The sequence below is a fragment of the Apodemus sylvaticus genome, chromosome 17 (assembly GCF_947179515.1).
Source record: "Apodemus sylvaticus chromosome 17, mApoSyl1.1, whole genome shotgun sequence".
NCBI classification, from domain to species: Eukaryota; Metazoa; Chordata; class Mammalia; order Rodentia; family Muridae; genus Apodemus; species Apodemus sylvaticus.
Window position 1 is genome coordinate 50712106 of NC_067488.1, and position 64917 is coordinate 50777022.

Consider the following 64917-nt stretch of genomic DNA (forward strand, 5'->3'; position numbering starts at 1 on the left):
ACGATCTCCACTTCAGCTGCGGCTTGTTGACCATTCACATTCCCTCACAGGAGGGCTGGGCGGGGCCGCTGGATGCTCTCCAGAGTGTTCGCTCTTCCTAGCTAGCTGTATGGACTTCTGCTCTCACTGCATGTGACCTTGGGGTCTTGAGAGTATGCAGTCTGGGAAGGATTAAAAGGGGACTCCCCATCGGTGCTGTGATGGGAAAGCCAACACACGTGCTGGGGGTGTGTGGGGCTGCTTAGGGCTATTACACTATGGCTCTATGAGCAGCCTAATAATAAGCGATCTCCAGGGTGACCTTTGGCAAAATGGACTTTTGGTTTGTCATTGGGGCCTTCCTTGTAAAGAGGGGTCTAGACATTGCTTGGTCTTCTCTCAGGGTGAAAATTCTTGCACCATCTCCTAATGGTCCTAATGATCCTGGAGGAACATCTTAGAATAAGAAGCTATTCTATGACCAGTTGCCAGCTAAACTGGGTAGCTTCAACCTCACGGCGACCGTCCCACCTCCTGCCCCATAGAGCAGTGTTCCCTTTGGGCCCTTTCTCTATCTTTACAGACCAATGGTGAAAACCACCACCCTTGCTCATCCACAAGTCTTTCACCCCCCCCCCCCCGCCCCCCAAAGACAGGGCATCTCTGTGTAGCCCTGGCTGTCCTGGAACTCTCTGTAGACCAGGCTGGCCTCGAACTCAGAAATCCGCCTGCCTCTGCCTTCCAAGTGCTGGGATTACAGACACGCGCCACCACGCCCCGCTATCCACAAGCCTTTCAACTAAGCAAAGGCAGCATCTCAGAGGGAGGCAAATGGGGAAGTCTGGGGTTGCTTCCTGCCAGGATTCAAGCAACTCACCACAGCAGCAGGCAAAAATGAGTTTATTGCATTAGAAAAACACCAATGAAAACCAGCAAACACCTCCGTATTAGACATAATTAGTTTGACTTCAAGGAAGTCATGAAGAAATCTCAAAAAAACACTTCAGTCTCGGAGAGGACGATGGTCTCATGCCTCCACTTCCCTTGCTCCTTGACCAACTGACCAATGAACAGGGTGTCCACCATGTCACATGAACCACACGACTCCTGTTCCTCTCAGCTTGCTTGTACATACACCGTGGGGTCACCTGGTCATGAACAGTACGCTCCAGAGACACTGAGACAGAGAAACGTAAAGGTGGCATGTGGGGTTCCTGGCCTGGGATTCTGGTGACAGTGAGATTTGCATAGGGGAAGGAGAGCTTGCCTTCCTACCGAGATCAGAAAGACTGTCCAGTCTTCCTATCTCTCTGCTAGCCATGGCCACAGACACTGGCATGGATGGCTGCTAGACATGACAGGAGATAAGTTAAGCAATTAAGTGACTAAAAACCTCAGGCAAACTTCTCAGAATATCATGGATAATGTATCACTGCTATGAGGAGAAAATCAGAGAATGGTTGTGTAAGAGCACCCTCAGGGCAGAGGGGAGAGCACCCTCAGGGCAGAGGGGAGAGCTCTGGGCAGAGATGCTGCCAGCTGGGGTCAGGCCAATGAAAAAGTGATGGCTTCCAACAATTCCTTCCCAGACACCAAGCTTTAAACACTCAACTGGCTAAGCTCTATTCAGCCAAACAGACCAACACTAAACAATCTGTTGGTTTCCACTCCACTTTGTGATAGCCACACACATCTGTACACTGTTGAGTCTTGAGACCCATTTGATTGTGACCTTCAAGTTCCAAAACGTCACTTGACATCCTAGGTGGACATAGCTCTGGTCAGACAACAGGTCTGCTCTGAGGCAGAGATCTCTATGATGCCTACTGCTATGGCTAGTGGCAGACAGCAGGGTCCGTCAAGTGTGAGCCAATAGGAGTTTTTCAGGGAGGAAAGGTCTGTCCCAGAAGGAACAACGGAGCTCAAGTTTCAGAAGTGTCGGGAAGCCATGGTGGGGACGCTGGATGTGGAGCTGAGTCTTGGGTGCCTGCTCTGAGCTCTCTTCTCCATATCCAGTTCCCCACATTAGCTAGTAGAAGGCTGACACCAAGGAAGGGAACCTTAAGGTCCCTCTGGAATCTAGAGTCTAAATCATAGACTTCTAGGCTATTCCTGCCTATGAAATCCCAGCAGCATATCATTAGGAAAACGCCCACTCACCCCAACCACACCCCACAAAGTCAGAATGAGAGTGGAGATAATGTCTGTTCAAGACACATTAAGGAAATGTGAAAGTCCCTACTGGAGACAACTCTAAATTTTCTTCCCACCATGAATCTACATCATCATGGTTTTCTTTCTACATCAGAGACATGATTTGGGAGAACAGTCATGTCCCCCTAGAACCTAGCTGACAAATCCATACTGGTTTGAGTGGGTGGCTCTATTGACTATGAATAACTGACGTAATTATGCTCAGACAGAAGGCCTGTGTCTCTGCAGCTGCAGCCTAACCTTTATTAAAGGTGACAGGTCAAGCTATGCAGAGGAAGAGCAGCTTAGGGGTGGGCATCGAGGATTGGCACTCAGATAGGAGGAGGAGGAGGAGGAGGAGGAGGAGGAGGAGGAGGAGGAGGAGGAGGAATGGTTTTCTCCTGTTTTCTCTGGCCTCACCCCTGCTGCCAGTCTCCTTTGATCCTGCCGCTTTGGCTGCTCCGGTGTGACGGGTGGCCTTGTCTCGGGAGGAGGGGTAAACTTGTGGTTAAAGAGTTCACTTAGGTTGAGTTAGGAGCCCACAGCTGGTCCCCATGTACTCCAAGTCCTTTGGTTTAGTTACTGCTAGAGGGTGACTGTTCCGGGGAATGGACAGGATAAAACTCACCTGGGTCCCACGGGCGTGGCAACCTGGGTGGAATGTGGGTGTTCTCTGGAAAGAGGGTCCAAGATGGGGTTCTCCCAGACTGTGCCTCTGGCTTTCTCTTTAAACAAGCACCCTCTCTCTCTCTCTCTCTCTCCAGTGTAGAGGACGCTTAGGCAACAGCGTCAAAAGTGAACTCACAGACAAGACAGCCTTAATAAATTAGTGTAATACTATTAGAAGGGATGGCATTCGTTCTTTCTCAGGAGCATTGTCCTACATGCAGCCTGACGAGCTCCTTCCCTGGAAAATTTAAAAAGCCGTCCCTGTTAGCTCTGATGTAAAATTATAAAATAGAAATCTGGTAGGGTTTGTTTTGTTTAAAAAGGAAAAGCCCTGGAGAGGTGGGCGGTCCCGTGCAGTCCTGTTAGCTTTGGCCATTGGGTCTGCCCACAGAGTTCCCTCCTGGAGGCTGGATCTGAATGGAGTCCAGGAAGGGCCGAAGTGCTTGTCCAAAGGGCCTGTGGAGAAACAGATAGGAGCTGGGAGGGTTTTGAAGTGCAGCTTACCCACAGATAGCACAGGAGCCACAGATGGTGGCCACAGCGGTACCATCTATACTGCCTTTCTTTTTTTCTTTTGAGAGTTTCTTTTCAGGCTGACTCAAACTCACAGAAATCTGCCTACCTATCTTCTAAGTGTTGGAATTAAAGGCTTGTACCATATATACATATATTTTATACATATACAAAATATATTTTATATATATAATATATTTTGTATATGTATAAAATATACATTAGTATATATAACAAATATAAGGTCCTTGAGTATTTCCTACAATGTGTTTTGATCCTATTAACCCTCCCACTCCAACTCTTCACCCACCTCCCTACCTACCCACCTCTGTGTATCTACCTCTTTCCCCTATCTATCAAGGCCATTCTATACTGTCCACACATTGTTGGATGTGTGTGGCTTTCCACTGGAGCATGACAGACATATTAGGAGGTACACTCCTGGAGAAGACTGACCTTCCCTCTCCCAGGAGCTAACAATTACCAACAGCTCCTTAGGTAGGGGTGGGATTTCAGGCCCAACTCTCCTGTCCACACTAGGCTTGGGTCTGCACAAGTCCCGTGCATGCAGTCACAACTCCTGTGAGTTCTTATGCTCCACTGCCTTGCTGTATCCAGAAGACACTGCTTCCTTGTAAGCTCTCCACTGCCTCTGGCTCTTAAACATTTCTTTCTTTCTTTCTTCCTTCCTTCCTTCCTTCCTTCCTTCCTTCCTTCCTTCCTTCTCTTCCTTCTCTTTCTTTCTTCCTTCCTTCTTTTTCTTTCTTTCTTTCTTTCTTTCTTTCTTTCTTTCTTTCTTTCTTTCTTTCTTTCTTTCTTTCTTTCTTTCTTTCTTTCTTTCTTTCCTTTCTTAAGATTTATTTATCATATGTAAGTACACTGTAGCTGTCTTCAGACACTCCAGAAGAGGGCGTCAGATGTCATTAGGGATGTTGTGAGCCACCATGTGGTTTCTAGGATTTGACCTCCTCTAAGGACCTCCTCAAGAGCAGTCAGTGTTCTTAACCACTGAGCCATCTCTCCAGCTCCTCTTAAACTCTTTCTACCCCCTCTTCTGCAATGGCTCCTGTTCCATTTAGGGCTGAGGATTCTCCATTTTCTTACTTGGCCTGTTGTGGGTCTCTTGCTAATCGGCATCTATTACCACAGCTTAGATGGTTTTCGTGAGAGGGTTATGGATTGGTAAGTGTTTCCCCACCAAGGGCCATGTCTCAAACATTGGTTCTTAGCGTGTGAGGCGTTTAAGAGGTAGGGCCTGTTGGATCCCTGGCGAGATGCCCTTGAAGGAGACAATGGAACCTTGGTCCTTTTTCCTCTTCTTTTGCTTCCTGGCCACCACAAGGAAGCAGTTCTATTCTCCCATGCGCTCCCACCACGATGAGTTTCTTTATCACAGGCTCAAAGCTAAGTGTTAGGTGACCATGGACTGAAAACTCCAGTGGCATGCCAATGTAAAGTCTTCCTCTTTATAAACGGAGTATCTCAGGTTTCTGCTCCAGGAGCAGAAAGCTCACTAATAATCTTCCAAATAGCCTGTCTTATGAGCTGACTTCCAGGGTCCCTGTCTGTGTGGTTTACCACCTTATCACTGACCCTGAGAGGCCTGCTGAGCTGTTGTTGAACGGCTGTCCGCCCAGAAGGGACTAGAGCTTTCTGTACTGAACTGATGTACTTGTCTCCTTTGTTGAAGGAATAGGTTTGAGTCACGTCTCATGGAGTCTAGGCTGGCTCTGAGTTCCTGATCCTGTCTGCACTTCCCAAGTGCTGGGATTTCAGACATGTACCACAACACCCAGCTTCTGTCTAGTCTGTCTAGTAATTCTTTAGAAGATACAAGCTGAAGAGAGATGAGGAGGCTGAGGAGAGATGAGGAGGCTGAGGAGAGAGGCGGAGGCTGAGGAGAGAGGAGGAGGCTGAGGAGAGAGGCGGAGGCTGAGGAGAGAGGAGGAGGCTGAGGAGAGAGGAGGAGGAGGCTGAGGAGAGAGGAGGAGGCTGAGGAGAGAGGAGGAGGAGGCTGAGGAGAGAGGAGGAGGAGGCTGAGGAGAGAGGAGGAGGAGGCTGAGGAGAGAGGCGGAGGCTGAGGAGAGAGGAGGAGGCTGGGGCAAAAAGCGGAAGGCATCAGGATGACAAGCTGGGAGCGAGCATAGTTCAAAATTAAGATTCTTCCAGAAGCCGGGCGTGGTGGCACATACCTGTAATCCCAGCACTTGGGAGGCAGAGGCAGGTGGATTTCTGAGTTCGAGGCCAGCCTGGTCTACAGAGTGAGTTCCAGGACAGCCAGGACTACACAGAGAAACCCTGACTCAAAAAAACAAAACAAAACAAAAAAAAAAAAAAAAAAAAGATTCTTCCAGAAAACAAAGTCTTCTAGTCAGAGTAACTGGTCATGCGAAGTTGCCAGGTGTTGATGTCAATTTCTAGAGGGTACTTGGTTTGTTCCTATAATAATAATTAGCTGGAAAATCATTGTAAAAATGGAGTTTGGCTAGTTCAAGGTTACTGTACCCTTAGGTCCTAACCCCAGCGCTTAGGAGGCTGTGCGTGCATACTGATCTCTGTGCATTTGAGGCTACTATAGTGTATGTAGTGAGTTCTAGGTTAGTCCAACTACATACTGAGAACCTGTCTCAAAAAGTAAGTGTCCACAAAAGATAACATACACTATGGGCACAGGCTGTATCCTCGGCACACCCCCAGCCCTCTTTTCCTTACTGAGTATGTAGCCCAGCCTAGCTTCAAACTCACTACGTAGCTCGGACTAGTCTCAGATCACTGTGATACTGTTTACCTCAGCCTCACAAGTGCTAAGATTCTAAGTGCACACCACAGTGCCTAGCTGATCCTGCCATATTTAAATCATCCCTAAGGTCAAGGAAATAAAGCACCTGTAAACGGCTCCAAGTGTTAAATCAACGTCCACTCAGACAGGCCTGGGGACCACCCACTGACAGCAACCGCCTTGGGCCACTCCACCTGCTCAGGCTCAAGACCTAGATCTGGAGGCAGGGTTTCCAACATCTATCAGGCAGAAGACAGTTCAAGGCCTAGGAGACCAGGCTCTTCAGCAGTCCTGTGTTTATGTAGTTTTTTGTTTTGTTTTGAACTGAGGAGTTTATCTGCCAGGTTCCCTGTTGGTCAGGACCCCACCCAATTCAAGAGAAACCAGAGGTGACATGTTTTAGAGTGAGTAGGGGCAGCCTGATAAAATCAGAAGAGGGAGTATGTGCCCTTTTATGAGATGCCATCTGGGTGATGGCCCACAGGCCCTTCCCAAGGTTGAACCCCATCAGGGGCAGAGGAAACCTATGCCAAGGGCTTTCCTCCAACTGTGAATTCAAGGACAAGCAGAATCTGGTCTTTTGAGGGCATCAGAGCTCAGGGTGTGGATGACAGAGACAGGCACGGGTTGGAACTGGGTTGTCCTGTTACTCTGGATTCTGCCACCTACCGAAGCCTGAATAGATAAGCACTTTTGGGAAATAGCTTTGTGTATTAGATACTGAGGTTTTATATAATATCAAAGCTAGTGTCAAGTGGGTTTCTAAATTCTGTGGTGGCACCTAAACCTAGCTCCAAGGAGGCTGGAGGTCAGACTAGTGTACACTGGTAGTCAGGAACAATGGTGGCCTTCTGTGGTGGAACCTGCCACCAGACAGGTCCTACTGGTTGTGAGGATTCGGCTGCTCTAGGGAAGGGGCACTACGTTTGAGGGTTTCCTGTCTTTTATTTCTGAGACAGGGTCCCACACGGCTCAGGCTCTTTTCAGGAATCCATTATGGAGCTGAGGCCGCTCTGATCCTCCTGACTGCCTCGGCTGGGGAGTTTTCAGAGTGTGCAGGGGTAGAAGCAGAGTGGTGACACTCACGTGGAGAGAACTTCTGAGGGCAGGTCGGTGATGTAAGAAGGGATCTTGCGCCCAGTCAGGAACTGCGCCACTTCATTGCTAAAGGTGTTACAGTTGTGTTCAAAGAGGTTGTAGGCTTCTCCTCTGTACGTGGAGAGAGGTGTGGAGAGCAGATGAGAAGACCAGCAGCATCTATGTGGAGTGACTCTGACTGTGGAGTGGGAAGGTGGGCAGAACCTTATGTGAGGACTATGACCAGTCCTCTCAAACCTTCCAGAAGGACTGCTGTCTGCAGATCTGGACCTCCCAGCAGTGACTTACAAGGCAAAGATGAACCAGGAACACATGGTTTCTACCCAGTTCCAGAATCTGTACACTCACACCAGGACTAGGATCAGAGGGGAACTCAATAAAATTGTCTAGTTTATTAAAAATATTTACTTATTTTATGCATATGAGCATGCGTATGAGTGTGTGTACCATGTTTGTGCCTCCAGACTGTGAAGGCCAGAAGATGGTAACTCCTGTTATTGGAGTTATAGGCTGTTGGGCGCCTCCATGTGGGTCCAGGGAACTGATCCCCGGCCTTATCCTCTAAGAATCTCTCAACAAATGTTCTTATTCTCTAAGCCATCCCTCAAGCCCCTCCTTGATCTTTTTTTTTAAACATCCATCTTGTGTGCATGTATGTGGGCACATGAATACAGTCAGGGGACAATGTGTGAGAGCACACTGCCTCTTTCTATAGTGTGGGCTCTGGGTCTCACACTCAGGCTGTCGCACTCTATGGCAAAATCTTACCAGGCTTTGACCCGTTTCTTTTTCCTTTTGAGACCGAGTCTCTATAGCTCAGCAGGCCTTTCATTCCAAATGTAGCCAGGGATGACTTCAAACCTCTAATGTTCCTGCCTCCACTTCTGGAGTGCAGGGATTAAAAGCATGTGCCAACATACCAGTTTAGGTTTCTGTGGTATGGGGGGGATTGAACCCAAAGCTTTGTGCATGATGGGTAAATCACTCTACCAAATAAACTACATCCTCAGCCTGACTTAAGCTTCTCAAGATCAATGACTTCAAGCTGGTATTCCATCTCATTCCTACCACAAACCCCGTTTTCCATTAGGAAACACCTTTGCCAGAGGCAGTGGAAGACATCATTCACAGACTAATTAGAAGGAAGACGGAGCCTCTCTCTCTGAGGCTTCAGCAGAAAGCTTGCTGGGATGCAATATTGGCTGCTGAAGAGACTCGGGCTCTTTCTATAGCATAGTAACTTTCTCTTCATAATGAGAATACAGACCGGTCAGGCTGGAGCCGAGGTCTGGGATGGCCAACGTGGCCTGCCTTCCAGGGTTGGATTGCCTAGTGGAGCACACAAGCAGCCACCACCCTGTCCTTACTCACCGGAACAGAGACTCCCCCAGGGAGGACAGGTATTCCAGAAAGATTTCTTCTGTGACTTCTGTGTTCCCCACATCAACCACAGAGTCTGGGGGCCCAAGCAATGTCCCTCCCTGAAAGAGTCAACCCAAGAAAGTCACTAAGTCACCATCTCTATCGGAGTTTTTGTTTTTTTTTCTTTTTCCTGGTTTTTCTGGGGATCAATCCCAGGGCCTTAAGCACGCTAGGCAAGTGCTCTATTGCTAAGACCCCAACATCTTGTTAACATGTTAACATTTTACAAAGGGATCTTGAACTGTAGGCTATGTTCCCCATCTGTTAAATTATTTTTAGACATTTTTACTATGCAGCCCTGGCTGACCTTGGACTCACAGATCCACCTGCCAATATATCCCAAGTGCTAGGATTAGAGATCTGTACCACTGTGACAGGCTTGAAAAAATTATTTTGTTGTGACATCCTTCATAAAACTATAAAAACTGTCCTATCAGTTTCATCTTTAACTGCTGGAACACTCGCCACAGGAAGAGGGCTATTTCCTGTTTGTATCAAGGATATGAAGTGAAAAATTGGGCTTCCGGTTGCTTGTGGGGCCTGGAGGCTAATTCTTGTGCAGGTCTCCTGTACTGTCTATTCACTCTCTTGTAAAAAAGACAGAAACCTAACTGAGTGTGGTGGCACAGGCCTTTAATCCCAGCACTCGGGAGGCAGAGGCTGAGGCAGGCTAATCTCTCTGAGTTTGAGGCCAGCCTTGTCTACATTGTGAGGACAGCTAGGGCTACACAGAGAAACCCTGCCTTGAAAATTACAAACAACCAAAAGACAGAAGCCTAGAACCTTTGGTCTCCTTTTGTCCCCAGCAGAAGGTCACATGGCAGCTGGCTGCGATAGGAGAGTAAGGCAGTGGGGACAGGAGCCAAAGGGCAAGTAATAGGACATCAAGGAGGGCAGACCTGGGAAAGCCATTGGCTGACAGCCTGGGTACTTCCCTTGAGGCTGATATTGTTCTAGGCACCGGGGAAGGCATGGTGAGCAGGAACAGTAATTATGATAACTATGATAGTCTCAGGAAAATTACCTAATGCTTCAAAGAACAAGAGGTCACTACTGCAACTCCTATTGTTCACCCACATGACAAATACATAGAGAACCTATATGCTACATCTAAGCTACACAATGGGAGTAAAATGTATACAAAACATGAGATTTCTGTCCTCATGAAATTTAGATTAAGGAAGGCAGATGAACATTGTATACTCAGAATGTCCTTTGTTGGTCCCTGTGGCAGGGGAAGGCCAGGCTGAGATCTGCCTGAGGGAACTGACACCTACTCAGACCTGAAGGACAGAGAGGCACTTCTAGGTGAGGGATTAGAGAGCTACCCTGAGGCTGGAGTCTTGGTTTAAAAGGCCAAGCAGGAAGAGGGCAGAGGGCAGATATGACCTGAAGAGGGTGGGTGGCTAGAGAGGGACCCAGAGTCAAGATCAGAGGGCTCAGGAGACCCTTGCTGAACCTTCTGGCTAAACTGGGAATACTTTGAAAATTGAAATTCCTTAAAAACAAAACAAAACAACAACAAAAAACTCCAGCATCTAAAACTCATAATGTAGGGAACAGTGGTACATACTTTTAGTCCCAGCACTCAGGAAGACAGAGGCTTGTGATCTTTTTGAGTTCAAGGCTAGCCTGGTCTACCCAGAGTTTCAGGATAGCCAGGGCTACACAGTCCCAGCACTATGGTGATAAAGAGGGGAGGATTAGAAGTGCACAGCCGCCCATGGCTATATGCTGAGCTGGATGGAAGTGTGGTGGTGCATCTTTTTTTTTTTTTTTTCCGAGACAGGGTTTCTCTATATATCCCTGGCTGTCCTGGAACTCACTCTGTACACCAGGCTAGCCTCGAACTCAGAAATCCACCTGCCTCTGCCTCCCAGAGTACAGGAGACTCTCAGAAAGTCCATCATAAAAAAAAAACACCTCTATCTCCAACATGGAAGACAGAGGGAAATCAGGTTAGCTTCACAGGTCCAGCCGAGACAGAAAGTGCTCAGGACTGCAGTGAAAGCTCTTGGGAAATGGGAAGAGATGAAGAGAGATAGACTAACTTAAGAACTAACCAGGCTCTTGGGGTGCAAACACATCTGTGACCCTGGAACCTGGGAGGTAAAGACAATGGGTGTCAGGAGGCTCCAGATTCTCTTCAGCAGCACAATGGCCTCCAGGCCGGCCTCAACCCGGAGACCTTGTACTTTCAAAGAGTGGACACAAAAGAAGACTAGGCTTAAGGAGGATTTGTAGGGTGGCCAGTGAAAAGATTAAGAATGACTTCCTAGTAGGGTCTTTGCTTGAGTACATCTCATGGCAATCCTGAGAAGGCTCAGAGAGAAATGCTCTGAAAGGACACGGGGGTTAGCATCACAAAGGTCACGTGGGAAAAGGAACCCACAGGAGGAGGGCAAGGAGTGGGTTAGCTGGTAAGGGTGGTGTTAGTGAGTGAGGCCCTCTTCCCGTCTCCTGCTCTCCCTCCCCGATGCAGAGGAGGAAGGGAATATGGCAGTGGCTCTCACGCCAGGCCCGGGCTCACCTCCAGTTACTGAAAGCATTTTAAGGCTAGTATTCTTTCTTTGGCTTAGCATTCTTAAACGTACATACATATGTATGTACACATGCACACATGCAAAGTCACTTTGTGGTCTGAAGGGATCAAATTCAGGTCATCAGACTTGGGGGTAGCAAGGAACTTGCACCTGCTGAACTCTCTCATCTCACCAGCTCTGGTTTTTTGTTTGTTTGTTTTTTTAAAATTATAAACATACATATACAAATATATATATTTGTTCGTTTCTTTGTTTTGCTTTTTTGAGGCAAGGTTCTTTGTGTAGCCCTGGCTGTCCTGGAACTATTTCTGTAGACCAGGCTGAGCTCGAACTCAGAGAGATCTGCCTGCCCTCTGTGAAATTAAAGTGCTGAGATTAAAGGTGTGTACAACCCCCCTTGCTATATATACATTTTTAGTTTAAAATGAATTTTTATGTGTTTTGCTTGCACGTGTATGTCTCTGCACTATCTGCATGCAGTGCCGTGGACCCCTGGAACTAGAGTTACAGATGGTTGTGAGCTGCCTGCTGCGTGGAGGCTGTGAGTCAAGCCCAGGTCCTCCCGGCAGAGCTGCCAGTGATCTTGACTGCTGAATCGTCCCCCTAAGTGGTGTTTCAGGTTTCATTACACTATCTACTGCGAGTACAAGCACACACCTGAGCACCGGTCAGGAAGAGTTAAGGGATGGTTCTCTCCTGCTGTGTATGTTCTAGAGAGTGCCCCGGCCTGCCTAGCCGCCTCTGAGCCATCACACTATTCCTCTTTAAAGGGTCTCAGGTAACTCAGGGTAGCTTTGAACTCAATTAATAGGTAGCCAAGAAAGATGAACTCCCAATCTGCCTGCCTCTACCCACAAGCACTAGGATTACAAAACTATAGCTTAAGTCTTTTTCTTTTCTTTCACTTTTTTAAAATTTTTTTTTGAGAAAGTGTCTTTCACTATGTGGCCCTGGCTGTTTTGGAACATCCTGAATAGATCAGGCCAGCCTTCAACGCACAGACTCATCTGTTGCTTCTCAAGTGCTGGGATTCAAGCATGTGTAGTGCACCACCACACCTGGTTTCAATGCTAATATGAGGAACTGCCACAGGCCAGAGGTGCACTCTAGAAGCCAAACTTCTCAGGGTATAGGAACTTCCCACCCCCAATCTGCAGGTCAGGGGAAGTCACTCACCGGGGTACAGCTGGAAATACCGCCGCTGCCGAAGAAGAACTCATCCTTGTGTACAACTATAGAGGTGTGCCTGCCACAGAGAGGACAGTGAGCCAGGGACTTATAGCCTTTCCAAGAAAAAGCAAGAACCAGTCTGCAGTGAGAACAACGTCTGCCCCAAGATGTCACCATGGTAGCCAATTTTATATTAGAGCTAGACGTTCTCAGGGTCCCTCTGAATCTGGGATGACTGATCTAGGACTGTCCCCACCCTCATATCCAAATTCACAGACACACAAGTCCCTTGTCTAAATATGTGGAACTTACACACACCTTTTAAGTATCATTTAAAAATGACATGCAATATCTAACATGCTGTAATGGCATTGAGTCACTGCTCCACTGTTTAGGGAAGAATGATAAAGGGAGGTATGCTTAGGACAAGCACTTTTCAGAACATTTTCCTTCCTTCTTTTCTTTTCTCTTTTCTTTCTTTCACAGACAGAGTCTGAGAAAGCCTTGGCAGGCCCAGAGCTCTGTGTAGAAAAGTCTGGCTCAGTGGTTAAGAGCACTGCCTGCTCTTTCATAGGTGCTGAGTCCTAGTCCCAGCACCCACATGGTGGCTCACAACTCCCTGTAACCTGAGTGTCAGGGGCTCTGACATCCTCTTCTGGCCTCCTGAGCACCAAGCACATACAGAGTACAAAGATATTCATCCATCCATATACATTAAAAGCTGGGCCAGCTGATAGTGGCATATACCTTTAATCCCAGCATTCAGAACTCAGTACTTGGGGCTAGAGAGATGGCTCAGTGGTTAAGAACACTGACTGCTTTTCCAGAGGTCCTGAGTTCAATTTCCGGCAACCACATGGTGGCTCACAACTATCTGTAATGGGATCTGATGCCCTCTTTTGGTGTGTGTCTGAAGACAGGGTACTCATTCATAAATACAAAAGGAATAAATCTAAAAAAAACAAAACCCAAAAAAACTCAGTGCTTGGGAGGCAGAGGCAAGCAGATCTCTAAGTTTGAGGCCAGCCTGGTCTACAGAGTGAGGTCCAGGACAGCCAGGGCTATATAGAGAAATCCTGCTTGAAAACTAAACACCCTTACAAAAAAAAAATATAAAAAAAAAAAAAAGGCTATGGGAAATTGTGAACAAGGAGAAGCCTGGGGCTGCAGAGACACTGAACTGGGTAATGAGCTGCTTTGCCCACAGAGCAGCAGTTGATGAGGAATCCCACCATACTTACCAGATGCCTTCCAGTTGTTTCCCTGTGGAGAAAACAGAGATTTAGCCATTTGAGACAAGACGGGGTGCCTTCTCAGGCTGAGTAAATTTAGAACTCACTCAAACCAGGAGACAACTGTGAAAAATCTCCTGGAAGACTCTCTAGAAACTTGGCTCTTCTCTATGGCAGTCAGTCCTCGGGTTGTGACACTCACTGTGTTCAGGATGTTCAGAAACCATTTTGCTTTATCAGAGAGCAACCTAAACACACTGTCCTGTTTGTCTGTTCTTATTTCCCATCAGGGTTAGGTCAACTATATCTTTTCAAGCTCTCTGTGTCATCTACAGCAAACCCAGAGTCAATCTGGAAGATGTCACCCACTTCTTGAGTAAGATGCAATTCTTCAGAAAGACCGGAGCCAAACTAAATGCTTTGTGTTTTACCAAAGCAATGCATGTATATTTGGTGCCAGGGAATGAATCCAGGTATATAAACATTGCTAACCGTGTGCTCTCCCACTGACCTGCACTCAGGGCCAATCTATTTCTTGATCTACCAGCAATGTTAGGTGTCAAAATGCAAACCCAGGCTATACTACCTTCAGAAACTCAAAGTCAAGTGGAAAGAGACACACACATAAATAATTAACTAAAACACTGTGCTGATAAGCACTGAAACAGTGGTAAAAACAGGGTGCTATGTTAATAAAGATAAAGAACTACCTTCACGAGCCTGAATTCAACCAATGAAGGAGCGAGTAGGGGCAAAGCTGGGCGTATCTGCCAGAGAGAACAGTCTGCGCAAAACCGTGAAGACTGAGGCTCTGCAGGGCAGAGGGCAGGTGTGGTGATGGAACAATGAAGCAGGCCTGTGGAGAGGCAGGGTGGCCTGGTCTGGGTAGGAGAGTACTCTAGCCAGACCCACTTTTTAAAAATAAAATTAAAAGTTAATTTTATTTTTTATGTACATTGGTGCTCTACCTGTGCATACATCGGTGTGATGGTGTCCAATCCCCTGAGACTGGAATTACAGACAGTTCTGAGCTGCCATGTGGGTTCTGGGAATTGAACTTGGGTCCTTTGGAAGAATAACCAGTTGTCTTAACCACTGAACCTCTCTAGCCCTTACAAATTGTACAAATATGTACAATTCCACAGTGTACATATGGAGGTCAGAGGACAGTTTGCAGGAACTGATTCTCTGCTTTCGCCACGAAAGTTCGCCAGAACTTTCTGAGCATCAAATCCAGGTACCAAGCTTGCCACCAGGCGTCTCTACCCACTGAGCTGTTTTCTGGCCCAAACGACTAGCATTCCATTTTTATTTGATTGTAGTGCTGGAGATCAGTTCTAGGGCCCGTGCACACCAGGCAAGACTCTAGCACTGAGCCACATCATGACGTCATCAGCACTGTTTAGTTTTGTTTGAAACAACTTACTGTATAGCTCAGGCTGGCCTTAAACACAAAGTAATCCTCTAGCTTAGCTTCTCCATGTATCTCTTACCTAACCTAGATTCCCACACGTGTGTGTGTGTGTGTTTACATGTGTGGAGGCCAGAGGTTGACATTAGGTATCTTTCTGAATCATTCCCCATCTGATTTTTGACACTGCCTCTCTTAATGAGCCCGGCATCCCTGATTCAGGTAGGCTGGCTGGTCAGAAAGCCCCAGGATCCTCCTAGCTCCACTTCTCCAATGCCAGGGTTATAAGTGTGTGCCACACTTGGCACTTGCTGCTCTTCCAGAGGACTCAACTTTGTTTCCCAGCACTGACACAGAGGTGAGCTGAGGTGGGGTGGGCTCAGAATCACCTGTAACTCTAGGGGATCAAATGTTCTTTTCTGGCCTCCAAGTGCCTGTACATACCCACAACACAGATGTACTGCTTACATATAAGTAAAACTGCATCTTTAAAAAGATGCTGTTGTAAGGGCCAGCAATATGACTCAGTAGGGAAGTCAGGACACCATGCCTGATGGACGGCCTGCACTCAATCCCTGGGTCCCACATGGTACAAGAACCAACTCCTGAAAGTTGTCTTCTGACCCTCCACATGCATGTATAGTACTTACACGCACACTAAACTTAAACAAGAAAAAAGATGTGTGGTAATTAATATGGGTATAGTGTAGTGGCCCCGTGCTTATAATCCAGCATTTGGGAGGCAGAGGCAGGAGGATCAAAAATTCAAAGCCATTCTCATCTACACAGTGACTTTGAGGTCAGCCAAAGCTATAAATTTGCTGTGAGAGATGTAGAGAGGATGAATTGGAGAGCAGAGTTAAAGAGCAGATTAGAGATCAAGGTTAAACCTACAGGAGACAATACGCACACAGCACACAGAAGGACAGGCAAGGAGACAATACACACACAGCACACAGAGGACAGGCAAGGAGACAATACACACACAGCACACAGAAGGACAGGCAAGGAGACAATACACACACAGCAGGACAGGCAAGGAGACAATACACACATAGCACACATAAGGACAGGCAAGGAGACAATACACAGCACACAGGACAGGCAAGGAGACACTACACAGCACACAGGACAGGCAAGGAGACAATACACAGCACACAGGACAGGCAAGGAGACAATTCGCACAGCACGCAGAAGGATGAGCAAGGCAATGAAGGGGGTAGAACACAGGTGACTTCGCCCCCTCACCAGAGCTGTCAGCTCAAAGGTTTACTGACTGCTACTGTCACCCTCATCTGTTCTAGGACTCACTCAAGGATGGAGCTCAGTGTTGCAGGGAACACACTTCTCCTGTGTTACATACCCCTCTCTGTCTCTCTTTTAAAGATATGGTCTTTTTTTTTTTTTTTTTTTTTTTTTTTTTTTTTGGTTTTTTGGATTTGGTCTTTTTCGATACACGGTTTCTCTGTATAGCCCTGGCTGTCCTGGAACTCACTCTGTAGACCAGGCTGGCCTCGAGCTCAGAAATCCGCCTGCCTCTGCCTCCTATGTGCTGGGATTAAAGGCATGCACCACCATGTCCTGCATCTACATATTTTTATTTGTGCTGGGGGATGAACAGAGACCTGTACATGCTAAGTGGGTACTCTATGACTGAACGATACTCAAAGGCCTAGATCTTTTTTTCTCTTCTGAGTTAGGCTGGCCTCTAACTCACTATGCAGCAAAGGATGACTTTGAAGTCTGGTCTTCTGGCTTTTCACCTCCCCTGCTGGGATTAAGACATCTCTCACCATGCATGGTTTAGGGATGCTAGGGAGCAAGCTCAGGGGTGTGCACCCTAGACAAGCGCTCTGCCAACAGAGCTTCATCCTCGGACCCAGTCTCACACAGCTTAAATGTTAAATAGTTCACATTTATTACCATTTTATGAAGATGACGAAGACCTGAATTTTGTCTAGTATAAAAAGACAAGGCAAGATGTGAAGATGGGTTCGATGGAGATGCCCAGGTAGAGACATGAGGTTTGCTGTGTCGGCACCTACCCCTGAGAAGAAAAGGAGGAAGACTATGGCCTTGGCAAGATGAAAAGCATTGGAGAGCAGGCTGAACTACATCTTAATTTTGGGTGCAAGATTAGGATGGGAAGAGGTGGGGTGGTAATAGGAGCTACGAAAGTAGGGCACAAAGCCATTTGGGGACATGAATTAGACTCAATGGATATTAGCACAGCACAGAGCGGATTATTTCCCACTGAGATTTCCTCCTAAGCTGGAGGGAGAGTGGGTACTCACGTGGCAGTGTGTCTCTAAGCCTACTGGCACACCCAATGCATTCACTCTGAGGTCTATGGTTATGGATACAGAAAACAAACAGAAGGTGTGGATGTGAACTCTATTACGGATGATAGGAAATGCAGGGCAAGGCGTGCAACTATCAGCCCTTCACTGCACCGAGTTAAGAGGCACATAAAAGACTTGGGGTGAGCACCATCCTGCTCCTTAACCACAGAGCTGGATAAACATAGATACACAGGCTCAATCAGCTCCGGTATGCTATGCTACCGCCTATTAATAAGAGTTAAGTGGATGGCAGTGGTGGGACTCCAGAGACACTCACCTCTTTGCAGGTGGCATTTAGTCTCCCTTTGGCAGGGAGGGGAAACACATTAGCTCTTTGGTATAGATCAAGTGCAGCCCTGGTTCATTCCACACAACCCTCCCCTAGCAACAAAGTAGTTTAACTGGCACTTCAGCAACAGTAAGAGAGGCTTAAGTGTTACCTGGAAACATCTGTTTATTCTCTGGGAAAAAGTAAAGGAAGCATTTGTATAATGCACGCAGCCCTCTGCAGTCATTATTAAGATGCCTACCAGCAGAAGGGAGAGAGGAGTTGCAGGAAATCACGATGAGGAAGCTGGGGTGGAGCTCAGCAGAGAGTATTATATGCCTTATACCATGCACAGGACACGGAGTGCTAACCCAAGCACCACAAAGTAAGAAAAAGGTTAAAGGCACGCCTAAAAATATTTAATCATATAGTATATATAATATAGTATATTTAATCATATAGTCAGTACAGGATTTTTTTTCCTAGTGTAAAAATAACTATAATCAGATTTGGTAATACTTGTAATCCTAGTACTTGGAGGGCTGAGGCAGGAGAATTGGTGTGGACCAGCCTGAGGTACAGAGTGAGATTATGAAGTGGGTTGTTGGAGGAACACAAGAATATGAAGATAAGGGCATATGCCTATAATCCCTGCACTAAGAGACAGAGGCTGAAAACCAGCCCAAGCCTCAAATGACAACAACAAAACCTCAGGGGCTGGAGAGATGACGGCTCAGTGGTTAAGAGTGCTGGCTGCTCTTCCAGAGCACTTAGGTTCTATTCCCAGCACCCACATGGTGGCTCACAACCACCAGTCTCTCCAGTTCTAATGCCCCTTTCTAGCCTCTGCAGCATGCACAGTGTACAAAACCTCCCACAGACACACCTGCATACACATTGCGGGGGGTGGGGGGGTGGGGAGGGGTGGGGGGGACCTTCAACAACCTTTAAGAGTTTTCCCTTAATTCGGAAAGGGACCCTTTTAAATGACTGTCCATACATATTAGCTGGACTTCTAGCAATGCTTGGGGTAAGCACCATGTCCCAGCACTCATCCTGTTAAGTGTTCACAGACTATGACATGTCAGATCCTAGGGCTACAGCAGAGTAGAACTTCCAGTGTTGCAGGGGTGCACAAGGTTTTGTGGGTACAGATGAGAAAATGTGCAATTATAAATAGGATAATAAACATTTCCAGGAGCATACAGGATGGTATCAGTACAGAAGAGGGGCACGTGAGCAAGGCCTGGAGTGGGATTTAGGAAAGGTTTGTAGGAGAACTGACACCAGAACTGAGATATGAAGGATGGGCAGAAGTTAGGCAGGCCAAGAACTGGACAGAAAGTTCCTGGGGTGGTAATGGGGCCCACAGGCTGTGGAGAGAGACCTGAAGGCAGCTTTCCCGCTCTGAGGCTCTGCGAGAGGAAAGTCTTAATGGTGCTGGTGCTGGCTAGTTTTATGTCAACTTCGACACAAGCTAGACTCATGGGAGCCTCAACTGAGAAAATGCCTCCATAAGATCTGATTGTAGGAAAACCTGTAGGGCACTTTCTTAATTAGTGATTGATGGGAAAGGGCACAGGCCATTGTGGGTGTGGCCACCCCGGGCTGGTGGTCCTGGGTTCCATAAGAAAGCAGGCTGAGCAAGCCACGAGGGGTAAGCCAGTTAGCAGCACCCCTCTAGGTTCTTACATCAGCTTCCCCTCCAGGTTCCTGCGTAGTCTGAGTTCCTGCCTTGGCTCTCCTCAGTGGACTGTGATTCAGGACATGTAAGCCAAATAAATCCTTTTTCTCCCAAGTTGCCTTGATCATGGCAATAGTAACTCTAACTAGAACAGGGCTTCTTCTTAAATAACCAAAGTGGATTGTGCTGTAGAATCTAATGTAGGAAACCTGGTGTGAAGACTGCTGTGTTAGGCCTGAAGGGCAAGGTGAGGCAGCTGACATTAAGTAGGAGCACTCAGCCCTGCAAGCCACATTCATTGACATCTTGCAGAAAGAGGCAGGATTACCATTCCCTCATTTCTTCAGTGGATATCAGACAGTTGAGCACACAATGAACAATAAAAACGAAAACAAAGAACAATAGATTGCATAAAACATTAAAAAAATGCCTCTTTCAGATTTGAATAAATTCTATTTAATTTCCAAGTCTGAGTCATTCCTATGATCAATACTGGGAAGGAGGGCATAGTTTGGTGAGGGCCCGGTTCCAGCCCCGCATCATCCCTGGGTGCTCACACCCCTTCAGGACAGCTCTCGACTGTCTCTGGGGGTACTCTGAGGACTGAGGTTTTTGGCCTCCAGAAGTTCCAGCCTCCTGCTGAAAAGACTCAAATAGTAGTTGCTGTATTTATCTTAGTATGCAACCGCTGTCTCTTTTATATGATTATCTGACTTTATGCATACATACACATTACTTTTCAAGAAATTAACCCCTAAGAGTAGAGTTCCTGTTGCTATTGTTGTAAGAACTAAGTATAAAGACCCAAATATTCACTAGATTGTAGTCTGTTAAGATGTACACAGATTTGGTGATTTTTTGCCTCACAAACCCAGGGGCTCAAGCAAGCTAGGTAAGCACTCTCCCACACAATTTACCAAAAATTTAACCTGAGAACAACTGGATATACTTCTAGGGGAAAATAATCATTCGGCATGCATATAAAACCTCAAGTCAGAAATGAAACATGAAACACTTGTTATCCTAGTTCAAAACTCAATTTCAGGGCTGGGGAGATGGCTCAGTGGTAAAGGCGCTTGCCCTGCAAGCCTGAGGACCAGAGGCAGTAGGACAGGGAGTCAGAATCACTGTTTGCTGCATCGTGAGCCCTACCTTTCCCCTCACTCCTCCCAAGCCTCCACATTTATCTCTACATGCCTTTTCACAAAAAGAGGTCACAAAATCTAAAGAGTAGCTAAAATTGTTAAGAGGAAGAGCTGAAGGCCAATTTGAATAGCTAATTATATTAGCCAAATGGTGACATGGGGAAAAAAGGTGCAATTAAGCTGTCCACGCAATTAGAATGCTAAGGGTAATTGTGGCTGGTGAGGAACGGCAGAACACAGTTTCATGGGAGGCACATGTCCTCAAAATAGGACAGGATGGAGCTGGAGGGGTGGCTCAATGGTTAGGCGTTTAAAGGATCCAAGTCTGTGGTTAACAACTGCCTGTATGTAACTCTAGCCCTCTTCTGGCCTCCATGGGCACCAGCAGACATTGCATACACTCAAACTCAGATTCTCATGCTTGTATAACTAGAGTTCTTATCTATTAAACCATCTCCCCAGACCTGAAATGTGTTTGTTGTTGTTTTTTTTCTTTTTTTCTTTTTTTTTTAGATTTTTCGAGACAGGGTTTCTCTGTGTAGTCCTGGCTGTCCTGGAACTCACTCTGTAGACCAGGCTGGTCTCGAACTCAGAAATTTGCCTGCCTCTGCCTCCCAGAGTGCTGGGATGTAAGGCATGCATCACCACCACCCGGTTGTGTTTGTTGATTTTTAAATTCTTTATTTATTGCTATAGTATACTCTCACATGTAGCATACAGGCACCCAAAAGTAAAACTAAATCATCATCAGGACAGGAGAATTTGGGTGAAATCTGTGTTATTTAAGTCAATCATGAACTTATTATGAATCATGAATTAAGTTATTATTTTAAAAAGTAACTATTGTTATTTACTTATGTATACAAGTGTGCACCTGTGGAGGTCAGAGGGGTGTCATATCCCCTGGAGCTGGAGTTGCAGGCACTTGAGTTTGCTGATGTGGGTGCTGGGAGCAGGTCCTCTGCAAGAACACAGCTCCGTGGTTAAGATTTTGTTGTTGTTTTTTGTTTCCGAGACAGGGTTTCTTTATGTAGCCCTGGCTGTCCTGGCACTCACTCTGTAGACCAGGCTGGTCTCGAACTCAGAAATCTGCTTGCTTCAGCCTCCCAAGTGCTGGGATTAAAGGTGTGCACCACCGTGGCCCAGCTCCATGGTTAAGATCTTATACAGGGGAGTTTACATGACTAAAGAGACAGGCATTGGCTTTGGGAAAAGGAGGGTGAATGGGGATGATCACGGTTAGAAGAGTAGCCAAGACCACGGAGCCCAGGGTTTTTTCAATAAATCTTGAGACATCTGTCTAAGGCACCTTTAGATTTTTGAACAGGAATTCACTTTAGTCACAAGGGAACACATTACCTTGGACAGTTGGTATTAGCAAAGAGATGGTGAAATAAGTTCCCTAACCCAGTTCTGCAACTTATCTGCTGTGTGACTTGGGGCAGATCATGAGACCTATTTCACATGGCTATGGTAAGGATTCTAGTGGATGAAACTCAGGAAAGGGGGGTTGGGGTGGTTGGCTTGTGACAAGTACTCAATTATCATGTTATATACTTCTAGAAATCCTTAAAAAATTAAGTAAACACATTTTTTTATCATATTTACTCTGTGTGTGTGTGCCTTAGCGCTCCCATTGTACATGGGGTGGTGAGAAGACAACTTTTAGGATTCAGTTTTCTCCTTGGGTTCTTGGGACCAAAGTCAGATTTAGTTGTCAGGTGTGGTGACAAGTGTCACTCGATGAGCTGTCTTGCTGGCCCATAAAGATTAATTTTTTAAAAAGTTCAAACATAGGTGGCATGATTGGCACACCTTTTAATGTCAGTACTGGACAGGCAGAGGCAGGCGGATCTCTGAGAGCTCAATGCCAGCCTGGTCTACAGAGCAAGTTCAGGACAGCCAGGGCCACGCAGAGAAACCATCTTGAAAAACAAATGAACAAACAAACAAACAGTTCAAATATATTTAGGAATGAGAAATCAATATATGGAAACTAACTGAATTAGGTTATATATACAACTCTTTCTTTTTTTTTCCAAGACAGGGTTTCTCTGTGTAGCCCTGGCTGTCCTGGAACTCACTCTGTAGACCAGGCTGGCCTCGAACTCAGAAATCCACCTGCCTCTGCCTCCCAACTGCTGGGTTTAAAGGCGTGCGCCACCACCGCCCGGTGGCTATATACAACTTTAAGGTCTGTGTTATCTGAAAGGGAAGAACGGAAAGGCGATACCTATTTTCCACTGCTTTTGGTTTTGTTTAATACTTTAATCTGTGTGTGTGTGTGTGTACTCATATGTATTTTTAACTTTAGAAAGTAATGACGATGACTTTCCCTAACTCTTTGTTTTACAAAGTGAATAAATACAGGAGAATTAAATTTGTAGGTGACGCTGTGGCGTGACGCTGTGATCAATATGCCAATTCGTGAAGTTTCGTGTTTGGCTGGGGTCTTCCAGAGCCATCTCATCTATTTAAAAGGACAGAGGGGCTAGCGATGTAGCTCAGTGCTTGTAGCTCAGTGGCTGACTGCTTGCCTAGTGTGCTTGAAGTGCCTGGGTTCAAGGCCTGTAGCCTAGGGTGTCTAATACGTCACCTGTCTTATTTACTTCCTTCTTACGGCCACACTCTGCACGGCATTTCTTAGCCAGGCTTCCCAGTTCCCAGCTCTAGATCTTGGCTGGTCAGTCCCTTACCTCCAACACTAACTGCCCCTCACTCTCACGGAGAGCTGCTTCCTCCTCATCCTGTATTCCAGCCTAAAGGTCACAGCTTCTGAAACTCAAAATGAGCCTCTCATATTATTTTCTACATTGCATTCAACATAGATCACAATTTGTTCTTACTTTTCTCACACACACACACACACACACACACACACACACACACACACACACTTCCTACCTCAGCTGGCTCCACGTCTACAAACGTCTTTGCTCGGTCTACCCAGCTTTGTTTAAACATTAACACATTAAACATCAGCACTTGCTAAGCACTCCATTATTTGTTTAATGAAACAACAATATCTAGTGTCTTTTCCAGCTAAGAACATAATTATTTGGTTTTAGGACAAAAAAAAATCAGTCTGGAGGGCCCTTTATGGGTCAAGGAAACAAACGATGCCTTTCTGTGATAAAACTGAAGAAATGGATGCATTCCAAGGACCTTAGCGGGAACCTGACTGATATAATCTACCAATGGCTCAAGCGTTCCCCAAACAAACAATTTGAAGAATACTTGCAAGTTTTGCTTTCAGATTTGCCTGCAGGTGTGCTGGAGTCTGAACTCTTTGTGGATGTCAGGCCAGGCCTCTACCACTGAGTCATGACTGGACCCTAAGCCTCGACTTAGGTCCAAACCTCTCTCTAATGATAATGGGCTGGATACATAAAGAATGATCTGAAACACTCATTAAAAATACAGATTTCAAAGACGCTGATTTAGTATTTGTGAAGCTTGGCTCCATGAGTCACACATACAAGACTTACAAAATGTGCAGGTATTTCAACAGTAGAGGGCAAAGTTTCCTTCCACTGTCTGCTTCCATTAGCTACTGGCTACCAGTTTCTTTGGTAGAGGAACTGTTTTGACCTTATCTCTCTCTCTCTCTTTCTCTCTCTCTCTCTCTCTCTTGCCTCCTTTACTTTCTTTCTTGTTTTTACTGTCCCCCCCCCAGGTGTGTGTGTAGCCTAACTTGTTGGTCTTGAACCCACAGCCCTCTTGCCTCAGCCTCTTTAGTATTAGGATTATAGGTGTGTTCCACCACAGTTGGTTTTAATATAGTTTTTTCAGTCACCCCCCCCAACCCCACCTAACGATGTATGTTGGAAATGAATGCATCTGTTTTTGTTTCCATGCTACAGATCAAACCCTGGGCTTGCAGCATGCCAAGCAGGCACTCCACCAGAGAGTGAGCAACACCCTCAGTCAGGTATTCGTGTTTGTAACGAACATTCTAGATGATTCGAATGTGAAGCCAAATTTAGAAACCACTCGCTGCCCCAGGGTTAAAGGATTAGTAAGTTCAACTTAGTGACACATCACAAATGGATGTCCTCAAAACTTGCCTTGCTTCCTTGATCCCTGCCCCTTGTCTTCCCTAAGAAATAGGCCTTCCTCCAATGTCTCCAGGAAACACTAGAGCAAAACTATGTCAGTTTCAATCCCTGAAATCCATTCCTGTCCACCATTACCTGAACTGACAAGCCTGACAAATCATCTATGACAGATATTTTGGTATTTGCCTTGAAATGAAGTTAGACCCACACTGAAGGGCTGCTTTTCTCTCTCAGAATTAAATCCTTTGAACTGAGAACAACCGATATACTTCCCTTTACTAATCCTCACTGATACAGCATCCTGTCCTCCCCTAGAATTGATTTCTTACCATCTGGTCAAAAGCAATTAACTGTTGAGCGAAAATTGCATTGTCGGACAGAATGTAATTAGTTCCAAGTTCTGGCTCAGGGTGACCTGACTCGACCTAACCTGGAGCGGGCAAGGGCTCAAGCCTTCTGCCGCTCTAGCGCTCCCTTCCCATCCACTCCAAGGACTGCAGGGAGAATTTCCTTTTGGCGCCGAGGGCAGTCGCTCCAAGTGACACCAGAGAATCCCGTCTGCAGTGTCGCTTCCACCACCAGGGACACGAGCTGGAGGTACGCTCACTTTTTCTACTTTGAGCCAAAAAAGCAGGGATCCCTGGCTTCTTGGGGAACCCGCCAAGATCAGTCGGCTAACCTCGGTCCCCAGCTGAAGAGCTTGCCCCAGCCAGAGCGTGTCTCCTTGGCTTAGATCATGAAGCTGGAAAGAGGTTCAGGGAACCCGCCTCACTTTCCTTGCTCTAAGGATCTTTTTTCCCACCCTTGGGCCCCTCTACCCCCCTCGGCAGATCGCTTCCACCGGCCACCTTCCTTCTTCCCACTGACCCCAGTCCCCTCACCCAGCATGATGGGGCTGAGCCGGCGGGCCAGGCCCTTGGACAGGTCGTACACGTAGAGCTTCACCGGATAGAGATTCGGCGGCTCCATCAGGACCCGTGGCGGCGGCCACGATGGCCCTCGGGCACCCGGCAGCGGCTTGGACCTTCCGGTACCCGACCGGGGTGAGGAGAGAAGGGAGCGGGGGACCGAGCCGGGGCCCGGCCTGAGGGCGGGGGAGAGGCGGCCCTGCGCTGCTCGCGCCCCCACACCCGCGACCGGCAACGACTACTGTGAGGTGACAGAGAGAGAGATCCCAGAGACTCCGCACGGAACAGGGGGCAGGGGCGGGGACGCACTTTCACGCATGTGCGTTCGGTGCTGACGGGCTGCGGGGGCGGAGCTTCAAGCGAGGGGCGGGGCTTTCCCTGGCCACTTGCGTTCCAGTTTAGGCAACGAGGGTGGAAGCCGGGGGATGCGAGTGGGCGTGCCCGCCGGACGGGTCGAAGGGCGTGTTGTGCGTGATGACGCAAACATCGCTGATTGGGCGAGAGGCCTGGAGCCCGCGTGGACGTGGTGCTTGTCTTCTGTCCCAGTGGCTCGCTCCCCTGCGGCTAAGGTAGGTCTGCAGCTTTGTAGGTGTTGGGTGAGGCCAGCCTTGTTGGCCTTGCCTGCACGCTCAGGGTCGCGCAGCCCTTTGCCTCACCTCGGTCGACAGAGACACACCCTGGATCCTGCTCCTTTTGCCTTAGGAGGCGGAATAGGACTGGTGGTTGAGCCAACCTCTAGCTGAAGGTTGGGGGAGACATGGGGGGCGGGGGAGAAATGAGGAAAGTTTCAGCCAGAGCACTAAGTACCCTTCCTGTCCAGTCGGAGCTGGAGATAGGACCTTCTGTGCTATATTACACTTATATTACCGCTATATTACACCTCGTCCTCACCCCCAGCCATTTTGATCCTGCAGCATCCTTAGGGGATATTGCTGCAGCAGTGATCCCCATGCTAATTTCTTCTGTCCCTCCAACGATCCAGAGCTTCTGAGGAAGCAGGGACCATCATTCACAGTCTCTATTAGTGACTCGAGCATTTAAACAGATCTAAAGAGAACCCAGAAATCCGTTCTTTTTTCTTTCTTTTCTTTTCTTTTTCTTTTTTAGGTGTGTGTGGCATGGGTCCTGGCATATTGTAGGCAAGCGCTTTATCACAGAGCTACCTTTTTCGGTATTTTTTTTCTATTTATATTTGTTCATAACTTCTCTCACCAAGTGAGCAAACCAACATGTCAGAGTGGGAATCCTACTACAAAACTGAGGGCGAGGAAGAGGAAGAGGAGGAGCAGAGTCCCGACACAGGCGGTAAGTGACCTGTGTGGGAGAAAGACTTTTGCTGTCCACTTTTATTTTTTTTCCGGCCAGGAGTTCTTTACTCCCTTTTCTCCCCATATAATCTAAAATATTTTTTCACCTTTTGAGTTTTACAGAGTTATTATTCAGGTCTTATTTCAGTCTGTGAACATTCCTAACCCTATTTTTTTTTTTACTAGTCACTGATAGATTATTTATTAATCTTCAATAAATGATTCTGTCCATGGTAATATTTGTCACTTTATTTATTTACATAGTTTTGCTTGTTTAAAAAGTTACTTTTTAGTGTGTGTGTGTGTACACTCTGTGCATGTCTGGTGCAAAAGGAAGCCAGAAGAGGGAGAAAGGAAGTCAGAAGAGGAAGTTGGATCTGCTATGACTAAAGTCACAGGTGGTTGTGCGGCTCCATATGGGTTCTGGGAGGCGAAGCTGGGTCCTCAGCTAGAGAGCAGCCGGTGTTCTTAACCGCTGGTTTAACCACTGAGCAACCTCTCCAGCTCCTGTTTGTTTCTGACAAAACAGGCTAACTTCAAAGTCACTTTGTAACTGATGTTGACTCTTAGCTCCTAATGACTCCTGGGAATCAAAACATAAAAGTGGGTGCACTGGTGCCTAATACCCTTCCTCCTGCCTTTTGCCTGGGATCAGCCCAGCTCCGGGCTTGCCCTAGGAAACCTCCCTCATGGTGTAAGAGACTCCCAGGGCTGGAGAGATGGCTAGGTGGTTGAGAGCACTGGCTGTTCTTCCAGAGGACCTGGGTTCTAATTCCAGCATCCCCATGGTGGTTCACAACCATCTACAGCTCCATTCCTAGGGGACCTGATGCCCTTTCTGATCTGTGAGAGTACTAAGCACACACATGGCTCGCATACATATACAAGCAAGCAGAATTTTCACACATAAAATAAAATGAATGCATTTAATGATTTTTATTTGAGATGGTGGTTCTTTGTAGCCCTGGCTGTTCTGGAACTCACTCTGGAGACTAGGCTAGCCTCAAAGTAAAGAGATCTGCCAGCCAATGCCTCCTGAGTGCTAGGATTAAAGATATTTACCACCACACCCAGCTAAAAAAATTTTTAAAGGAAATAAAAATAAGTCAAAACTAGTGATTTGAGAGTTTTACATAGGAGTCAGGGGCTGACAGGAGTGTTGGCTTTAAGTGGGTTCTTTTATTATTTTTTTAACATTTATTTATTTATTATATGTAATATAATTAAGACTTATTTATTTATTATATGTAAGTACACCATAGCTGTCTTTAGACACCCCAGAAGAGGGGGTCAGATCTCATTAGGGATGGTTGTGAGCCACCATGTAATTGCTGGGATTTGAACTCAGGACCTTTGGAAGAGCAGTGCATGTTCTTAACCGCTGAGCCATCTCTCCAGCCCCAAGTAGGTTCATCTTATCATAACTTGTCACATTCTGCTTGTACTTTATGGGCTCGTCTCTGTTTTGCATGATTGGTAAACGTAATAAATATGCTGCAGAAGGCAAACATGGTCTCCCATTTATTTTTCCATTTATTTTCTCCATAGGAGAATATACATATTCAGGAAGAGACAGTTTGATTTTTCTGGTTGATGCCTCCAGGGCTATGTTCGAATCTCAGGGTGAAGATGAACTCACGCCTTTTGATATGAGCATCCAGGTAAGACTGCCTCATTAGTCAACTCAAAAAGGTGTGGTAGCGTATGTCTCTTATCCCAGCACTCAGGAGGCAGAGGCAGAGAGATCTCTGAGTAGAGGCCAACCTGGTCTACAGGGCGAGTTCTAGGACAGACAAGGTCTACATAGTGAGACCCTGTCTCAAAACACAAAACAAAAAAAGTAGGAAGAAGCCTGTGGAGCAGAACGTGTGTGGGTAATCAGGTCAGGATGCAGGAATAGCCTGTGTCTTCTGACTGACAGGCTTAAGCCTGCAGTACAACACTGGTTCCAGGGCCGTCTGACTGTTTCTTATCCACAGGCCTTATGTGGCCTCCAGAAGTTCCCTTTGGTGACAACCATGCTTACTTTGTAGTTGTCCCCTTCCACTTCTGGGAGTGATGGCAATATACCTGTAATCTGCACCTTGGAAGCTAAAGTAGGAAGAGTGTAACACCATAGTGAGAGTCTGCCAAGAAGGAAAGTAGTGGCACTTTTAAATTGTTTTCTTTGTTTTTTGAGATTAGGTTTTGTAGCTTGTCTTTTGTTATTTTGTGGTTTCCCGTTTCTTCTACCCTTCCCCACCCTTTTTCTTCCTTCCTGTCAACCTCTAACACTACATAAAAGGGAAGAAAGAATAGAGAGGAAAAGAGATCCCTGAATAGAGTCTGGGGTAGGAAGGAGGGTGAGTTATCGTTAGACTACTTCCTGCTGATGGGGGCAAGTTTGACCTTCATCATCAGGATACCCAATTTCTTCTTGTTGTTTCTGTGTACAAACCATTTCTTCTGTAACAAACCATGACCAATAGCAACCAACAACCTGCCCTGCCTCTTGGAGCCCTAGCATGTATGTACACTCTCCTAGAAGTCTCCAGAATGCCAAGTGTCACACCATTCTAGAAACTATCTGCAGCTGAAAAAAAATCCCACCACTGCTGACCCGAGGCAAATCACAGCTGGTGTGGACCGTGCAGAGCAGCTCCTCACCCCATACCCAGGATTAAAATGAAAACACATTTTTACAATATTTCTGTGTTTTTCAAAGAAACTAAAACTCCAGAATTGTTACCACAGGGTTTCTCTGTGTGGCTGTTCTGTAGACAAGGCTGACCTCAAACCTACAGATTTGCCTGCCTTTGCCTACTGAGACTGCTGAGATTAAAGGTGTATACCACCACCACCGGGCTATTTTAAAATTTTAATCATTGTGTGTTTGTGAATGTGTGTGTGGGGGTGGGTGGGTCAGAGGGGTATTAGATCATCTGGAGGTGGAGTTACACACAGTTGTGAGTTGCCTGATGTGGGTGCTGGGAATTGAACATGGGTTTTCTACAAGAACAGTATGTGCTCAGATGGTTACTGAGCCATCTCTCCAACCCTATCATTACTTTTTTTTAAAAGATATATTTATTTATTTTATGTGAGTACACCGTATCTGTCTTCAAACACACCAGAAGAAGGCATCAGATTCCATTACAGATGGTTGTGAGCCACCATGTGGTTGCTGGGAACTGAACTCAGGACCTCTAGAAGAATAGTCAGTGCTCTTAACTGCTCAGCTGTCTCTCTAACCCCTGATCATCCCTTTTTTAAGTTGAGTGTCTCATACAGCCTGGGCTGGCTTCAGAATTTACTTTATACCCAAGGATGACCATAAATGTCTGATCTTCCTGTCTCCCATCTCCCATGTACTGGTATTATAAATCATACTGATATAATATCATGTATTGGTTTATAAATGGGTACTATCGCACCCAGCAAATGACACTTTTATTTAATTTTAAAATATATTTAACAGAAATTTTACACATTTTTAAAGTTATTTTGTGTATATGGATGTTCTGTCTACGTACCACTTTTACAGTTGATTCCAGTAGATGTCAAAAAAGGTATCAAATGTCCAGACCTAGAGTTATATACAGTTGTAAGGCTCCATGTGGGTGCTAGGAATCGAACCTGAGTCCTCTGGAAGAGAAAAGTTAGTGCTCTTAACTGATGAGCCATCTCTCCCAGTCCTATAAATACCACTTTTAAAAACATGGACTCTTTACAAAATTTCTGTTGATGATGCTTAAACCCCCCTACACACACACATACACACACACATACATACAAGCACACACACAGACACTCACACACTCACACACACACACACACACAAACACACACACTGTTACCTATACTTGCATCAGAAAAGAGTAGCTGTGTTGGAGGACTGCCTCTGTTTTATTCTGGGTGCTCCCATCTTCTGTGTCGCCTTGGCAAGTAGAAGTGGAATCTCCTTAGAGTTGCATTATAACAGTCAAGGGCTGCTGTTTTAGCATGGATAAGGTGCTTTTGAGGCTGGCTCGGTGGCTGAGACCAAGAGTGAGTCCCCAGGACCATGATACACACTACACACACACACACACACACACACACACACACACACCAGTACACAAGTCTTTTTGCAAGTGAATCGTGAGAATAGAATATTACTATTAATAAACAATTACAACACCATTTTAGAATGGGCGAAAGAGGACTAGGGATTTAGATCAGTTGGTAGAGTGCTTGCCTCGCATGTGGATGACCCTGGGTTGCTGACATACAGTCGTATTTCTTCAAAGATAACAAACAGAAGCTGCTGTTAAGAATGCTGAAAGAGGGGATGGAGAGATGGCTCAGCAGTTAAGAGCACTGACTGTTCTTCCAAAGGTCCTGAGTTCAAATCCCAGCAACTACATGGTAGCTCATAACCATCTGTAACTAGATCTGACACCCTCTTATGGAGTGTCTGAAGACAGCTACAGTGTACTTACATGTAATAAATAAATAAATCTTAAAAAAATAAGAATGCTGAAAGAGGCAGTGGTGGTGTATATCTTTAATCTCAGTGCTGGAGAGGCAGAAGCAGGCAAATCTCTGAATTCAAGGCCAGCTTGGTTTCCAGAGAGGTTCCAGGACAGCAGTAGCTATGTAGAGAGACCCTGTCTCAAAAAACAAATCAATCTGGGTGGTGGTGGTACACACCTGTAATCCCAGCACTTGGGAGGCAGAGGCAGGCGGATATCTGAGTTCGAGGCCAGCCTGGTCTACAGAGTGAGTTCCAGGACAGCCAGGGCTATACAGAGAAACCCTATCTTGAAAAAAACCAAATTCAAAAAAAACCAAAAACCAAACCAACCAACCAACCAAACAAAAACCAAATCAAATCAAACTAAAACCAGTGTGAAGACGTGCAGCTGGTATGGCAGGTGACGTAGCACTTCCTCAAAGTTAACTTTGAAAGTTAGACTTGTCATGTGATCCAGGAAGTCTACTTTTATGTGTGTGACATGCAGAACAAACAGTAGATACCAGACCTGGGGTTGCAGCTCAGCTGGGTAAAGTCATGAGCTCATTCCCCACAGTGATGGTAACAGGCTTAGAGCCTCCCGCCCCCTCCTTCCAAGTGCTGGGATGACAGTCATGTGCCGCCATGCCAGACTTAATGAAGCATCGAGACTGAACAGGGCCCGGTGCCACGCCAGACACTTACAGACGATTAGTGTTAAGCTAACACTGGTGGAATTTTTTTTTTTTACAGTGTATCCAGAGTGTGTACACCAGTAAGATCATAAGCAGCGATCGGGATCTCTTGGCAGTGGTGTTCTATGGTACCAAGAAAGACAAAAATTCAGTGAATTTCAAAAATATTTATGTCTTACAGGATTTGGATAACCCAGGTCAGTAACATTCAAAGAACATGATTTCCTTTATGTGAGCATATCACTAAGGTGAACAAAAGACGACCCTGGAGGGGAAGCAGCTTTGATCCTGGCTAGGGCCGGGTTGCCTGCACAGAAGGTCCCTCCACTCTCCAGTCATCCAGGACTGAGCGGCAGGGCCCCAGGCCTGTGTTAGCCTGTGGAGAGGTCTGCTGACTCCTGTTTCTCTGCTCTGCTCTCTGCCTCTCACTAGGTGCTAAACGAGTGCTTGAGCTTGACCAGTTTAAGGGACAACAGGGGAAGAAACATTTCCAAGACACAGTCGGCCATGGGTCTGACTACTCCCTGAGTGAGGTGCTCTGGGTTTGTGCCAACCTCTTCAGCGATGTCCAGCTCAGGATGAGTCATAAGAGGATCATGCTGTTCACCAATGAAGATGACCCCCATGGCGATGACAGTGCTAAAGCCAGCCGGGCCAGGACCAAAGCCAGCGACCTCCGTGACACTGGTGGGCGTTTTCCTTATTCTTTTATCATTACTTTTAACATATTTTATTCATTTTATTTTGCATGCATGTGCGTGCCTGTATGTATGTATGCCCCGTGTGCAACCAGGAGCCTGTGGAGTCGGAAGAGGCATCACGTGCCCTAGTGCAGGAGTTACAGGTGGTTGCAAGTGGTCATCTGATTGCTGGAAACTGAACCCAGGTCCTCTGGAAGAGCAGTCAGTGCTCTTAATTGCTGAGCTATCTCTCCAGCCTTATTTTCTTAGTTGTTTTTTTTTGTTTAATTTTATTTATTTTATGCATTTGGGGGTTTTAAATGTATGTCTGTGCATTTATCCAGCTCCAAAAGAATGTGTATTTTAGTTTTCAAAAAATTGATTAATTAAAAATTCTAGGGCTGGAGAGATGGCTCAGTGGTTAAAAGCACTGTCTGCTCTTCCAGAGGTCCTGAGTTCAATTCCCAGCAACTACATGGTGGCTCACAACCATCTGTAATGACATCTGATGTCTTCTTTTGGTGTGTTTGAAGACAGCAACAGTGTACTCACATACATAGAACAAATAAATCTTTAAAAAAAAATTGTATAGCCTGGTGGTGGTGGCGCACATCTATAATCCCAGCACACTGGGAGGCAGAGGCAGGCGGATTTCTGAGTTCGAGGCCAGCCTGGTCTACAGAGTGAGTTCTAGGACAGCCAGGGCTACACAGAGAAACACTCTCTCGAAAAAACCAAATCCAAAAAACCAAAAAAAAAAAAAAATTGTGTATATGGATGTTTTATTCTCATATCCGCATAGATGTGTGTGCACCATTTTTGTGCATGGTGCCTGTGCAGACCTGAAGAGGTAGGCCATCCATGCCCTGGAATTGGCGTTAGACAACTGCGAGCTGCCATGTGGGAGCTGAGAATCAAATCCAGGTCCTCTGGAAGAGCAGCCAGTGCGCTAACTATGGTGCGCACCCCTTCCTATTCTTTTTTGTTGTTGTTGTTGTTGTTCTGTTTTTGCTTCTGTTTTCATTTTTGTTTTTAAGGCAGTGGTTCTCTCTATAGTCTTCTCTGTCCTGGAATTTGATCTGTAGACCAGGCTGGCCTCAAATTCACAGAGATCCACCTGCCTCTGCCTCTGAATGCTGGCACAGAAGGTCTGTGCCATCACTGCTCGGCCCTTCCGATTCTTTAAAGTGGCTCCTAAGCTACTGTCTTTATAGCTGAGGTCAAGCATTGCTTTTGCCATCTAGAGACAAATCAAAGAATAAAGCGGAACCGAGGGAGGCACTAGTGTGGCCTGTTGCCTTCAAGCTGTCTGTGGTATCCACCAGAGCTTACTTGTCCTGACCTCAGTGATGCAATGGATGGTGGCAACTTGGAAGTAGTTGTAACAGCTGAATGGCATAGCCACTTTCTGTCGGTCCTGAAAATGTTAATGGTCTTTCTAGGTCCTGTGAGAGCTTTGTTTGTTTGTCTTTTGAGGTGGCTTTTTGTAAGCCATGCTGGTCTAGAACCTGCTGGGTAGCCAGGCAGGCCTCAAGCTGGCCGTCTTTCCTTCTCAGCCTCTCAAGTGATGGGGTTAATGTGCACTGTCATGCCTGGCCTAGAGACGGAGGCATTTGAAGTGGATTCATTCCCCTCTTCTGGCCTCTCTCGGCACTGCATTCCTGAAGTACAGAGACATACATGCAAACAGAACACTGATATAACAGGCAAATACATCTTTAACACAAAGAATAAAGGATGTTTGGCTGCACCTGGTGATGCATACCTCAAATTCCAGGCAAGAGGAATATGGGTCCAGCCTGGGCTACCAGCAAATGAGATCCATTTGAATTTAACTGAAAGCAAATGCTAGAGTTGTTTTGTTTCATAGCTTGAAATATATGGGAGTCTGAGGCAGGATTGCTTAATCTAGAACTTTAATTTTTCTCTAAGTTTATTTATTTATTATATGTAAATAACACTGTAACTGTCTTCAGACACTCCAGAAGAGGGCATCAGATCTCATTATGGATGGTTGTGAGCCACCATGTGGTTTGCTGGGATTTGAACTCAGGACCTCTGGAAGAACAGTCAGTGCTCTTAACTGCTGAGCCATCGCTCCAGCCCAATCTAGGACTTTGAGACTAGGTGGCCTAGCAGGACGCTGAGCACTGCCTGTTGGCTTGGTAGAATCAGATTCTCTTGTCACCCAAGCTGCTCCGGACCTTGCTGTGCACCTTAGGGTAACCTTGATTTCCTGGTCCTAACCCCGCCCTGCCTCCTGAGTGCTGGCATTATAGGCGTGTCGCACCACCTCAAGTGGCCGCTCTTCTCCATCTGTGAGACCAAAATAAACAAACAACAAATAAATAGGCCACACTATAACTCATGATGGCCCAAAACTCAAATTTAGCCCAATGCAGCCCCAAACTCACAGCCATCCTGCTGCCTCCGCCTCTTAAGTGCTGGGGTTACTTGGTTGTCTGGTGTAGATAGGATCTTTCAAATTTTTTTCTTTATGGAAATAAAGTCTCACCTGGTATCTCTGGCTGGCCCCAAACCCTCCTGCCTCTGCTTCTGAAGAATAAGCATTATCAATATACATCACCACATCTGGCCTGACACCATCTCTGTGTAAACAAAAATTTAAGGTCCCTCCCCCCATGAAAATAAACAGACTTAGCCTGGAATGGTAGCATATGCCTTTGATCAGAGGCAGATATATCTCTGAATTCCAGGCCACCCTGGTCTGCAAAGTGAGTTCCAGGCCAGCCTGTTCTACATAATGACTTCTGTCTCAAGAGAAGAAACACTAATTCCCATTTGCTGTACTTCGCTCTCCCTGGTTTTAATCTTTCTTCACATCAGGGATCTTCCTTGACTTGATGCACCTGAAGAAGCGAGGGGGCTTTGATGTGTCCTTGTTCTACAGAGACATCATCAGCGTTGCTGAGGACGAGGACCTCGGGGTTCACTTTGAGGAGTCAAGCAAGCTGGAAGACCTGCTAAGGAAGGTCCGAGCCAAGGAGAACAAAAAGCGAGTTCTGTCCAGGTAGGCACCCAGCCTGGGCTAGCCTGCTCATACTTCTTTTGACAAATCACAGGCAATACAGTTTTGACTTCCCCACACTGTTCTCCACTGGCCTCCTCAGGACAGCAGGAACTGTCAGTTCGCTTCCCCAACAGGGTGTGTCTCCACAGTAACACAACCGCTGACTGTATCCTTGAGCTCTGAGTACCCTGAGCATCCCTTGGTACCTCCTCTGTATCCTCTGTGTCCTTGAGCTCTGAGTACCCCGAGCATCCCTTGGTACCTCCTCTGTATCTTCTGTATCCTTGAGCTCTGAGTACCCCAGCATCCCTTGGTACCTCCTCTGTATCCTCTGTATCCTTGAGCTCTGAGTACCCCAGCATCCCTTGGTACCTCCTCTGTATCCTCTGTGTCCTTGAGCTCTGAGTACCCCGAGCATCCCTTGGTACCTCCTCTGCTCTCTTTACATGGCAGATGGTAGTACCATCTGCATCGTTAGGTTATCTATTGTAAGGAGTGAATCAGACATCTAAAACACACACCAATACGCTTAGCAGATGCTATTTAATTATAAGTTATATATATGTATTGGTGTGTAAGTATGGCGTTACAGATGGTTGTGAGCCACCTGATGTGGATGCCGGGAATTGAACTCAGGTTCTCTGGAAGAGCAGCAAATGCTCTTAACCACTAAACCACCCCTCCAATCCCCAGATGTTAGTTATCTTCATTAAAATTTTATTATTCAGCTAATAAGACAGCTCACTGGGTAAAGGTGCGTGCTGCCAAGCCGGGTGACCTGAGTTCTTCTGGGATCCCTGTGGTGGAAGAAAAGAACCACCTTCAACGAGTCGTCCTCTGCCCTCCACACCCATGTTGTGCCATAGGCACCCTCCCCCCAAATAAATAAATGTTTTTGCTTTTCCAGACAGGGTTTCTCTGTGTAGCCCTGGCTGTCTTGGAACTTGCTCTGTAGAACAGGCTGGCCCTGAATTCAGATCCATCTGCCTCTGCCTCCACCCAAGTGCTGGGATTAAAGGTATGGACCACCATGCTTAGCTTTATTTGATTTTTTTTTTAAAATGAGGTGAATAGTAATCAGATTTTTAGATATTTTTTAAAGGCAGGGTCTTGCTGTGTATTCTAAGGTGGGGTTTCAGGTGTCGACTACCATGCTTGGCTGTGTTTTGTTTTTTCTCCACCTCTCCATTTGTTTGTTTGTTCTTATTACTGTTTTGGACAGAGTCTTGTATGTAGACCTGCCTACCTGGTCCTTAGCAATGTTCCCCATGCTGGCCTTGACTTCATCAGGGCAGTTCTTACCGTCTTAGTCCCCCACCTGCTGGGACTGGCTGTGTGCCCCCGACCCAGTGCTGAACTCTGACTGCAGCCCACTCACTGTCTGTGTTTGGATTAAGGTTTTCAGAAAGAGCAACACGGACTGGAACTTGGATGCTGGGAAGACCTTTTACCCAGGTAAGTGCTGGCTGCCCTCTCATACTTGCTTTTTTCCTCTTTCCGTTTTCCTCCCTCAGGTTGAAGTTTAAGCTTGGTAAAGACGTCGTTCTCATGGTGGGCATTTATAACTTGGTCCAGAAAGCTGTCAAGCCTTTTCCAGTGAGACTCTATCGGGAAACAAATGAACCAGTGAAAACCAAGACGAGGACTTTTAATGTAAACACGGGCAGTCTGCTCCTGCCTAGTGACACCAAGCGGTCTCTGGTAGGTGGCCATCCTTTCCTACTGAATCTTAAGAATTGACAGGGAGGTGGGGCTGTAGAGGTGGTTGGGCAGTTAAGGGAACACAGCCTGTTCTTGCATAGTTCCCAGGTTGCATTCCCAGCATCCACATGGTGGCTCACAGCCGACCGTAGTTCGGTTTCAGATTAGATCCCTTCTGACGTCTGTGTGCATGAGGCGTGCACGTGGTGCACATAGGTGCATGCAGCTGAATAAATCTTTAAATAACAGGAGCTGGACATGATGGCACATGACTTTGATCCCAGAACTCAGGAATCAAAAGCAGGCAGATCTTTGGGGATAGCCTGGATTACAGAGTGAGTTCCAGGACAGACATTACTGTGTCTGGGGGAAAGAAAACAAGATGGACACATTGAGCAGGCTAGCCGGTGAAGTCACTGTTGAACGGCGTCTTTCTGCCTGAGCAGTCAGGACCTTGCAGCTATGGCAGATGGTGAGGGACAGAAAGCTGAAGAGGCCAGGTGTCGGTGGAAGCTTTGGTCTTGATTGCTTAGTACACACTGCTGTAACTGTCTGAGTACAGCGACAGCAAGCGCTTCGTGGTTCCCCCAGGTGGTGAGGAGGTAGGGTTTACACTACTTGTTTGTGAGAATTTCTCCTTGCTGAACTACTCAGATTCTTTCTTTCCTTTGAAATGACCACATCTGTTTTTCTGAGCATGAAAGACCAAGTACAGAACATTCTCTCTTGTCCTTTCTCTGTTTATTCTTTAGAAGGATGTGCTATTAAAAAACAAGCATGACCTTTTGTTATTTTGAGATGGGTTCTCACTCTGTAGACCAGACTGGCCTTGGATTCAGAGATCCACTTGCCTGTCTCCCTGCTGCTGTGATTAAAGGCATGCCCCGCCATGGCTGGCTGCACACAGCCTTTTTAATTATATAAAATGTGGGAGAGGATCAGATTCTTATATATGTTCAGACCAACTGACTAAAATTAAATATTTTTATTCAACCCATGAGGGGTTTTTTGTTTTTGTTTTTGTTTTGTTTTGTTTTGAGTATTAATTTCATACCAGATGGTTTCTTCCTGCTGTTTGATGGATAAGAGATATGAAATATTTTCTTCTATTTGTAAGTGACTAGATTGTCATGTGTGCTTATTGGGTAGCTAGTCTCTGACCACTGGGTTTCTTATTGATCCAGTTGCCTGAATAAATCTGAAAGGCCTTTCTTTTTTGTTATAAACTCAATTTGACTCTGCCACCATGCGTACTATCCACTCACACGTAGAGGCCAGAGGAGGATATTGGGTGTTCTGCTCTGCTGTCCTTATTTCCTTGCGACAGGACCTCTTACTGAACCACAGCTTATCCTTTTCTTAGTCAGATTGGCTAGCCAGCAAGCCTCGGCTCCTTCTGTCTCCTCCCCAATCCAGCATTGGAGTTGTGGGTATATCTGGTGTTACATGGCTGCCAGGGCTCTAAACACATCCTCAGAGTTGTATAGCAAGTGCTCTTCCCACTCTCCCTCCTCCTTCCCCCCCAACCCCTCACCGCACCCCCAGAGCTAATTCTTTTTTTTTTTTTGGTGTTTTTGGATTTTTTTCGAGACAGGGTTTCTCTGTGTAGCCCTGGCTGTCCTGGAACTCACTCTGTAGACCAGGCTGGCCTCGAACTCAGAAATCCGCCTGCTTCTGCCTCTCAGAGTGCTGGGATTACAGGCGTGAGCTGCCACCACCACCCGCCATCCAGAGCTAATTCTAAGGTGCCGATGTATGGAGGTCACAGCTGCATCTCCACACAACCCTTTCCGACCCTTTCTCCTTTAGACTTATGGGACTCGTCAGATCGTGCTGGAGAAAGAGGAAACAGAAGAGCTGAAGCGGTTTGAAGAGCCAGGACTGATCCTCATGGGCTTTAAGCCCATGGTAATGCTGAAGAAGCACCATTACCTGAGGCCCTCTCTGTTCGTGTACCCGGAGGAGTCCCTGGTCAGTGGTGAGTGCGTAGATTCCCTCCCTGGTCAGTGGTGAGTGTGTAGACTCCCTGTTCATGTACCCAGAGGAGTCCCTGGTAAACAGTGAAAGTGTATCTACCCTATTTTGGGGGAAGTCCCTGGCAAATGGTGAGTTCATAGACCAACCAGCACCTGTCACTGGGTTTATTGGGCTATGTTTCCTAAATGGATGCTGCTTAGATACCTCCAAGAGATGCAAATGGAGTAAAAAAAAAAAAAAAGCCTGTAAGATTATGCCTGCGCTGAGGGGAGAAGGAGACGCAGGCACTGTGACATTTGTTTTTTAGGGAGCTCAACCTTGTTCAGCGCTCTGCTCACCAAGTGTGTGGAGAAGGAGGTCATAGCGGTGTGCAGATACACAGCCCGAAAGAACGTCTCCCCTTATTTTGTGGCTTTGGTGCCACAGGAAGAGGAGCTGGATGAGCAGAATATTCAGGTGACTCCAGGAGGTATGTGGCAGAGACATCAGGGGTCCCTTAGGGGTCCTGAAGCACCGGAGTCACCCAGCATCAATCAGGCCTGGGAAATGTGTTTTTAAGGTTTCGTAGGTGGATGTGATGCTCTGCTAGGCAAGGCCTCCAAGGTGGTCCTGTGGCGAGAGAGAGAACATCGTCAGGTTTCAGGACTGGCTCCATCCTGACTGTTGCACATTTCTGCGGAAGCGGCAGGGCTTCTCTGCTGATATTTTTCTTTATGAAAGTGTCTAGTCGCCCTTGATGCTTGGGTTTGTCCTGTAACTGCCAGGCTGTGTGGTGTAGTGTGAGCAACCCCTCCATACACGGTCTCCCTCTGTAGCCCAGGCTGACCCTGGATCTGTTCTCCTCCTGCCCAGGCCTCCCGAGTGCCGTGATGACAAGTGTGCACAACACACGCAGCTGTGGCTCTGTCCCCTGCTGTGTAGCCAGGAGCTTTCTCTCCTTTGTTTTGGACCCATCTCTGCCACTTGTTAGCCAGCCAACTCAGGCATATAAGTTAAACTTCCATTCTCACTGGAAGGCTATTCTGTTTGATAATTACGTGTTCAGCCTCCCACAGGTGTCCCTGACGGCCGTCCGTCCTCCGCCCTGTGTAAATGCAGTCCTGTGTAAATGCAGTCCTGTGTAAATGCAGTCCTGTGTAAATGCAGTCCTGCTTGCTCATTATTAAGCACTTAACCTCTCAGCTGCAGGTCACCACTTCCTGCCGTGTGTTGTCCTCGTCAGTAGTGTACGCGGGGTAGGGGGTGTCACTGGGGAGCAGAGGGGAGACCGGCCTGACTGCTCATTCTTGTTTGCTGCCACCTTCAGTGCTGCCATCAAGGGCCCCTCCCTGGCAGTAGCATTGGTCGAAGTGCCTGGGTTTTCCTTCCAGAACCCTCAAGGAACTGGATTGGAATCCACATCATTCCTTCCTCTTTAATGTATGCTAGAAGCTAGGATGACAGTGGACAAAGCTGGAGCTCAGAGGACAGCCCAGTGGAGCTGGGACTTAGCCCCAAAGGGTGACACTGTCCAGCTGGCTCTGGATTATCCAAAAAAATGAGGCTGAGGAGGAAGAGCAGGATGATAATAGGTAGAGGCTGGGACCAACTGCTGTTGCCTGGTTGTGGCTCCTTGCTGAGGCACCCTTCTCTGTCAGGCGTCCCAGGTGTCCCTGGAGAGTCTGTTAGACTGACTTACACACTTGGCTCCTGGTAAGGGAGGAATTGCATGTGTTACCCTCGGCCCCAGCACCACAGTATACAGAGAGGTGACACACAGCTGCAGCGTAAGTAAAGTCTCAGAAGACCTGTCTCCCCACGCCAGGCTTCCAGCTCGTCTTCCTCCCTTATGCTGACGACAAGCGGAAGGTGCCCTTTACCGAGAAGGTGACGGCCAACCCGGAACAGATAGACAAGATGAAGGCCATTGTTCATAAGCTCCGCTTCACATACAGGTAAGCACTGGGCCCCTCGAGCCTTCTTCTGGAGCTGTCTCCAGAGCTGAGCCCCATCAGAAAATCAAGTTAGATAAGGACTAAGAAGGCATATTGTCTTCTGCTCAGTTAGCCAAAAACCAAGAAACCGTGTACTTAAAAGTACATGAGAGCAGAAGCTCTGCTTATCTCGTAGAGCCTCAGCCTGTGCTGTTAGAAGCCATGTGTGGTGTGTGTACCCGCAACCCTGGCCTTTGCTGAGTGATACTGGGGGACTGCACATTAAGGCCAGCCTGGGCTTCTTCACAAAAGAAAGCCTAGTTGTTTTTATGAGTTCAAAACGGATGGCACTGCTTATTCAGTTTCTTGTTTGTTTCAGATGGGATCTTACTCTGTGTGTAACTCAGGCTAGCCTGGAACTCACTGTACAGCCTAGGCTAGACTTAGATTTGCAGTATTCCATCTACCTCAGTATTCTGAGGATTACAGGTTTGTGGCACTATGTCCCCTACCTTTGTGAGACTTGTTTAGTTTTACTTGGTGTGCGTGTGCAGGGGTTAGCATGCATGTGTATACATGTGCCACTGTCCATGACTAGTGCTCAGGGAGTTGCATCCTCTAGGACTGGAGTTAAAGTTGGCTTGAACTGCCATATAGGTGCCAGGAACTGAACCCAGGTCCTCTATAAGGGCAGCAAGGGTCCTTCCTTAACTGCTGTCTCTCCAGCCTTCAAGCCACTTTTTTTTTTTTTTTTTTTTTTTTGAGACAGGGTTTCTCTGTGTAGCCCTGGCTGTCCTGGAGCTCACTCTTAGACGAGGCCAGCCTCGCACTCAAAATTCTGCCTGCCTCTGCCTCCCAAGTGCTGGGATTAAAGGCATGTGCTACCACTGCCGGCCTCAGGTCACTTTTTATAAACAGAGGACATCTCTTGAAGCCTACATATGGTGATTGCAGACACCTGTCACATGCTGTCCCTCTCAGTTTGTATTTTCTGTTTGACACCCACTGTGGCGAGCCCCCTGACCAGCAGGGAAGAAGACCACCGACACGAGGATTCTTCTCTGATCACACTTTTATTGGAGTACCGATGGGTTAATGGAGAGTTGAGGATGAGAGACGAGGGAGAAGGGAAGGGAGCGGCATATATAGGCAGGACAGGATGTTTCTACTATAGATAAGCTAGTCAAGCTGGGATAGGCTGCTTGCTGTTGCCGGGCAGACTTGTGCTGGGACAAAGGCCAAAAATGAGATGTTTACTGCACTCTTCGGCGCCATCTTGTAATGGCGTTTGTAGGAACAATAGGCAGCCCCTCACACCCACCTCCTTAATCGATGTCCAGATCACAGTAGAGAAACCGCAGGGCAGTGCTGCAGTGCCCTTTGTCATCTTGCCCAGCTGCAGTGTGAGACCTCCTGGTTAGCTGTCCCCTCTCTGCCCTCGGCCTCCGCCACCCCGTTCCTGAGAGTTGACTGTTGCAGATAGGCACACGAGGCTTGTCCTTGCCTAACTGAGTCCTTCCCTCAGAGTAATGTCTTCCAGACTCAGCAGTGCTGCTCTGGGGGTCTGCATTTCCTTCTTTCTTTAGTCAAAACATTTTTTTAAAGATTAGTTTTTATTTGATTTAGGTATACATGTTTGTGCAGCATACGGGTCAGAAGAGGGCACTGGATTCCCTGAAACTGGAGTTACAGATGGTTGTGAGCACTCGTGTGCGTGCTGGGAATCACACCCTGGTCTTCTGTAAGAGCAGCCAGATCTATACCACAGAGCCGGCTCTCTGGCCCCTTCCTTTTTGTTTTCCAATATACATAATATAGTATATAAACCATACTATATTCTTTAATATATATACTGTTTTATATATAGTGTATATAATATACTGTGTTTAATACTTAAATGTAAGATTTCTTTCTACATTTTGGCTGTTGTAAGAAGGGCTCTAATGAAATGGTGGTGTTAATATCCTTTGTTATCTTAATTTCAATTTTTGGATAGTTCTATTTTTAATTAAAAAATTTATCTTTATTACTTTTTTCTTTCCCCCAATGCCCTTTATTATTTATTATTTATCTTATGTGTGTCGCAGTTCATGGGCAGAGGCCAGAGGGGAAGAACTTAAAGGAGTTGCTTTCTTCTTCCATCACATGGACTCTGGGGCTTGGTTTTTTGGTTTTTCGAGATAGGGTTTTTCTGTATAGCCCTGACTGTCCGGAACTCACTCTGTAGACCAGGCTGGCCTTGAACTCAGAAATCTACCTGCTTCTGCCTCCCAAGTGGTGGGATTAAAGGCATGCACCACCACTGCTCGGCTGTTTTTGTTTATTAAAGACATATTTTATTACTCATTGTGGTGGTCCATGCCTATAGTTCCCAGCACCTGAAAGTGGAGGCAGGAGCATTAGGAGTTGGAGGTCATCCTTGATTATAGTGAGTTTAGGCCTTGGCTTAGGATACATGACATTTCCAGGTGAGAGGACAGACAGAGGGAAGGAAGAATGGTGGGAGGAAGGATGGACACTGACTCAGTGTGTAGTCCTGGCTTATCCTCACACTGCTCTACACTACTGACTGTCTTCTGAACGCTGGCCTGGAACTTGCTGTGTAGTCCAGGATGAACCTGAACTTCTGATCTCACCTTAACCTCTTCAGTGCTGGGATTCCAAGCAAGTGCCACCGTGCCAGGCTTATGGGGTGTTAGGAAGCTTCTCGGCTGCTAGTCAGTCTGGGCTGAGCCACATCCTCAGGTGCTGTCTTGTATTTTTTGAGATATGTGAGGTGATATCTCATTGCGGCTTCATTTCCCTAAAGATAAACTAATGACAATTGAACATCTCTTATGTCTTGGCCATTTGTATATCTTCTCAGGACACGTGGCTTCTTGAGATCCTGGCGTTTTGGTTTGTTAAGTTTCTGAGACATGGTCTTGCTATCCAGCCCCAAGTTGTTGCTTGGGTGCTGGAATTAGCCGTTTGCATCCCCACACTTGAGTTATAGTCTGTTGTAAAGTCAGTTTATAAATAAAGTCAGCTTTAAAAAGTCAGCTTTTTTCTTTATTTTCTCATCAAGTTAGAGACTTTTCACAGTCCATCTTTGATATCTGTTACTCTAGTTTTGAGCAGATGGTACTTTTCTTTGGGTGTGACACACACCTGTAATCCCAGCACGTGGAGAAGTGGGGGGAGGAGGACTAGGAATTCAAGGTCATCTGTGGCTACATAATAAGTTTGAAGCCAGCTTGAATATATGAAACCCTGTCTCAAAAAAAACAAAAACAACAACAAAAGCCGCCTTTCCCCTTCAGCCCTACCTTCCTGCTATACTCCTCTCCTACAAAGTATGAGCTCTAGGATCTACCCTGTGGGGCTGGGGGTGAGCCTTCCTAGCATGTACAATGTACAAGCTCTGGGTTTGATCTCAGGTGCATGTCTCACAAACACACACACCACCAATGAAAACATTCTGTGTGCTAGACACTTCCTTATGCAATACCAATATTATGTCAATTATTTCTAAGCCAGGCAGTGGTGGCACACGCCTGTAATCCCAGCACTCTGGGAGGCAGAGGCAGGCGGATTTCTGAGTTCGAGGCCAGACTGGTCTACAGAGTGAGTTCCAGGGCAGCCAGGGATATACAGAGAAACCCTGTCTCCAAAAAAACCAAATCGAAAAAACCAAAAAAATAAAAAAAGTTATTTCTGTTACTCTCTGGCGCTGGATTGAGTCTGGGGTCCTTGTATGCTAGGCAAGTCCTCTACACATAGCTGCACCTCAACCCCATCCTTTTCATAAGAAACTGAAAAGGGGGCTAAGATGGCCCAGTAGTTGCAAGCATGTACTGTTCTTGCAGAGGATGAAACTTTGATTCCAGACACCTATGTCAGGACACCTCCAACCTCTGCAGGTATATGATGCACATGGACACACTTTAAAAAAAAAAAAGTGGAAAGAGCCTTGTAAGGTTGGTTTTGCATCCATTTTACAGATCAAACGGGCTTAGAGGACACAAGGCCCTCTTGTCAGTCTCATCCACTTAGGAAAGCAGTAGAGCACAGGCTTCAGCGCCACCTGACTCTGGCTGCAGTCCCCTAACTCTCTAAATGCTGCTCTGTGTGCAGAAGACACATTTGTCATTCTGTATCCTCTATTCTCATCTCCACCCTAAGCTTCTAGTGACAGGCCAGGTTTGCTCTGCAGCTACTGTTCCAGCAGCCACTGATATATTGAAAGTTGGAGAGAGAGAAGTCGATATGGAGGTCTCTGCTATTTACTTGTGGTCTTTTTCTCTACTGTCCTTGGACTGCCACCGGCTGGATATTTTGCTTTCTTACTGGAAGCTCTTATGTTTTGATGCTGTTTTGGCAGGAGTGACAGTTTTGAGAACCCAGTACTGCAGCAGCACTTCCGGAACCTGGAGGCCCTAGCTCTGGACATGATGGAGTCGGAGCAAGTGGTAGATCTGACACGTAAGAAACGTGGACTGAGCCAGGGAGTCCTTTGGTTGTGTGGGTGCCAGGGATTGAACGCGTGGGAGGAGCTCTTCCTCTTTGGTGAGCTACATCCTTACTTGAGAACTCTTTAATCAGAGGCCCCGACCTGTCTCAACCTCAGGAGCTACTCTGTGTGGTGGGCTGGAGCAACCACAGCAGGAGACAGCCTTGTTCCGCTGGTGCTGACCAGTGATCTGGATGCGTTTTTCCTAGTGTCTCCAAACCTCCTTGTCCAGACTGTCTGTGCCTGACAGGTTTTCTAGGTCACCTTAGACTGCCTGGAACAGATTGTGCTAGCTCTGCAGTGATAGGAGAGTGGCAGGCTCCCGAGACCTGACTGAACTAACTAGGCCACCCCATGTCTATGTGTAGGTGCAAGTGAACCCCATGTCTATGTGTAGGTGCAAGTGAACGTTGATAATGTTGACTAAGGCACTGTTGTCCTGTGTGCTGATTCAGCTGACATAATTCTGAAGCAGAGGCTACTGCCGTCCTTACTTGAAGAGAAGGGGATGAGTTCCCCAAGTTACAGTGCTGCACTCAGTGCTGGGTCCATTAGATATCGCCGAGTGCTGCCTGCGTCTCGAACCACTGTGCTCTCTGCGTCCCTGTCAGGCCTGGGCTCCTTGATGGTGGTGCTCTCGCATGTTTATGAGACATGGGCTGTGACAGGGAAATGAGTAGTCACTGGAAGCCGACTGGACTTGATGAATGTCCTTGTAATAGTTAAAAGAACCAGAACAATTGGTCTCACCTGCTTAGCTTCCCAGCTGTCCACAGCCTCTTAATACCAGACAAAATAGCTGTTATTATAAGCAGGCATGATTGTGGGGACTGGCTCGCGGAGTCTGGCAGAAGAGAATCCTTGGGTTCAGCAGCCTGTGAGGAAGGAGTGCCTGCATATTCTTGGTTCCATGAAGCATGCAGGAGGATGTGTGGGCTGTACGCAAGTACTGCGTCATCTAAATAAGGGACTGGCACTTGCCAGGATTTGGGGATCTATAGGGTCCCTCATAGGATGCCATGCATGAAAGATGTCTGCAGGATTCAGTGAGCCGCCTTGTATACAGCCCTTCCCTCAGCCTCACTCAGTGCTTTGATCTCCACAGGTCTGGAAGTGGACAGGTCTCTCTGGTAATACGTAACTCACCTGAATACTGTGTTGTTTTGATTTTCTAGTGCCCAAGGTTGAAGCCATAAAGAAAAGACTGGGCTCCCTGGCAGATGAGTTTAAAGAACTTGTCTATCCCCCAGGTTATAATCCCGAGGGAAAAGTCGCCAAGAGAAAACAAGGTGAGGGCTAGGTGTGGTTAGATGCCCAGATGCTCCCTTAAAGCTGCCTCATGGTCTTTATGTTCTTACCTCACGGTGATTTATTTCCTTTCTCTTCATTTTGGGAATAATGCTGGGTATACTGTGGGCGTGGGGAGGTCAAATTCAGGGTCTCACACATGCAAACAAGCAGTGTTATTAGTGAGCTGCACCCAGGTCTTCTCAGAAATCTGTACATATGGCATAACGTGGCTCAGGGTTTAAATACTTGCCTAGAAACTTCTATACAAATGTGTATTTTAGTACAATGGAGTGCTTATATTGTTTCCTTGTGTGTGTGTGTGTGTGCGTGTGCGCGCGCGCGCGTGTGTGGTGGAGTAGGGGGAATACCGGCACATGTATGCACAGCACATGTATGGTGAAGCTTGAAGCACAACTCTGGAGTCAGTTCTCTTCTTCCACCTTTCTGTGGTTTATAAGGCAAATACTTGGATCTGATGAGCCATTCACCAGCCCTCTACCTTACAAGAATTTCTTTTAGATTTATCTTACTTTATGGGTGTTTTGCCCGCAGAGGTCAGAAGAGGGAACCAGATCTCTGGGAACTGGAGGTCTAGGTGGTTATGAGCTGCCATGTAACTCTGGGAACTAAACTCATTTTGCTAGAGTACAAAATGTTCTTAACCTTTAAGCCATCTCCAGTCTCTCTACCTCATCTTTAAAAATTAGGCTGCTGGGCTGGACAGATGGGTCAGTAGTTATCAGCACTGACTGCTCATCCAGAGGTCCTGAGTTCAGTTCCCAGCAGCCACATGGTGGCTCATGACCACTGTAATGGCCATGATTTGAAGCCCTCTTCTGATGTGTCTGAACATATTTTATGTATATGAGCAACAATGTACTCATATACATAAAATAAATTAACACTTTAAATAAATCCTTAAAAAAAATGAGGCTGCTGAGATGGCTCAGTGGGGTAAGGCATTTGCCCCGTGCAAGTCTAGTAACCTGAGTTGCCTTCCTGGAACTCAAATAAAGGTGGGAGGAGAGAACTAATTCCATAAAGTTGTTCGCCTATGTCCACACACCCAAATACACAATAAAAAAATGTTTTTTAAAGTTAGGTTGCAGATTAAAGTAGGTCAGTGGCTAGGTACTCCTGCTTATTTAATATTTCTTTTTAGGTCATATTCTACAGTGAAACATAAACAATTGCTTGAACAGATCAATAGGGCAACTCTTAGTAGTGGAGGTCTACATTAAAAAATCTGTGGGGTTTGGGGCAGTATCTTAGTGGGTCTAAGTACTTGTTGTGCAAGTGTAAGGCCCAGAGTTCAGATCCCCGGGCTCCAGGTAAAAAAAGCATCTTTGCTAGCATATAGTAGCAGTCAGTATGGGGAGACAGGGATAAGCTCAACGAGCGACCCTACATCAGGGACTAAGGTGGAGAGCTATAGATGAGGCTGCCAACATCCTCTGGCTTCTACAAAGATACGCACCCATACATGCCTGAGTCCTCTGAAGAGTAGCCAGTGCTCTTCACCAGGAGCCATCTCTCCAGCCCCTAATTATCTAAATTTCTACAAAGAAAATGACAGAGGGACTATATGCCCTGAAGTGTATGTAGCTCTCTAGTTGGGAGTGGAGTGGTTTCATTAGGCCTTTTCCATCTGTTCTCTGTTCTGTTGCTCTAGGGCAGGCCTTATTACTGGGAGGCCCACGCTTGTAGAGAAGCACTGGACTGTCACCATTTTGGAATGGTTCTGGATTGGTTCTTAGTCTTTGGCTAAGTAAAATCATATTTAAGCCTTGTTACCTAGTAAACCCATGAAGAAAGGAGAGGTCAGACTGGGACCATCCTGCTTGTTCCATTTTGCATCAGAACCAACTCTGTCATGTCCTGGAAGTTGCTGTCAGACACTGTCTGTGGTTTACCAATGCATTAGTTTGCTCGCCTGTTTTTATTGCCTGGTGTCTCAGAACTTACACAATGTTTCTAAATGTTTTCCCCCCCTTACCCTTTGGATGTGCTGGCGTTTAAAATGGGGCCTTAAGCATGCTAGGCTAGCAATGCTGTACTTCTAGCCCCTGCTCATTTTGGGGTAGAAAGAAAAATAAGTTGATAAGCTTACACACAATGCTTTAGATATGCAGATGATAAAAGGTCACCTGCAACACACATCATAGGACAGTGTCATGTATCTGGGAGATCACTGGAAGCACTTCCAGGTCATACCTTCCTGTCTCTTTTTCTCTAGATGATGAAGGTCCTGTGAGTAAAAAGCCCAAGGTAGAGTTATCAGAAGAAGAGCTGAAGGCCCATTTTAACAAGGGCACACTGGGCAAGCTCACTGTGCCTACTCTGAAGGACATCTGCAAGGCCTATGGGCTTAAAAGTGGACCGAAGAAGCAGGAACTGCTAGACGCTCTCATCAGGCACTTGGAGAAGAACTGACTAAAGTGCATATGCCCAGCCACTGTCCACACTGCAGCCAGGCTACCTGCTGTGTTCTCACCAAGCTAGGTGGTAGCTACAAAGAAGCTGACAGAAATGCAAGATCTTCACCATTGAGATTGCAGCCTCCCACCTCACTGTGCCTTCCTCTGTGAATAAAGAGCTCTAACTTTATAGTGTGCACTATTCAGTATGAATGGGTAAATAGCTGCCTGGAAAATCTAGGCTATTGGTAATTGGCTCTTGGCTTAATTTTCTACCCGATAGAAGTACATACAAATCATCAGTGTGGAAACAAAGTATCTTAGTGGAGGTAGGGAAAGTGTATTGACATGGACAACATTGTACGGGTAATTTTGGAGTGACAATCCTTAACAAGATTGTATTTCCATGTCTACCCACCTGTTTTCATGTATGATGCTAGGCTGGAGAGATGGCGACTCAGCAGTGAAGAGCACTTGCTGCTCCTGCAGAGGACCCAGGTTTGTTTCCCAGCACCCTCATGGTGGTCCACAACCATCTGTAACTCCACTTTTAGGGAATCCAATATCTTCTGGGAGGTCACTGAGCATGCACATGGTGGACAAACATGTTTAAGCAGGCAAAACCCAAAAATAAAGGCACAATCCTTTTAGATTCTGATTAACCAAAGAACTTATAAAGACAGAACTACCTGAACCCCTACAACCCACAAATATCCACCTTCTTGGGATGATGATTGGCCTGGTAGGTAAGCAGGGTTTTTGGGGTTTTTTTTTTTCCTTTGGTCTTCCGAGACAGGGTTTCTGTGTAGCCCTGGCTGTCCTGGAACTCACTCTGTAGACCAGGCAGGCCCAGAACTCAGAAATCTGCCTGCCTCTGCCTCCTAAGTGCTGGGATTAAAGGAATGCACCACCACTGCCCAGCAGTAAGTAGGATCTTAACAAATGGGTCTCAGATACCCTTATCTTCAAGTACATTTCCTGCTGGAGTGGAAACTCTGGCCTGACTAAAGAAAAATGAGCAGAATTTGTTCTAATGTGACTACTATGGTAGTTATTTGAACACTGCAAGATTTCTCAAGCCAAAGCTTTAAGTTTGTGTGATACAGGGGTAAAGCACAAGAGGCAGGAGAGATGAAGTTACTTTTGTTGCTAACATTAATTCGGCAAGTGCCCGACTGCCAACAGTGGTTTTCAACTGTGGGTGATTTTGTTCCCTAGCTAAGTTTGGTTAATGCAGAATCATCTGTGGTTGGGAGTGGAGGTGGCATCTACTGTCATCTAGTGTGTAGAGGCCAGTGATGTCACCAAGCATACTATCCTCACACTAATACAGGGCGGACCGTGCGGAACTTGTCAGTTCTGTTAGGACATTCTAGAGTGGTAAGGCTCCAGTGATAATCTGCACAAGAGAATTTTCAACTACCAAGTCACTTATAGGTGACAGCTCTTTACAAACTCTTAGTGAAGAGTTAAATGGGAGAAGAATTAAACTGGGGAGAGCTCAGTGGTAGGAATGTGCTTGCTACTTAGTGTGAACAGAGGGCATCAAGTGAAACAAAACAGCCGGGCTGGGAACAGAGCACTTCTGGAGCCCTGGGACAATAAAATGTTTTTAGTCTTGGAGGGAGGCAGGGGATCTCAAGTTCAGGCCAACCTGGTCTATATACCCAGAACATGTCTCAATTTTCCCTCACATCCCATGTTACCTGGAAATGCTAAGCATTTTATTTAAAATATTAGCTGATAAAACTGAAAATCAGGCACAACTGCCACATTTCATTTAAAATGAAATATGAACATATTTATTAGGATGCTCAATAATGAACATGTTATCACTTTCTTAATGTGAGGGAGAATACACCTGAGCCATGCTGTGAGAGGGACAGGGTAGGGCTCCCAACACAGGCATCAAACGGCACAAGAAATCCCCATTTACCAAGAGGTTTTCCTGCTAGCATTGTCTCTGCTATAAGTTCCAGCCAAATAGCCATGATTTCCACAGAATCCCTTTGAGCTGTCACTGCCTCGGATACCGGGGAATATAAGGTTACATACATCAAAACCACACAGGACATTAATAAATGGCACTGCAACATAGGCCTAACATCAAATTTCTTCAAATGATAAGGGGTGGGAGGGACTGCTACCCAAACAAAGTTCCTCAGGGACGGTGACATTTATGGAGATCTTATATCAAAGGCACAAGGGACCAGTGTTACTGTCATCCTACCCTGCCCAGTGGAATAAGTTTGCAGATGAAAGTATACACTGTCCCCGGCTTAAGTTTCTCCTGTTTCTTTCTGTTAAATGGGGACATTCCACTTTTCACCTGTAAGCTATTATTTCATTTTTTAAAAGACTAAATAATGGTAGAAGAGAATGAGATGGTGAAAAACAAGCCTGTTAAGACAAAAATAAAAATACAAAAACCAGATGTAGTACAATATAATAGAAACTGGCTGAAAATAGTACATGCTAACAGACACAGACAGGGTGGGAGTAGACAGGAAGGGGCAGAGGCCACAGCCTACACCAAGAGCCTTTCAATAGACTGCTGAATGGACTGGATCTGCTGCTTTAGTTGGGAGCCTTCTTTGATGGTAACAGAACAGGCGATGACTGGCCTGGAGACGCCACAGGCCCGTCCCAAAGCCTGCTTGGAGCGCACGAATACATAGGGGACATTCTTGTCTTCACACAGCAGAGGGAGGTGCAGGATGATCTCCAAGGGCTCAGCGTCTGCTGCCATCACAATGAACTCAGAGATGCCTCTGTTGAGGGTTTTGGTGGCTGTGGAGATAGGACATGTAGTCAAATAGATGACATGGGGTTTGCTGAGAGAAGCCCAAACAGAGCAAAGAAAATCTAACAGTGCGCTGAAATGGCAGGGGCTTAGAAAAAGCCAGGTGAGGCGGGACATGCCTTCAATCCTAGCAGTTTGAGACCAACATGGTTTAGACATTGAGTTCCAGGACAGCCAAAGCCACATAGTGAGACTCTGTCTCAAAAAAGAAAAGCAAAAAGCATTAAGAACAGAAATTTTCTGCCTAGAGAGGCCTTAATATGTAATAAGGCACCCAAACACTGACCAGACCCTAACCCCACCTGGTCCCTTCTTCTCTGATACCACACTCCTCCAAATCAGCACCTTCTCTCACTCCCCCAGCTCTAACTGTCCCCCCACGGCTCTATCAGCACCAGGTAATCCTGCAGCTTTAGCCTGTCACCAGGCCTCAGTTCACATGTCACTTCCTCAGAAGATTCAGCCCAAAAAAGATCCCCTAACACCCCCCTTCTCCTTGATGGCACACCTGACTTCCAGACACCCCCCTTCCTCCGCTGTAATGTGAAGAACCTATGAAACAGCCAAGGAAGTGCTTTGCTTTGTCTTCTGCCAATGACAAAGGTAAATTTTCATTTTTTATTGTTCCCCTAAAATCTTAAAAAAATGGTAAACAATATTTCAATTAATATCTTCAAAACCAATACAGCTCTTCTACAGAAAACTATTTGCTTTTCTTTATCTTCGCTGAGTAGAAATATCACAGCACATATAATTACTTCACTGATAACTGTTCAACAAACAAAACCATAGCCAAACATGGTAGTACACATCTAATGCCAGGACTTTATAGAGATGGAGGATCAGGCTACCTAGTAAATTTGTGAGGCCAGCTTGGGTTCACAAGGCTTTCCCAAACAAAACACAACACTTCCCAGCTGCACCCACTCTGCAATTCTCTCTCTCTCTCTCTCTCTCTCTCTCTCTCTCTCTCTCTCTCTCCACTCTCTCTCTCTCTCTCTCTCTCTCTCTCTCTCTCTCCACACACACACACACACACACACACACACACACACACACACACACACACACACGAGATATATTTGAGAACCACTGAAATTCATGAATCCCACAATGACACAGAGACTGAAAAGCATTAAACTGCCTATCTTTTGCTTGGGTTGGGGAGTTTGAGGCTACCCTGGGAACACAGCAAGACCTGTCTCCACAAACAAAAATTTCCAAGCTAGATATTAAGGAAACCTGCTGAAAACAGGAACCTTAGCACCTCAGCATCACCCTGTGGTTGTCTTACCTTCATTGGCTCCTTTCCGAAGCTGCTTGTAGTTACATGACTGCTGAACAAGGTCGAGCAGCTTCTTGGTGAGGTGGGCATCTGCGAGGGGATAGGCCTTTGGATTCACATCAGCCTCCGTCTATAGGGAAACACAAGAGTCAAAACTGGGCCAGAAGCTGTTCCAGATAAACTACAAACTACAAAAGATTTATCAACAACTGAGACAACAAACAGTTTGATCACACATATAACCCTGCTACAGTCAGGGATAGAGGAGACCCAATTTCAAAACACCCCCTAGACAGGTGATGGTGACACAAAACTCTAATCCAGCACTTGGAAAGCAGGATCTCAGTTGAGTTCAAGGCCAGCCCGGGGCCTACAGAGCGAATTCCAGAACAGTCAAGAATATACAAAGAAAGAACCCAGTGTCACGCAAACAAACATCCAAACCACCACACCCTAGCAATGCAACAAAGAAATCAACTAAGTACAGATAGAAGTGTATATTAACATATGCCAACCACTCTCCAATGCTCTCTTCTGGACTCCAAGGGCAAGAGCAATCATATGTGGCTCCTACCATCTAGTTTATTTTAGCAAACCGATAATCAACAAGCGCATGGAGACAACCACATGTACCACCACTCACCAGGTCAAGATTTCTTACCACAATGGACCAGTTCAGAGTGTCACACTCAAAAGTCATTCAAATTAATTTTATCTGTGTGAATTAATATATACAGTAACTTATTATTTAAAATATCCTCTAATTTTAAGAACAAATACATATGCTTAAAACATTCAACACACACACACACACACAAACACACACAGACTGATTGAGTTGGGCAGTTGTTGGGCATTCCTGTAATCCAAGCACTCAGGAGGCAGAGGTAGGTAGGGTTTTGGAGTTTGAGGCCACTCTGTTTTACAAGCTGAGTTCTAGACCAACCAGGACTACACAAGACTGTTTCAAAACAAGAATCTAGGGCTGGAGAGATGGCTCAGCAGTTAAGAGCACTTCCGAAGGTCCTGAGTTCAATTACCAGCAACTACATGGAGGCTCACAACCATCTGTAATGGGATCTGATGCCCTCTTCTGGTGTGTGTCTAAAGACAGCTAAAGCGTACGTACATACATAAATAATCTTAAACCAAAAATCTAAAAAAACAAACAAACAGTATGAGTTTATGTTTAGACTCAGTGAGATTAATTCTAAGTAAAGTTTCCTTACCTATTATTATTAGCTACCGAGTTTAACATGTTTCAGAAGTTGACAAGAAGTCTTTAAAAATTAATGAAAAGATGGCATACAACTGTACAGACAGACAAAAAACATTGGTGGGGTGTGATGGTACACTAGTGGAGTCCTAGCACTGGGAGATCTATGCAAGTGTGTGAGGCCAGGCAGGAACACAGTAACCCTGTCTCAAAACACCAAAAAAGAAAACTACTGAAATTATACTGGAAACAAAAGCCCTTTATGGCGAGAAGAAATGGAATATTTAAACTATATTTTTATTTATGTATTAATATACTGGATTCAAATTTTCACTGTATCTTCTAGTCTTACCTGTTCGTTTCTTTCTTTTCTTTGGATTTATTACTGGCTTTCACTATTTTCCCCCTCTACAGGTTTGAATTTATTTACTTCTCTACTCTTTTTTCCCCTAAAGAAATTTGCTAGGTAGCCTAGGCTGGCTCTGAATTCCAGTGCTCAAATAATTACTTTCAAGTAATCTGAACAGCAGGCAAATGCATACCTAACCTTTTTTGGGGGGGAGGGGGTTGGGGGGTTGAGATAGGGTTTCCAAGTGTAGCCCTGGCTGTCCTGGAACTCACTCTGTAGAACAGGCTGGCCTCGAACTCAGAAATCTGCCTGCCTCTTCCTAAGTGCTGGGGGGATTAAAGGTGCATGCCACCAACGCACGGCGCAAACATCTTGTTAATGTTGTAAACTCAACTGTGTGCTAGCTGTAATGAGTGGTATATGAAATTATGCAGTGTTTAAGAGTTGCTACTTTTTCATGTTATAGCTCTCTTATTATACTACAGTTTCTGGTTTTGCGATTAGAGAAATGTTACTGCAGACGGTACATTTGCTTTGGCAGTAGCCTCCTGGTCCAATCAAGAGGCTACAAGAATGACTGACCAGCCTGGTGTCAGTGACACACACCTGTAAGCCCAGCATTCTGAAAGCGGAGGCAGGGAGATCTCATGTCCAAAGCCCGACCTCACCCGTGATGCATGGCTGGACTCCGAGTTCCACAAGCAACTCGTCATCCCCATTTCCCAGCCCACACAAACTGCTGCAGAGTTCACCACTGGCTTAGAAGCAAACTCAAACTCCAGACTCGGGATGGGGGTTTGATTGCACGAAAGCAATCAAAGCAGACCACCCAAGTGCTGGATGGAATCTCCCCAGGCCCGAAGGGGGCTCGGCCAAACTAGTTACAGCAGGAACCACCACCCGGAACCCTCTGCAAGATTACAAAGTGGAGACGCTCAGTTCTCACCCCACGTGGTGCTGCCAGGACCTCCGACGTCTGAAGCGTCGTTCTCACGGTGGGAGCCTTGCCTGAGCTCCCTTCACATTCCATGGGACCCCCGAAATTCAAAAGAGGAAAAGAAATCCCCAATCGGGAGGGCGTGATGGCCTGCGCCTTTAATCCCTGTCTGCACTGGAGAGGCAGACAGAACTCTGAGAGTTCCCGGCCAACCTGGGCTACATGAGCCCCTAAAACCAAAACAAACCCAGAACGCGACCCCGAATCCCCCTAAGACTCGGTTCCCGACTCGCACTGGATGCAGACCCCACGGAGATGCTCGTCCTCCACCCCGCGAGTGGGGAAGAGGTGGGGAGTAGCTGACCCGCATCCCGTGATATCACCTCGTCTTTTAGTGTTTAAAAAGGAAAAGGAAAGAGGGAAAAGAAACGGCTTTTCCATCCACTTTTCCATCCCACGTGGGCCGGTCATTTTCCCACGCTGCGCCATGCCACTCTCCCGCCCCGGCCTCCGGCCACGCCCACGGCTGCAGAGCCGACCGGGCCACGGCGGCGGCCTAGGTCCTCCCCTCTTCCGCCCCTGGAACGAGCCCGCGGCCGCCGGGGTCGGAGTTCTAACCCGGGCCCGGAGGTCGGCCATCGCGGGACGGACGACATGTCGCACGCGCTACACCTCCCACAGGACGGAGCGAACAGGGCCCGCGTCCCGCGTTCCCCGGCCTGCGGCCCGACGCGCTCACTCACCATGGCTGCGGTGCGCCGGCCTCGCCGCTCCTCGGTAACAGTTCACCTCAAGACAGACTGAAACGCCGCGCAGCAAAAGGAGCGGAAATCACTTCAGGAGCGGCAGGAAGCGGAAGTGACGTCTCGCCGGGCGCGCAGTGACGTCGTCGTCCTGCCCGCTTCCCGGAGGACGCCTTTGCTGACGTCATTTTTGGATGCGAGAAATACGTTTTTCTGGTTTGATTAGCATCCCAGTTAGGATCGGCAAAGATTGTGAATAAGCCACTCGGGAAGTGGCACACTAGTACAACGGGTTACGAGGGTAGCCATTTCCTAGCCAGGCGTCTTTTGAGCACATCATGTACCCTTTTCAAAACCATCTTAGCCCTGGCGCGGTAGCCGGCCTGTCATCCCAGCACTCGGAGGCAGGACAATCCGTTCAGAACCGTTCGCTTCATTTACATAGCGAGTTCGAGGCCAGCCTTGGGATATGGGACTTTGTCTTCTGCCTCAAGAAAACAAAACAAAAACAAAGAAAAACCCTCACCCAATGACACAATGTAAGGACAAACTGCAAGTAAAAAAAAAAAAATTCCTTCATCTTGAGATATCCCTCATCAATGTTTCTGATGGGGTGTGGAGTTAGAATTCACTCAGGTGATTCCTACGATTGGTTGGAGTAGGGCAGTGGTTCTCTTGAGTGTGTGCTAAAAGACTCTTTCACAGGGTTCGTCTAAGACTGTCAGAAGACACGATTCATAACAGTAGCAAAATTTCAGTTATGAAGTAGCAAAGAAAGGAATTTTATGGTTGGGGGTCACCACAGCCTAAAGAACTGTATTAAAGAGCTGCAGCAATAGGTAGGTTAAGAACCACTGAACAGGGGGCTAGCTAGTGAATGGCAGGGAGGTTGTGTTTGGATTAATTATATAGGACACCTGCTTCCTTCTGCTCAGTATCTTGTCCCTTCCTTAGTGATGCACCAAAGTTTCATTGTGAAAGGATAAACTCAGGTCTAGCACTCCCTCCCACGAGCACTTCTGTGATCCTCGTGCCTTCTCAGTCTTTTCCAACATGATGCCAAACACATTTTGAGGCCATTTGGGTCTAGCCCAGACCTAACATTAGAACCAATTTCAGCTCATTGTGTCACAAATGTAGAGCTGAGAACTGGGAGGATCTTCAAGAGCCTTACAAAATAGCTCCTCGTTTTTACAGATAAAGAACAAGTCTAGAGAAGGGAAGCCTGCCCACTGTCAGGAATCAAACAGTGGCAAAGCTAAAACCAGACCTTGAGATTTTCAGCTATTGACCTGGGTTATTTTCACCAGATGTTTTTTTCTGAGCAGTGTCAGGGGGTCAGGCAACCACACGATTCTGCCTACAGGAGGGAACATTTCTTTCTTTTCTTTTCTTTTCTTTCTTTCTTTCTTTCTTTCTTTTTTTTTTTTTTTTTTTTTTTTTTTTTTTTTTTTTTTTTTTGAGACAGGGTTTCTCTGTATAGCCCTGGCTGTCCTGGAACTCACTCTATAGACCATGCTGGCCTCAAACTCAGAAATCTTCCTGCCTCTGCCTACCAAGTGCTGGTATTAAAGGAGGGAACATTTCTAGAGGCTGGAGAGATGGCTCCTTGGTTCAGCTCACTGGCTACTCTTTTATAGGATATGGTTTCAATTCCCAACACCCACATGGCAACTAACAACTCTTGTGACTCCAGTTACAGAGAGATCCAACTCTCTCTTCTAGCATCCATGGGCACTGTGATGCACAGACTTGCCTGCAGGCAAACACTCACATATAAGAGATACTTGTTTTTTGTTTTGTTTGTTTTTTCGAGACAGGGTTTCTCTATATAGTCCTGGCTGTCCTGGAACTCACTCTGTAGATCAGGCTGGCCTTGAACTCAGAAATCTGCCTGCCTCTGCCTCCCAAGTGCTGGGTTTAAAAGACATGTGCCACCACTGCTCGGCTAGAGACACTTTTTAAGAGTGAATACCAAGAGAGGCAGTGGTGGCGCACGTCTTTAATCCCAGCACTTGGGAGGCAGAGGCAGGTGGATTTCTGTGAGTTTGAGGTTAGCCTGGTCTACAGAGTGAGTTCCAGGACAGCCAGGGCTACACAGAGAAACCCTGTCTCCCAAAAGGGGGGTGAGGTAGGGGTGCCCAACAACACAAATTCACGGAAGAACATGAAAGACCCCAGCTTCAAAAGGGAGTGAGTGGGATAAAAGAATTTCTGAGGACTGAGTAGATAATTTAGTTCACCTTGCAGAGGGACAGAAAACCCCTGTCTCAAAAGGAAAAAAAGTGAATAGTGATCTGACAGCCTGTACGCACTACTGACTCTGAGGTATTGTTAGATTAGCACTGTTTCCATTCCCACCTCTCTCAGGACTCTCCTCAGGCTGAGGCTGGACCTCGGCATCAGACTATGTCTACGCAGTGTCAATATCATGCTGCCCCTCAAAACAGAAGTGGGTTTCCAAATGAAATGAAATTGTAGCTGTTGAAGAAGGCAAACACTGAGGACTATAGATCTGATGATTACAGGAAGGTTGTGGAATCCGGTTGCTATGAAGAGTGTTGATCTATAAACTCTATCTGAAATAGAGAATGGTGCTTTGAAATATTCTGAGGCTTGAAGGATGGTAAAATAGAGTCCTGGTATGATTGTAATAAATAGGGTTTCATACAAAAATATTTCTAATAAACCTATGGATATAAGCTTACCATATAAGAGTCATATGGTTTCATTTCCCTTTTATAAGGCTAAGATGAGTGCATGTCACTTTTGTACAATGGGGATGGAGTCGCCTCTGTATGTCCCTTCATGAATAATATCTCATCATTGGTATATGGTTAGGACATATGCTAATAAGCCTATGGAGAGAAGTGTTGTAGAGATATAGTGAAATTATATTATTTAGCCAGAGGTTAGAAGGGTTGAAAAGGCTCCTGTTTAGTGTTCATGGATTTGGGTTGACTATGTGATGTGCTGAGTGTTTGGTGGGTCATTGCGTGTTATCATGTAAACAGACATATTTACTGTCATGTAAAAGACAGTAAATAGGCTTGAATTAGGGCTACAGCGAATTTTAGAATTGTAAGTAGTACTAGAATAAAGAATGTAATTGTAGCAGTTGGTAGGCTAATGCTTATTAATTAATTAATTAATTAACACTAAGGTGGCACCACAGATTTCGTGTATTAGGAGGTGCCCTGCAGTGATGCTAGCTGTGAGGTGAGCTGCTAGTGCTACCGGATGAATAAGTGGGCAGATGCTTTCTATGATAATGAGCAAAGGAATTAATGAGATAGAGTTCCCTGGGGGAAGAAGTGGGCTAAAGAGCTTTGTAGTTTGTGGTGGAATCCTTCCATCACAGCTCCAGCTCATAATGGAATTGCTGTACCTAGACTATAGAACATGGCGTAGTAGGTATACATGTGTGAGGAGGGAAGCCTGGGAGGTTTGTTGACCCAATAAATATAATAAAGGAGACAACTATTAGAGATCATGGGTATCCTTTTGATGTATGAATTAGTAAAGTTTAGTCACTGTTGAAATTAGTATAAATGGTTATTAATTAAACATTTTGAGGAAGGAAATAAACTTGAGGGGAGCATAACATTAACAAGGATTGGTAATCCTTTATTATATGAAAAAGGCAAGAAGATTTTTTGGTCATTTTCATTCTCAAGGATTTTCGGTTTTTAACGATTTTAAGGTTTTGGAAAGAGGGGATGTAGGGAAAACTTGTGAGGAGAATCTCAACTGGAATAAAATAAATAATGTAATTGTTGAGGATGGGATGGTGAGAATCACGTGGCTGGATCTAGTTGTGGCCTTTCACTGCGGAGATTATTAGTCTCTAACTTTAACCTAATGCCCGAAGCTTTAAAATGAGTTTAGATTATAGAAATAAATCAATTTTCAAAATGTTTTAGTGGTTGTCCTGGTTGGTTTTTATGTGTCAACTTGACACAAACTGGAGTTATCACAGAGGAAGGAGCCTCAGTTGAGGAAATGCCTCCATGAGATCCAGCTGTAAGGCATTTTCTCAATTAGTGATGGGGGTGGGAGTGGGGGGAGGGCCCCTTGTGGGTGGTGCCATCCCTGGGCTGGTAGTCTTGAGTTCTGTAAGAAAGCAAGCAGAGCAAGCCAGGGGGAAGCAAGCCAGTAAGAAACATCCCTCCATGGCCTCTGCATCAGCTCCTGCTTCCTGACCTGCTTGTATTCCAGTTCAGACTTCCTTTGATGTTGAATAGCAATGTGGAAGTGTAAGCTGGATAAACCCTTTCCTTCCCAATTTGCTTCTTGGTCATGTTTGTGCAGGAACAGAAACACTAAGACAGTGGTACTATTTCAAGTACAATTGGTTTGAAGCCGTGATTAAATCTGTAGATTTATTAGCAATGCCCATAGAATACCCTTGGGAGATTTGATGTTACTGTGGCTTGGTTTAGGCATCCTGGAATTGCGTTGTTTTTAGACCTAGTGAGGGAACAGCTCATGAGTGAAGCACATCTTTGGATGTGAGTAATATCTTGTAACTTATTCGGGCAGGGGTGGCACATGCCTGTAATTCCAGTACTTTGGGAGGCAGAGGCAGGCAGATTTCTGAGTTTGAAGCCAGCCTGGTCTACAGAGTGAGTTCCAGGACAACCAGGGCTATACAGAGAAACCATGTCTTGAAAAAACCAAATCCAAAAAACCAAAATAAAATAACAGCCGGGTGGTGGTGGAGCACGCCTGTAATCCCAAAGGCAGGCGGATTTCTGAGTTTGAGGCCAGCCTGGTCTACAGAGTGAGTTCCAGGACAGCCAGGGCTACACAGAGAAACCCGGTCTCGAAAAATCAAAAAAAAAAAAAAAAGTCTTGTATCTTGGTAATACAACTCAATTATCCACTGCTAATAGGTGAAGTTCACCTGGTGTTAAGTCATCTATTGGGATTATACAGGAATAGAAACATAGGTCTTCATAATCAGTATATTCATATTCCCAATATCCTTTTGGTGTTCTATAGTTTTTACTGTGAGTTCAGAGTCTTTAATCTTGTCTATTATATAAAGGATTTGTAGGGAAGGACGGACAATTAGAATAGGAATTACAGCTGGTTTAGTAGTTTAGATTGTTTCAATTTCTTGGGCATCTAAAGTACTTGTGTGAGCAATTCCATAGATAGTATAAGCAAGATAACATGCAGTGCTAAGGAGCTAATAAGGAATACAGTCATTAGTGTATGATCATGGAAACTTATAAGTTCTTCTATAATGGACGATGTAGCATCTCATAAGCCTAGTTGGAAGGGAGAAGTCATATAGGATATATAGATATTAATCTATAATTTAACTTTGACAAAGTAATATAATTAATTTACTACTATCTCAGTGAGAAAGACATAAAGGTTATAAGATTGGCTTGAAACCAGTTCTTTTGTTTTCTTAAAGATTTATTATATTTATATTAGTAACTGTTTTCAGACTCACCAGAAGAGGGCATCAGATTCTGTTACAGATGGTTGTGAGCCACCATGTGGTTGCTGGGAATTGAACTCAGGACCTCTGGAAGAGCACTCAGTGCTCTTAACTGCTGAGCCATCTCTCCAGCCCCCTTTTTATGTTTTTGTTTTGTTTTGAGACAGGGTTTCTCTGTATAGCCTTGGCTGTCCTGGAACTCACTCTGTAGACCAGGCTGGCCTCAAACTCAGAAATTCAGTTTCCTCTGCCTCTCAAGTGCTGAGATTAAAGGTGTGTGCCACCACTGCCCGGCTTGAAATCAGTTCTTGAAGTAGGTTGTTCAACTGTGTGTGATAAGGTAGGGACAGCCATGAAGCCATTCTAAGCTTGCTGATGAGTAAGAAACTGAACATATTTCTCTTCTTGTTTAGAGGCAAACATAACATTATGAGGATGGCGATAAGTGGGGTGCAGGCAGGGGCTGAGGCTAAAGAGCTGCCCCCGCCCTCTTGAATCCACGGCTCCTGGGGCCCTGGCTGGCCTCAAGGAGAAGCTTGTCTCATTAGGGTTCTTTGGTAACAGCAAGCAAAACCGAAAACAAAACAAAAAAAAGACCCTAAAACCCAAACACACACACCCCAAAAACACAAAACAGACACAAACAGACAAACAAACCAACCCCACAAAACCCCCAAAACAGAAAGTCTGGAAGAACTCACCCAGGCAGAGCTATTTCAAGACAGAACAGAACAGATTTCTTTGTATTGTCAACATTCTCCAGCCAAACAGCACTAGGAACACACAGCTAATGCTACTGCTTATCCCTTCAAGAGAGGATGAAATTCACAGGGAACTATGGGCCATGCCTATAATCCAGCACATGGGAGACAGCCAGGTGGACCTCCGTTTGGGGCCAGCCTGGTCTATAAAATGCATTCCAGGTTAGCCAGTGCTACATAAAAGTGCTGGTATAAGGCAGGCCTCACTACAAGACTTAGATTTCCTTTTTAACTTTGGGGGACCACTGAAAGAAATTAGGGTTGCTATGGATTGCTTGCTCCCAGGAACACGGGTTTTCTATGATTGGGCAGGTTCCATCACTCCATCATTCATGACGGGCATGACACTTAATCTTGACATTCCAGAAAACGGAAAAGCTGGAGAGATGGCTCAGCTGTTAAGAGCTCTGACTGCTCTTCTGCAGGTCCTGAGTTCAAATCCTAGCAAGCAACATGGTGACTCACAACCATCTGTAATGGGATCTGATGCCCTCTTCTGGTGTGTCTAAGTCACATACATAAAAAATAAATCTTTAAAAATGAAGACATTGCAAATCTGGAAAGGTTTGTGGAGACAACCAGTGTGTTTTACTCTGTCTTCCTCTTCCCAAGTTCTCTTTTCTCAGGGTCGAACAACTTTTTCTCTCCACTGTTATAACATCCTCCTCCTCACTGTTCTCTAGACTGGACTCCTTCAAGATCACCTGTCTCTGTTTCAGAGAAGGTAGAAAAAGAAAAACCCACAAAGCAGAGCAGAAGGGCTTACTGTAGTCTTTAGTCCTAGAAATGAATTTTCTTTAATAAAGGCTTGGCGGCTCGTGCCTCTAATCCCAGCACTAAAGTGAGGCAGAAAATCCAGTTGCTGGTGGCAGCAGCACACGCCTTTAACCCCAGCACTCCGGGGGCAGTGGCAGGTGGAGTTCCATGAGTTCGAGGCTAGCCTAGTCTACGGAGTGAGTTCAGGGATAGCCAGGGCTACACAGAGAAATCCTGTCTCAGACAACCAGAAACCAAGAACCAAACCAAAAAGAAAGGAAAAAAAACCAAACAAAACCAACAACAAAAAACCCGAGACAGCAGGATTGTTGAGTCAGACTGGACTATATAATGATTCCTCCAGAAATCTCAGAAACGTGAAAGTAGGGAAGGGGAGAGGAGAGTGAGTGATTTGGAGATACAGTTCTTCCAGAACCTCATGTGATGTGATGGAGCCTGGCCTATGTAATTTTGCTCCAATGGTCCCCTTACTACCACATTCAGATATACACCTTTTATTCCAATGCTACAGGCAGGCAGATTGTTATGAGCTCGGGCCATCATGACGTACATAGTGAGTTCTAGACAATCTAGGACAGAGATACACCCTGTCTCAGAACAGCTGTGTGGTAATGAATGCCTGTAATCCCAGCACTCAGGCTGAGACAGGAGGATCAATGTGAGTTTTAAGATAGCCCTGGTTTTATAAAAAGATTCTGTCTTGCTGGGCGGGGGGGGGGGGGGGGGGGGGAAGGGGGAGGGAAAGGGAGGGGAGGGGGGACACACACCTTTAATCTCAGCACTTGTGAGGCAGAGGCAGGTAGATTTCTGAGTTCGAGGCCAGCCTGGTCTACAAAGTGAGTTCCAGGACAGCCAGGGCTACACAGAGAAACCCTGTCTCGAAAACAACAAAACAAAACAAAACAAAACAAAAAGATTCTGTCTCAAAAATCAAGTAATGGAAACAACAAAAACATTAATATAATTGTTGCCAATGATAGATTTCCTGTCCTGATGTAGAACATTAGAAGCTATTCTTACTGTCCAGATGCACCCAACTGCCCCCCAATGGGGCAGGTTTCTACTATCACCTCTGAGCTCCTCTAGATTCAAAGTCTTCTATGTGTTCTTGGATTTCTTGAGGGGACAAGAGACCATCCTAACCCATTCATCAGTCACTATGTGGGCAGAGATTTATGGCCCCAGTCATGGATGAGACCT

The 64917-nt window shown here is 46.1% G+C and overlaps 3 protein-coding genes across 7 annotated transcripts; 1 reads left to right on the forward strand and 2 right to left on the reverse strand.

Annotated features, from left to right (window-relative positions):
• Positions 1-863: 863 nt before the first annotated feature.
• Positions 864-25729, reverse strand: Desi1 (desumoylating isopeptidase 1). Of its 3 annotated transcripts, none has more exons than XM_052160561.1 (6): positions 25388-25727; positions 13608-13629; positions 12373-12442; positions 8603-8712; positions 7220-7342; positions 864-3297 (listed from the first exon to the last, which is right to left on the reverse strand). In XM_052160561.1, exons 1-6 carry the CDS (start codon positions 25473-25475, stop codon positions 3204-3206), a joined length of 507 nt encoding a protein of 168 aa, XP_052016521.1. In that variant the 5' UTR covers positions 25476-25727; the 3' UTR covers positions 864-3203. The 3 variants fall into 3 exon arrangements, with proteins under 3 accessions (XP_052016521.1, XP_052016522.1, XP_052016524.1); XM_052160562.1 differs by having other exon boundaries at positions 7220-7409; positions 25388-25464; XM_052160564.1 differs by lacking the exon at positions 12373-12442 and having other exon boundaries at positions 7220-7409; positions 25388-25729.
• A 183-nt stretch (positions 25730-25912) lies between these two features.
• Positions 25913-49581, forward strand: Xrcc6 (X-ray repair cross complementing 6). 3 transcript variants are annotated; one of them, XM_052160330.1, is made up of 13 exons: positions 25913-25983; positions 26522-26719; positions 28270-28382; positions 31949-32087; positions 32323-32577; positions 35418-35601; positions 37116-37302; positions 39112-39280; positions 39587-39748; positions 41084-41213; positions 45556-45656; positions 46860-46973; positions 49211-49581. In XM_052160330.1, the coding sequence occupies exons 2-13, from the start codon at positions 26644-26646 to the stop codon at positions 49405-49407; spliced, it is 1827 nt and encodes a 608-aa protein (XP_052016290.1). In that variant the 5' UTR covers positions 25913-25983; positions 26522-26643; the 3' UTR covers positions 49408-49581. The 3 variants fall into 3 exon arrangements, with proteins under 3 accessions (XP_052016290.1, XP_052016291.1, XP_052016292.1); XM_052160331.1 differs by having other exon boundaries at positions 25919-25983; positions 26631-26719; XM_052160332.1 differs by lacking the exon at positions 25913-25983 and adding an exon at positions 25996-26159 and having other exon boundaries at positions 26631-26719.
• A 2190-nt stretch (positions 49582-51771) lies between these two features.
• Positions 51772-56843, reverse strand: Snu13 (small nuclear ribonucleoprotein 13). The gene is made up of 3 exons (XM_052160333.1): positions 56725-56843; positions 53489-53609; positions 51772-52181 (listed from the first exon to the last, which is right to left on the reverse strand). The coding sequence occupies exons 1-3, from the start codon at positions 56725-56727 to the stop codon at positions 51919-51921; spliced, it is 387 nt and encodes a 128-aa protein (XP_052016293.1). The 5' UTR covers positions 56728-56843; the 3' UTR covers positions 51772-51918.
• Positions 56844-64917: the final 8074 nt, after the last annotated feature.

Bases quoted from the DNA above. Each gene is read 5' to 3' on its own strand.
- Xrcc6 (XM_052160330.1), top strand. From the start codon at position 26,644: ATGTCAGAGTGGGAATCCTACTACAAAACTGAGGGCGAGGAAGAGGAA. The intron at 26,720-28,269 runs GTAAGTGACCTG...TTTTCTCCATAG, and splicing joins GCAGAGTCCCGACACAGGCG to GAGAATATACATATTCAGGA. The intron at 32,578-35,417 runs GTGGGCGTTTTC...TCTTCACATCAG, and splicing joins CAGCGACCTCCGTGACACTG to GGATCTTCCTTGACTTGATG.
- Snu13 (XM_052160333.1), bottom strand. The intron at 52,182-53,488 runs GTAAGACAACCA...CTATCTCCACAG, and splicing joins TCGGAAAGGAGCCAATGAAG to CCACCAAAACCCTCAACAGA.
- Desi1 (XM_052160561.1), bottom strand. From the start codon at position 25,475: ATGGAGCCGCCGAATCTCTATCCGGTGAAGCTCTACGTGTACGACCTG. The intron at 12,443-13,607 runs GTAAGTATGGTG...TCTCTGTGGCAG, and splicing joins AAACAACTGGAAGGCATCTG to GCACACCTCTATAGTTGTAC. The intron at 7,343-8,602 runs GTGAGTAAGGAC...CTCCACGTACAG, and splicing joins CTGGGGGAGTCTCTGTTCCG to AGGAGAAGCCTACAACCTCT.